General features: G+C 38.1%; 1 protein-coding gene and 3 non-coding genes across 4 annotated transcripts; 1 reads left to right on the top strand and 3 right to left on the bottom strand.

Moving 5' to 3' along the window:
* Positions 1-7,383: 7,383 nt before the first annotated feature.
* On the bottom strand, positions 7,384-7,490 carry LOC148579551 (small nucleolar RNA R71). The gene has a single exon (XR_015893844.1). It is a non-coding gene; the product is annotated as a small nucleolar RNA R71 (small nucleolar RNA).
* Positions 7,491-30,175: 22,685 nt separating this feature from the next.
* On the bottom strand, positions 30,176-30,279 carry LOC148579550 (small nucleolar RNA R71). The gene has a single exon (XR_015896417.1). It is a non-coding gene; the product is annotated as a small nucleolar RNA R71 (small nucleolar RNA).
* Positions 30,280-41,303: 11,024 nt separating this feature from the next.
* On the bottom strand, positions 41,304-42,083 carry LOC107620448 (uncharacterized). The gene is made up of 2 exons (XM_016322606.1): positions 41,603-42,083; positions 41,304-41,488 (listed from the first exon to the last, which is right to left on the bottom strand). The coding sequence occupies exons 1-2, from the start codon at positions 42,081-42,083 to the stop codon at positions 41,304-41,306; spliced, it is 666 nt and encodes a 221-aa protein (XP_016178092.1).
* A 27,700-nt stretch (positions 42,084-69,783) lies between these two features.
* On the top strand, positions 69,784-69,891 carry LOC148579549 (small nucleolar RNA R71). The gene has a single exon (XR_015896213.1). It is a non-coding gene; the product is annotated as a small nucleolar RNA R71 (small nucleolar RNA).
* The last annotated feature ends 2,198 nt before the right edge of the window (positions 69,892-72,089 follow it).

The raw sequence follows: 72,089 nt of genomic DNA, 5'->3' as shown, positions 1-72,089 counted from the left end.
TTGACATAGAGGAAGACATCCTCATTGATGAGGACAAGCCCATCACTAAGAAAAGGATGGAGCAAACAAGAGATCCCACTCATGGACAAGAGCATGAGGAAATTCCTCATCATGAAATCCCTGAGATACCTCAAGGGATGCATTTTCCTCTACAAAATTATTGGGAGCAAATTAACACCTCCCTAGGAGAATTAAGTTCCAATATGGGACAACTAAGGGTGGAACACCAAGAGCATTCTATCCTCCTTCATGAAATTAGAGAAGATCAAAGAATCATGAGAGAGGAGAAACAAAGGCAAGGAAGAGACATTGAGGAGCTCAAGCACTCCATAAGATCTTCAAAGAAAAAGAACTAGTCGCCATCACTAAGGTGGACCCGTTCTTTAATTTCCTTATTCTTTATTTTCTGTTTTTTGAATTTTTATGCTTTATGTTTATCTATGTTTATGTCTTTATTACATGATCATTAGTGTCTTAGAGTCTATGTCTTAAAGTTATGAATGTCCTATGAATCCATCACCTTTCTTGAATGAAAAAGAAAAAAGAAGTACATGAATTTTGAATTTTAAAACAGATTAATTATTTTGATGTGGTGGCAATACTTTTTGTTTTTTCTGAATGAATGCTTGAACAGTGCATATTTTTGAATTTGTTGCACCAATAAATGTTAAAATTGTTGGCTCTTGAAAGAATGATGGAAAAGGAGAAATATTATTGATAATCTGAAAAATCATAAAATTGATTCTTGAAGCAAGAAAAAGCAATGAAAAGCTTGCAGAAAAAAAATATATATGCAAAAAAAAAGCGAAAAAAAAGAAAAAAAAAGAAAAAGAAAGAAAAAGAAAAAGCAAGCAGAAAAAGCCAATAGCCCTTTAAACCAAAAGGCAAGGGTAAATTAAAAAAGACCCAAGGCTTTAAGCATCAGTAGATAGGAGGGCCCACAGGAATAAAATCCTGGCCTAAGCGGCTGAACTAAGCTATCCCTAACCATGTGCTTGTGGCGTGAAGGTGTCAAGTGAAAACTTGAGACTGAGCGGTTAAAGTCGTGGTCCAAAGCAAAAAGAGTGCGCTTAAGAGCTCTGGACACCTCTAATTGGGGACTCTAGCAAAGCTGAGTCACAATCTGAAAAGGTTCACCCAGTTATGTGTCTGTGGCATTTATGTATCCGGTGGTAATACTGGAAAATAAAATGCTTAGGATCACGGCCAAGAATCATAAAGTAGCTGTGTTCAAGAATCAACATATTGAACTAGGAGAATCAATAACACTATCTAAATTCTGAGTTCCTATAGACGCCAATCATTCTGAACTTCAAAGGATAAAGTGAGATGCCAAAACTGTTCAGAAGCAAAAAGCTAATAGCCCCGCTCATCTAATTAAGACTGATCTTCATAGATGTTTTTGGAATTCATTGTATATTCTATTCTTTTTATCCTATTTGATTTTCAGTTGCTTGGGGACAAGCAACAATTTAAGTTTGGTGTTGTGATGAGCGGATAATTTATACGCTTTTTGGCATTGTTTTTAGTATATTTTTAGTATATTTTAGTTAGTTTTTATTATGTTTTTATTAGTTTTTAAATAAAAATCACATTTCTAGAATTTACTAGGAGTTTGTGTATTTTTCTATGATTTCAGATATTTTCTGGCTAAAATTGAGGGACCTGAGCAAAAATCTGATTCAGAGGCTGAAAAAGGACTGCAGATGCTGTTGGATTCTGACCTTCCTGCACTCGAAGTAGATTTTATGGAGCTACAGAAGTCCAATTGGCACGCTCTCAATTGCGTTGGAAAGTAGACATCCTGGGATTTCTAGCAATATATAATAGTCTATACTTTGCCCGAGATTTGATGACCCAAACCGGCGTTCCAAGTCAGCATAGAAATTCTGGCGTCAAAACGCCAGAACTGGCATAAAAGTTGGAGTTAAACGCCCAAACTGGCACAAAAGCTGGCGTTTAACTCCAAGAAAAGTCTCTACACGTGAAAGCTTCAATGCTCAGCCCAAGCACACACCAAGTGGGCCTGGAAGTGGATTCTGCATCATTTACTCATTTCTGTAAATCCTAGGTTACTAGTTTTCTACAAATAGGACCTTTTGCTATTGTATTTTACACACTTGATCATATTTTTTATCTTGGTTCTTCTGGTTCCCTCTCTGGGGCCGAAGCCAATGATCACCATTATCACTTTTATATTTTCAACGGTGGAGTTTCTACACACCATAGATTAAGGTGTGGAGCTCTGCTCTTCCTCATGAATTAATGCAAAGTACTATTGTTTTTCTATTCAACTCAAGCCTATTTCTGTTATAAGATATCCATTCTTTCTTCAACATGATGAATGTGATGATCCATGACACTCATCACCATTCTCACCTATGAACGTGTGCCTGACTACCACTTCTGTTCTACATGCAAACAAGCTTGAATGTGTATCTCTTGGGTTTCTAATCTAAGATTAGAACCTTCGTGGTATAGGCTAGAATCAATTGGCGGCCATTCCTGAGATTCGGAAAGTCTAAACCTTGTTTGTGGTATTCCGAGTAGGATCAGGGAAGGGATGACTGTGACGAGCTTCAAACTCGCGAGTGTTGGGCGTAGTGACAGACGCAAAAGGATCAATGGATCCTATTCCAACATGATCGAGAACCAACAGCTGATTAGCCGTGCGGTGACAGCGCATTTGGAACATTTTCACTGAGAGGACGGGAGGTAGCCATTGACAATGGTGAAACCCAACATAAAGCTTGCCATGAAAATGAGTATGATTGATTGGAAGCAGGCAATAGGAAAGCAGAGGTTCAGAAGGAACAAAGCATCTCCATACGCTTATCTGAAATTCTCATCAATGAATTACATAAGTATCTCTATCTTATTATATGTTTTATTCATATTTTAATTATCAATTCTCCATAACCATTTGAATCCACCTGACTGAGATTTACAAGATGACCATAGCTTGCTTCAAGCCGACAATCTCCGTGGGATCGACCCTTACTCACGTAAGGTTTATTACTTGGACGACCCAGTGCACTTGCTGGTTAGTTGTGCGGAGTTGTGACAAAGAGTTGAGATTACAATTGTGCATACCATGATGTTGGTGCCATTGGTGATCACAATTTCGTGCACCACCTAGCGAGGTGCCTCTCGACCTGTATCTGAAAAATAACAACATAGTATAGGGTAAGAACTGGAGGTTCTCAGCATGGTAAAGGTGCCACGCACATAATATATAAGGTTCTGGGAATGCCAGAGGCAATCCTAGAATGCCGACACTTGATTATAAAGCTTAACATACTAAACAGAAACCATAAAAAGAGTAGGTGTCTAGGGAATTCTAAACTCAACTTAAACTTTATCTTAACACCGAACCTGTCCACCTTTTCTCCATTCCTCCATCTCCAGAGGGTTTACAAATACAGACAAACAGGCAATTGCAAGTACAGGTAGGAGACAAGAAGTGCAAGTAGCAATTATCACAATTATCATAATATATTCAGTTAGGCAATCCCAAATAAGGCATAGCAAACAAACAAACAAAATGCATATGATGAATGTCTATCCTACTGGCCGTGAGCTCACGTGTCGGTTACTTTGCCAGAACCCGACACATCTGGTAGCTAACCTAGACATTGGTCTCTAGGTTGCACATCTCCAGGAGGATCATAAACGAAGGAGAGTGCCTTTCCACATCGAAGGAGTGTGCTTTTCCACCTTCTCCTGGAGGATATACGAAGGAGAGTGCCTTTCCACATCGAAGGAGTGTGCCTTTTCACCTTGCAACCAGAGAAGAATGTGGGAGAAACAATACGAAGGAGAGTGCCTTTCCACCTTCCCCATATCCACATCACGATAAGAGAGGGAACTTCCGTCCTCAACTTGCCATCCGAACACATTTTCAAGTTAATACGCAAGCGGGATCACACCCAGATCTTGCCATCTCAACCATTTCAGCCACATACAAATCTCGACCATTCCGGCTGCAGTCATTCCAAATCTCATGACTTATCATCATCATTTCCTTACATTTATTCTTCATAGCCATAGTTTAGCATGGTCTCATACATACACCTCATATCATTGCAATTTATACCTAATTCATCATTTAAGATTATTACTTCACTCTTAAGTTATCACTTTTCCTAGCTTTAGCTCATTACTAGATTTACTACTATAGTTTAGGGCTTGATGCCAGGGCATTTTGGCCAGTTTCACTGACCTTTTCTTTATGGTTTTAGGGTAGTTTCATGTATTTTCTTAGGAAATAAGCAAGTTTTGGGTAAATAATCACTTACATCTTGATTCAAGCAAACATTGTGAATTTTACATGATTTCATGAGAATTATGCATGAATTAAATGACAAAATTGAATGATTCATGTCTCATAGCTTGGATTAGAGCTTTGATGCACTTTATTGCTTGATTTCAGGACAAAGGAAGCGAGGAAGAGCCACGTTAGTAGCCACGTTAGTCTAGCTAACGTGACCACTAACGTGGAATGGAGGCTAGCTTGTAACGTTAATGAGAAAAGTGATCGCCATTAACACCTTCGTGAGCCATCATAGCCCACGTTAGTTGCCACGTTAACTATGTTAACGTGGAAGCTAACGTGGAAGAGAAACTAACGTTCCAAAGTGGCAGCTGGCCACGTTAAGAGTCACGTTAACTCAGTTAAGGTGAACTCTAACGTGGATGATGAAGATAATGCCAACGTTAGTGACACTCACCTTTGTCACTAACGTTGGACTAAGCTCATATTTGCCACGTTAAGAGTCACGTTAACCTAGTTAACGTGGACTCTAACGTGGAGGGAGCAAGGAATCACCAACGTTAGTGACACTCACCTTTGTCACTAACGTTGGATTAAGCCACTATGAGCCACGTTAGTTGCCACGTTAATTACATTAACGTGGAAGCTAACGTGGAGAAGAGGGATGATGAGCCAACGTTAGTGACACTCACCTTTGTCACTAACATTGGAGATGGCTATCAATACCACGTTAGAAGTCACGTTAACCTAGTTAACGTGAACTCTAACGTGGGAAGTAGGGGCGTTTTGAAGCGTTAGTGACAAAGGTAAGTGTCACTAACGCTCTCGAAGATTTGGCAAGCCTATGTTAAAGGCCACGTTAACTATACTAACATGAACTCTAACGTAGGGAGAAAGGGGTACTCTCAACGTTATTGGAAAAGGTAAACCCCAGTAACGTTTGCGAAGGGCCAAGAAGCAACGTTAGTGGTCACGTTAGTGCCAGTAACGTTGAAGTTAACATGGACCATTTTTGGGTTAAGAACGTTAGTGAAAAAGGTGATTGTCACTAACGTTCTCGACCCCACAGTTTCACTTAACGTTAACACCACTAACGCCCCAAGCTAAAGTCCATACCTACTGCACACTTTCTCTGCAAGTAAAGCTGAGCCCACTGAAGAAGATAACTGCTTCAACTCAAGATCCAAAGGCCCATATCCAAGACTTGAAGAAGCAACTAGAAGATCAGAAGAATAGTATAAATAGGGAGAACTTTGAACTAGAAAGGAGCTTTTGGGCATTATTAGAATTACTCTCTGTATTTTTTACTTTCTCTGCAACTTCTAGTTTAACTTTTCAGAATGCATTCTCTAACTTTGTTTTTCATTCCCAGAGCTATGAACAACTAAACCCCTTTCATTGGGTTAGGGAGCTCTGTTGTAATTTGATGGATCAATAATAGTTTTCATTATTCTTCTTCTTCTTTTTTCTCTTGATTTTACTAGAAAGCTTTCAATCTTCACCCAATTAAGTAGTTATCTTGGAAAAGAAGCTATTCATACTTGGATCTCTTCGGAACCTTGGAAGAGGAATGAAGAGATCATGCTAGAAATGCTTTCTCATGTTGGACCAAATTGGGGTTTGGATGGATATAGTGACATATAATCCTACCAATGCTTTGATTTGGAAATATATGTGGTATAATCAGTGACCATACCTCATCTCTTCTCATGAGTAATTGGACCAAAAAATTGGCTATTGATCAAGATTTGAGAGATTGAATTACCAAGGAATTGGAATTCAATCACTTAAGATTGCCAAGAAGATCAATGAATGCATTGATTGAGGAAGAGATGAAAATGAACTTGATCCGGAGGATGCAACATCTCCTAAACCCGATAAACTCCCCATTTCTGATCTTACCCATTCTCTTTAATTTCTGCCAATTACTTTTATGATCATCTTCCCCATTCCCATTTAAGATTCTGCAATTTATTTTCCGTCATCTATTTTCAGCTCTTTATTTCCAGCATTTACATTTTCTGCTATTTACTTTCCCGACATTTAATTTCCTGCAACTCTCAAACCAAATTCTGCTTAGCTCAACTAAAACATTCCTCCAATTAAAGTTGCTTGACCAATCAATCCCTGTGGGATTCGACCTCACTCTTTTGTGAGTTATTACTTGACGACAATTCGGTATACTTGCTGAGGGAAATCTGTTGAGAGACAAGTTTCCGTGCATCATGTTTATGGCGCCGTTGCCGGGGATTGATTTTGTATCAACAATGATTAAATTGGTGGATAACTAGATTGAGCATTTTCCTTTTGTTTGATTTAGTTTCATCTAAGTAATTTACTTTCAGCTCTAGTTATTTCTTTCCCTTTACCTTTCACCCATTAGTGGTGTTACCTGCACTTTGTTTTAATATTTGGTTTACTGACCCACTAACTGTTTGATATATTGCACCACTCACACTAACAGCATTTCTGCAGAAAATATTGTCTGCATCTATCTTTCTTGCTTTTGCCTTATTGGGTGTATGACAGGTAGAAGAAGCAGGGCTTCAACTTCCTTTGATTCTGAACCTGAGAGGACCTTCCTTAGATTAAGGAGGGAAGCAAGAGGGAAGAGAGTAGTTGGTGCTGAGGAAGAGGAGGAGTACTTTGAACCAGACATGGATGAGAATATGGAGAATCATCATGAAGAAGAGGCTCACAACCATGGCAGAGAAGGTCCAGCACATCAGGCTGGACAAGAGAAAAGAGTTCTGGGTTCTTACATCTACCCAAATCCAGGAAACTGTGGAAGTAGCATCCAAAGGCCAACCATACATGCCAACAACTTTGAACTAAAGCCACAGCTCATCACCCTTGTTCAGAACAATTGTTCATTCGGAGGAAGTGTCCAAGAAGACCCCAATCAACATCTAACCACTTTCCTGAGGATATGCGATACTGTGAAGTCTAATGGTGTTCACCCTGACACCTATAGACTACTTCTGTTTCCCTTCTCACTCAAGGACAAAGCATCTAAATGGCTGAAATTCTTTCCAAAGGAGAATTTAGCAACCTGGGAAGACATGGTGAACAAATTCTTGGCAAGATTCTATCCTCTTCAACGAATCAACAGGTTGAGAGCTGAGGTACAAACCTTTAGGCAGCAAGATGGTGAGACTCTATATGAAGCATGGGAGAGGTTTAAGGACCTGACAAGAAGATGCCCACCAGATATGTTCAATGAATGGGTGCAGTTGCACATTTTCTATGAAGGCCTTTCGTATGAATCAAAGAAGGCAGTAGACCACTCATCCGGGGGATCTCTGAACAAGAAGAAGACCATTGAAGAAGCCATAGATGTCATTGAGACTGTAGCGGAGAATGACTACTTCTATGCTTCTGAAAGAGACAACACTAGAGGAGTGATAGAGCTAAACAATGTGGATGCACTGCTAGCTCAAAACAAGCTTATTACCAAGCAGTTGGCTGACCTTACCAAAAAGATGGAGAGGAATCAAGTGGCAGCAATCACCACCTCAGCAGCAGCTCAAGAAGGAGTGAATGAAGAAGCAGAGGGTGATCAGGAACAAGCCAACTACATAGGAAATTCACCTAGGCAGCACCATGACCCATACTCCAAAACATATAATCCTGGTTGGAGGAACCACCCAAACTTTGGGTGGAGAAACCAACAGGATCAAGGCCAAGATCAGAGACGCCACAACCCCAACAACAATACAGCTCACCAACACTCCACACAGAGGTCATATAAACACCCACCTAACAACACCTCTCAACATCCATACCAAAGTCAAAATGGCCTTTCTCATCCTTCCAATCTCAACTCTCCATCATCGGAAGAAAGACTCTCAAAGATTGAAACTCTACTTGAAGGCATATGTAAGGAAATCCAAGATAACAAGGTGTTCAAGGAGGAGGTGTGAGCCAATATCAAGAACCAGGGAGACATCATCAAGAGGCTGGAGTTTCAAGTGGGATACCTTTCTGAGAAGATCCCCAAACCTACTGATAGCTTCCCAAGTGACACAGAGAAAAATCCGAGAGGTGAAGCAAAGAAGGTCAGATGGGAAGATTGCAAGATGGTTACTATAAGTGATAAGGAGATTGAGGAAGAGCCGAACAAACCATTAGAACAACCTGAAGATACATCAGCAGGAAAGCAGGAAGAGAATCATCAAGAAACCATAATCACACAGAAGGAGCTGCTGAGACTCTATGCACCCTTTTCCCAAATACTCAATGGTGGTGTAGAGAAGAGAATATACTCAAGGTTTCTTGACATGTTTGCATCTCTCCATGTAAACATACCATTCATCAAGGCCCTCCAACAAATGCCCTCATACATTAAGTATATGAAGGAGCTGCTAACCAGGAAAAGCTCACTCAAGGGAGGACAAACAATAGTGATGAATAAGGAGTGCAGTGCTCTCATTCAAACAGAGTTGCCCACAAAAAGGAAGGACCCAGGGAGTTTTCACATCCCCTTGCCATAGGAGAAACACTGATTGATAAGGGACTCTGTGACCTGGGAGCAAGCATCAACTTAATGCCTCTATCTCTAATGAAGAAGATGCAGATCAATGAGCTAATGCCCACAGACGTAGTCATCAGGCTGGCTGACAAAACTCAAAAACAAGCAGTGGGAGTGGTTGAAAATGTGTTGGTGAAAGTGGGAAACTATTTCCTCCCCACAGATTTTGTCATATTGGAAATGGAAGAGAGTCCCATCCACCCAATCATATTGGGAAGACCGTTCCTAGCTACAGCCAGAGCACTCATAGATGTGGAGCGAGGAGAGTTAATACTGAGGATACATAATGAACAACTCGCATTCAATGTCTTCAAACCCTCACAAGAAGCAGACCAGGAAAACAAGGAACCAAGGGAAAATCACAACAAAGTACTAGTGGAAGAAACAAGCACTGAAGCACAAAATGTACACCTGGGAATCCCCTTGGTTGATAAGCAAAATAGCCAGAAGGTGTCACAGCTAAAGGAAACTCAAGTGGAGCCAAAACCACCAGAATCATATGAGACCAGCAACAAAATCTCCCTAGGAAAAGAGACCACAAAGAGCAGGATAATAGTAAAAGAAAGAAAGAAGAAAGCACCAAGGAGATGGAGGAACAAGAAGATCCCTACAGAAGATTTCTCTCCAGGGGATAAAGTGATCTCAGCTTACTTCCCAAATATCCCACCTCATCTCCCCACCATCCCATCTCAGCTACCCAAGGTTTTCACCATCAACAAAGTTCTCTCCCTAGAACATGTAGAGATCCTTGATGAAGCCAATAGATATAGGTTTACTGCAAGAGGAGAAGATATGAAGCACTACCAACCACCCTGACAAAAGGTAGAACGTCAAGCTAGTGACGCTAAAGAAGCGCTTCATGGGAGGCAACCCATGTTTTACATGCTTTTAAAGTAGTTAATAAAACAAGGTTCATGAAATTCAAATCAACTTTGACATATCCTTGAATGCAACATATAGTGAAGAACAAGTTTGGTGTTCAAGGCACACTAAGAGAACATGAATGCAACTCATAGCATGTCACTCTTAGCACCTTGAACAAATCTTCTTACACCACAGTGCCACAAACTAAGTTTGGTGTCACCAATGTTGCATACATGGATATTTAGTTGGTTAGTTGGTTTGCACTCATGAATAGCAATTAGTAACTAGAAACAAAAATTTTAAAAAGTAGTTACTCTTTTTCTTTTTTTTTTTAAATTTTGCCGCCACTTTCCACAATTTTATTAATCATATTTCTTTTATTTTGTAGGAGAATTGATGGGACAATTGAAGGAGGATTCGGCCACCACAAAAAGAGAGGACTATACACGTGTCTTCAAGGGGATTGCATTGGGAATTGTTGCCATGCAACATTCGAAGAAGGACAGCAAGTGCTCCTCTACAATTCCAAATTAAGACTTTTCCCTGGGAAACTCAAATCAAGATGGTCAGGACCCTTTCTTGTCACAAAGGTCTCGCCGTATGGGCACATAAAAATCATGGAGGAAAGTTCAAAGAGGACGTTCACTGTGAACGGACAAAGGCTCAAACACTATATGGGAAACATGGGGGAAAATCCCAAAGTGAAGTATCACCTCAAATAATGGAGGAATCGTCGAGCTAGCGACGCTAAAAGAGCGCTTCGTTGGGAGGCAACCCAACCTAAGGTAGTTTTCTTTTCATTTGCATTTCAATAAAAATCACAAGTAGTTTTTCCCGTATTGTGAGGAGCTAAGTTTGGTGTTACACACCAAAGCAATACAAGAGTGAGTATGTAATTCTAAGTTTGGTGTTCCACCAAAGATTTCAGTTAGAATCACACTACACTCCTTCAAGGGCAAATTGCTAGATCCAACCAATCAGGGGAACCACTTAACAGTAGTTAGTTTCTAGTTCATAGTTGTTTTGCTGATAACAATACATGAGCTTTTCTACATGTATTCAACCTGCTGTATTAGGCAAGGAACTAAGTTTGGTGTTCACACACCAAGTTAAGTTCAGAAATTCACAAGCATACATGCATACTAACTATTTCTCAAGTGCTTTGGGAACAAGCAACTTCCAACGACTTTGTAGGAATCTCCTGGAGAATTGGTGCACCATCATCCAAGAAGGCGAAGAAAAATGCAAAAATTATGGATGATGACAAACAAGAGGGAGAGTATGAGCACCCCCATGAGTAAAATGTGGTGGAGTTCCCTCATTGTCCCATCTTTTTCAAGTATTAAATAAGGAAAATCATGTATGAAATAGAACATGCTTCCATGGTAGTTTAGGTTTTTCAATGCTGTCTTTAGTATTTTTCTTGCCTTTTTCATATGTGTGCTGGTTCAAGTTACCTATCTTCATCTGCATCTTGCTTATTTTATGTTTGTCCTTTTAAGCTAAATACAAAGAGATGTTATGAAAGACCAGAGTGGAGTTCAATTTGTGGAGTAAGTCCTTAAATTTGTGGTGTAGTAATCACTTAGCTAAGTTAGTTCACCAACAAGGTAGGAGGGCAACTATCTGTCCTGAATCATATGCTTGAAATACATCCCATGAGACTAGCTAAATAATAAGATCCCAGTAAGAAAAAGGAGAAGAACACTAAGAGTTGAAAAAGAAAGAAAGGTAATGAAGAATAAGGCTAGGCACCAAGGGCTTGAACCTTGAGGGATGTGTTTGTGGTGCTCTTGTACCAAGGATCTGCTTGGATGAATAAGTTCTTAGGAGTGCTTCATCACTTGGTAACTTGGGTTAACTAACCCGGGATTATCAACTGAAAATCCACTATCAAGAGCAACCTTGCTACAGAACATTTAGTAACCCAAAGAGGTGCTGGACACCAAGATCTCAAGAAAAGAAAATAACAAACCATGTGCCTGTGGTGTGCATGTATGGGGGAGAGAGACTTGAGGGAGTAAGTCCTTAGGGGTGTTTCAACACCTAGCACCTTGAACCAACTGGTTTGGGAGTGTTGGCTGAAAACTTATCTTAAAGAGTCGCCCTCTCACAGAACACTTAGCCTAAGGATGCAATAAACCTTGGAAAGACAAAGGGATCAATAAATAACAGTCTCAAAGGGTGCCATCAAGTGAGTATTCCAAGGCATGATAAAGGTCTGAAAGCCAGTAAAGGAATGAACCTAAGTTGCTATGCATGAAACCACATAAAACCAAGGACATGACTTCCACAAGAATGATTCATTCATCTTATCATTTCATTCATCATTCTCTTGTTCCAGTACTTGCTTAGGGACAAGCAAGCTTTAAGTTTGGTGTTGTGATGCCAGGGAATTTTGGCCAGTTTCACTGACCTTTTCTTTATGGTTTTAGGGTAGTTTCATGCATTTTCTTAGGAAATAAGCAAGTTTTGGGTAAATAATCACTTACATCTTGATTCAAGCAAACATTGTGAATTTTACATGATTTCATGAGAATTATGCATGAATTAAATAACAAAATTGAATGATGCATGTCTCATAGCTTGGATTAGAGCTTTGATGCACTTTATTGCTTGATTTCAGGACAAAGGAAGCAAGGAAGAACCATGTTAGTAGCCACGTTAGTCTAGCTAACGTGACTACTAACGTGGAATGGAGGCTAGCTTGTAACATTAATGAGAAAAGTGATCGCCATTAACGCCTTCGTGAGCCGTCATAGCCTACGTTAGTTGCCACGTTAACTATGTTAACGTGGAAGCTAACGTGGAAGAGAAGTAGAACTCCAACGTTAGTGGTAAAAGTAAGTGCCACTAACGTTCCAAAGTGGCAGCTGGCCACATTAAGAGTCACGTTAACTCAGTTAACGTGAACTCTAACGTGGATGATGAAGATAATGCCAACGTTAGTGACACTCACCTTTGTCACTAACGTTGGACTAAGCTCATATTTGCCACGTTAAGAGTCACGTTAACCTAGTTAACGTGGACTCTAACGTGGAGGGAGCAAGGAATCACCAACGTTAGTGACACTCACCTTTGTCACTAACGTTGGATTAAGCCACTATGAGCCACGTTAGTTGCCACGTTAATTACATTAACGTGGAAGCTAACGTGGAGAAGAGGGATGATGAGCCAATGTTAGTGACACTCACCTTTGTCACTAACATTGGAGATGGCTATCAATACCACGTTAGAAGTCACGTTAACCTAGTTAACGTGAACTCTAACGTGGGAAGTAGGGGCGTTTTGAAGCGTTAGTGACAAAGGTAAGTGTCACTAACGCTCTCGAAGATTTGGCAAGCCTATGTTAAAGGCCACGTTAACTATACTAACATGAACTCTAACGTAGGGAGAAAGGGGTACTCTCAACGTTATTGGAAAAGGTAAACCCCAGTAACGTTTGCGAAGGGCCAAAAAGCAACGTTAGTGGTCATGTTAGTGCCACTAATGTTGAAGTTAACGTGGATCATTTTTGGGTTAGGAACGTTAGTGAAAAAGGTGATTGTCACTAACGTTCTCGACCCCACAGTTTCACTTAACGTTAACACCACTAACGCCCCAAGCTAAAGTCCATACCTACTGCACACTTTCTCTGCAAGTAAAGCTGAGCCCACTGAAGAAGATAACTGCTTCAATTCAAGATCCAAAGGCCCATATCCAAGACTTGAAGAAGCAACTAGAAGATCAGAAGAATAGTATAAATAGGGAGAACTTTAAACTAGAAAGGAGCTTTTCGGCATTATTAGAATTACTCTCTGTATTTTTTACTTTCTCTGCAACTTCTAGTTTAACTTTTCAGAATGCATTCTCCATCTTTGTTTTCCATTCCCAGAGCTATGAACAACTAAACCCCTTTCATTGGGTTAGGGAGCTCTGTTATAATTTGATGGATCAATAATAGTTTTAATTATTCTTCTTCTTTCTTTTCTCTTGATTTTACTAGAAAGCTTTCAATCTTCACCCAATTGAGTAGTTATCTTGGAAAAGAAGCTATTCATACTTGGATCTCTTCGGAACCTTGGAAGAGGAATGAAGAGATCATGCTAGAAATGCTTTCTCATGTTGGACCAAATTGGGGTTTGGATGGATATAGTGACATATAATCCTACCAACACTTTGATTTGGAAATACATGTGGTATAATCAGTGACCATACCTCATCTCTTCTCATGAGCAATTGGACCAAGGAATTGGCTATTGATCAAGATTTGAGAGATTGAATTACCAAGGAATTGGAATTCAATCACTTAAGATTGCCAAGAAGATCAATGAATGAATTGATTGAGGAAGAGATGAAAATGAACTTGATCCGGAGGATGCAATATCTCCTAAACCCGATGAACTCCCCATTTCTAATCTTACCCATTTTCTTTAATTTCTGCCAATTACTTTTATGATCATCTTCCCCATTCCCATTTAAGATTCTGCAATTTATTTTCCGTCATCTATTTTCAGCTCTTTATTTCCAGCATTTACATTTTCTGCTATTTACTTTCCCGCCATTTAATTTTCTGCAACTCTCAAACCAAATTCTGCTTAGCTCAACTAAAACATTCCTCCAATTAAAGTTGCTTGACCAATCAATCCTTGTGGGATTCGACCTCACTCTTTTGTGAGTTATTACTTGATGACAATTCGGTATACTTGCCGACGAAAATCTGTTGAGAGACAAGTTTCCGTGCATCAGGGCTAAAAGAATGAAAATAGAGGTTTAGAAGTTTAAAATTAGGCTTGGAAACACAAATTATAGTTTTGCTGAAATAGGGGGCCATGCGTACGCATTAGCGCCAGGCAGTAGAGCATGGTCGGGCATGAGGATCATGTGTACGCGTAAACCTCAAGTCACGCGCACGCGTCGGCCACACATACGCGTGGGCGTGCAAACTTAGCCCATTACGCGTATGCATGGGCTCGTTCGCGCATGCATGTGCAAGAGGCAGTAGATACCATATGCGAATGAGGGTTATGCGTACGTGAAAGTCTCATGTCATGCGTACGCGTGGGCCATGCGTACGCGTGGGCTACCCGTACGCGTGTGCGTACGTTTTTTCAAATATTTTACCAAGTCTGAAATGCTGCAGAATTCCAAATTTCAAGTCCAAACTTCTGATGCACATAACTTTTTCGTTTTAAAATATTTTTCATCCGTTCTTTGAATGGCGTAAACTTTGCGGACCAATTTTCATTTAAAATACGTTTGAAATAATTTAGGCGTCTGAAAGCTAGGTTATGGCTCGCCGAAATTCAGCCAAAAACCAATTTTTCACAAATCTTTAAAACCTCCATTTTCCATCAAGTGATGTTTCAAAATCAACCTATAACATGCAAATTCAGCTCCAACTCATGCAATATCATAACGATATCACTCCACCTTCAGTCACCACCCATCAACCCCAATTTTTAACAATTCTAGTACATTAACTTCATATATATCTCAACATAATCACCTATGATCCACTTTGCACACAAGACCATTACCATTAATTTGCCAATCCTCATTAACATATCATTCAACATTCATTTTCCATATACTACCTCAATCAAATATACCTCAATTTCATGCATATTTTCATACCTAAAAGAAATCATTACTTCAATCACAACATTCACCAACATGCCACCACAATTCTTATCCATTCCCTTACCTTTACAAGAATCACTAATTCAACACTTAACAATTCAACACCAATATCCACAATAAGCCAAGACTTCAATATTTATCTTAGGCACTAAAAAAGTTACATGCTCATACATTCATTCCTATCTTATAGTCAACTAGCCTAAGTTTTCATAGAACATTATATGTTAAATACGAGAAACATAAACCATACCTTGGCCGATTTCCACGTATTTCCTGAGACAACTCACCAATGCCCTTTGCCCCAAACACAACCCAAGATTCAAGAACTCACCAAAGCACAAGTACTCAACCTCCACCAAGATTCCAATGCCCACAATTTTAATCTCCAATTACATATACACCTAATTTCACATATCCATATATAAAATTTAATACTCATATACTAATTCAAGATATTAGCTAGGGTTCTAGTATTCTCACCTTACCTAAGCGTTGTATAAGCAAGAGTGAATGTCTTCCTCAAGCTAATCGGATCCTAATACATCAAAGTGGCAAAAATTCAACACTACTTACATAATTTTCAAAAAAATTGGGAGAAGGAGAGGCTGAGAGTGATAAAGTGGCTTAACAATGAAAGTAATCCGATAGAATTGTAGAGCTCAACGCGGTGGACGCACGGCCACAAATGGTGCGGCGATTGGAGCTCGAAGCAAGAAGTTATGGTAGTTTGATTGTGGTGTTAGGGTTTGTTCTTCCTTTAGCACCTCAAATGTGTTTCCCAGCGTGAATGAGAAGAAGGGAAGTAGGAAGCTGTGTCTTCTTTAATGGATGGGCTCGGTTGGGCCTTGGGCCCATTTTAGGCCCAGTTCGACCGGTTCGGCCCGTTCGGCCCAATCTTGGGTCAAATTCTTTGAAATTAGTGTCAAAATTCTTGTTTTAATTAGCTCTATCCTATTTTACTATAAAATTAACATTTTTAATTTTCTTTTATTAAAATTAATTTACTGATTTATTATTCGCTAATTTTGTGGGGTTTACACTGAACCCATGTAGAATCGAGATAACCTTGTGCCGGTTTAACTCATTCATAAGGTTGAAGAACGAAGATACATCTTAGGAGAGAATCAAACACAAATTAAAATAGAACAGTAATGCTTTTATTAATCCATAAAACTCAGTAGAGCTCCTAACCTTAACCTAGAAGGTTTAGTGGCTCATACTGTACATAATGGTGTTCGAAAATATGATATGTTAGAGAGAGATCCTAAACATGGTTGATCTCCTCCTATAAATACTAATCTATAAGAATTACAGAAATATGATAGGCTTAGGCTTGTAGTGCGAAAATCCACTTCTGGGGCCCACTTAGTGAGTGTTTGGGATGAGCTTTAGTGTCTCCCACGTGCTAGGATGCTCCTTGGGTGTTGAACGCTAGCTAGGGACACCTTTGTGGGCGTTGGACGCCAGGACTGGGGTAGATGGCTGGCGTTGAACGCCAGTTTTGGGCCTTCAATTATGAAGCAAAGTATGGACTATTATATATTTCTGGAAATCCCTGGATGTTAGCTTTCCATAGCTGTTAAGAAAGCTCCATTTGGATATCTGTAGCTCCAGAAAAGCTCCTTTGAGTGCACAGAGGTCAGATTCTGACAGCATCTGCAGTGCTTTCTCTGCCTCTGAATCAGACTTTTGCTCTAGCTCCTCAATTTCAGCCAAAAAATCCCTGAAATTGCATAAAAACACAATAACTCATAGTAAAATCCAAAAATGTGAATTTTACTCTAAAACCTATGAAAACCTAATAAAACTTAAACAAAACATGCTAAAAACTATATGAAAATGATGCCAAAAAGCGTATAAAATATCCGCTCATCACATACACCATAACTCGGCACTTTATGTTATAACTCGGCACTCTGTGTTATAACTTGGCATTATACGTTACAGTCAGAATCAACGGATTACATCCTGGAATAAAGATGTCCAACCAGGCATTATCACTTATTAAAACCTAATAACTGCTCTTCAATTCAGATGGTTAACAGAAACATAACTGACCTATTTCACCTCACCTATAAAGGTATGGTATTTTATACTCAAAAGATGAACTGAATTCACAATACTAACTTAAGTATCGGAGTGCCTTTTGCAAGTACACTCCCTCTTTGTTCATAATTTTCCAAGATGTGATATCTCTCTGGACGCAAGCTCGGATCTTTCAAGTCTATAGCTCGGCATTGAAGAAAATAACTCGACGTTGATTCTCAGGCACCGAGTTACATCCATGTTACGTACATAAGAACAATAACTCAAAACTCCTCCTCCTCATTCTTCATCATCATCATCATCATCATCATCATCATCATCATCATCATCATCATCTTCTTCTTCTTCTTCTTCTTCTTTTTTTATTTATTTTTTCTTCTTGTTTTACCTTCTCATGATTTTTCTTGTTTTACTCTCTTAATAAGAATATAAAAAAATCAAACAACATAGAAAAAATACATAATTTTTCAAAATCACTAAAAAGAGGATGAACCTATATTTATTCAATTAAATAAGATTGCAATACATTACAAACATGTTCATTCAAGTCTAATATAAGAAACAATGCTCCTAAAACAAGAAACAAGACCAACAGAAAAAAGAAAGAAAGAATGAAGAAGAAAAAATGCAGTATTAAAAAAGACATTTTTGTGTTTTTGTAGCAAAATTTTAGTATAAAAACTAAAAAAGTTATGTGTTATTGTTAAGAAATTTTGATGTTAGTTGTTCTGATAAATTCTGAATAATTTTTTTTAAAGAGAAGCTCAACATAACAAGTGGAGCAAAGAGGACAACAACACAGGAATAACAAACAAAGTAATGAAAATTAAGCAAAACAAATAAAGCAGACATAGATATCCTTCTGTCATCTCCAGTATTACCATCAACAACAGAAGGGGTCTGCATCTAACCACTCCTTGTAGCTCAGAACGGATATGTTGATAATCTCCCCAACCCCTTTTTCGTTGTTCTGAAAAATCCTCCGATTTCGTTCTAAATGATCGCACAAAAACTCACCATCCATCTCTTGCACTCCTCTTTTCTATTTGAGATCTCAGTCAAACTTTGGAAGTGCTCCTTTACCGTACCCGGACAAGCCCATTACATGTAAAACCCAGTTAATTAATAAAAATTAACTCATAAATTAGAATTTATTCTAGAAAATAAGAAATGTAATTTTTATGGTTTAATATGATAGAGAAAATTAAAACAAAAATTTTGACACTAATTTTAAAGAATTTGCCCAAGATTGGGTCGAACGGGCCAAATCGGTCGAACTGGGCCCAAAATGGGCCCAATGCCCAACCTATTAGGCCATACACTTAAAAGAAGAAACACTCTTCTTCTTCCCTTTAGCTAAGGCATGCTGAAGCAATGCTCAAGGTGAGGGAGAAGAAAGATAGACCCTAACACCATAATCCAACCACCATAACTTCCTGCTCTGAGCTTCGGTAGCCGCACCGTTTGTGGCTACGCATCCGCAGTGACGAGCTCTACAAAGTCTAGTAAGTTATAAGGTGAGGAAATCATATTTCCAGTTCCTATTCTCTCTTATTCATCTCAAAAATGTCAAAGTTTTGGGGTATTAAGATTTTGGTTAATTGGATGTTTTAGGATCAAATTGACTTGAGAGATTAGTGGGTTTTTGCTAAATTAAGGCACATCCAAGGTAAGGATCGTTAACCCTTATCAATTCCTTGTTTATATGTATTGGGTATTGAATTTTGGGTATGTATATGTAATAAAATGTATTAGGTGTGTATATATATGTGATATGAAGCAATTGGAAATGTTGAAAGCTTAATTGGATGCTTGGAGTGAGATCTAGTTGCTGAATTTTGGTGATTGAGGCTTGCAATATTGCCTTGTGGGTTGCCTTGGGTTATACATAGAAATCGGCCAAGGTATGGTTTTGGTTTCTTGTGTCTAAAATGTAATGTAATATGAAAACTTAGGCTAGATGACCATAGGATAGGTTGGAATGTATGATTGTGTTAAATATTTAGTATCCTTGATGATGATTATTGATTTGGATTGAATATGAATTTTGGCAATTAATGTTGTGGTGAGAATGTACTGATGCATGATGATTTTAATGATGAATGATGAAGATGATGGGAATGAATAAATATATGGAATGAATTATCGATGATCTTGTTGGTTTAATTGAGAAGCTCATGTATACGATTGTATGAAATTGAGGTAAAATTGGTTGTGGTAGGATGTGGGACTGTGTTTCTATGATATGGTATTTTTTGGTGTTGATTATGAGCATAGGAAGTTGGTTTTGAATGGTGAATGGTTGAAAATAGAGGTTAGAGTATTTTTGTAAAAATTTGATTTTTGGCCGAAGTTTGGCGAGCTATAACTCGGCTTCCGGACCCCTCAAATTATTTCAAACTTATTTAAATAAAAATTGGGTCCGTGAACTTTACGCTGTTTAAAGAACGGATGAAAAATGTTTTAAAACGAAAAAGTTATGCGCGTCAGAAGTTTGGAGTGCAAAGCTGAAAATTCTGCAGCATTCAGCATTTTTGCTGTTCTGCATAATTTGCGTACGCGACCACTGCACACGACGCGACCAACCTATTTGGGTTGGGCATCTCGTGTACGTAAGCAGCGTGGTTGCGTATGCAAGTATGGAAAATTTCACGCCCACGCATACGCGTGACATTTCAGTAATGCACTCCCACGCGTACGCGTGACCCCTGTTTTCAGCAAATGAGATTTTTGTATTTTAAACATGATTTTAAACCTCTAAACCTTTATTTTCACCCTTTTAACCCTAGATCTTAGTAGTAGGCCTAGTAATGAGATGAAACTAGGGAAGAGGAGGTATCTTGGGGTGAAGTAAGGTTGGAAAGTGATGATTTATATATGAAAAATGTGAATACATGAAGTATATGTGATACCATAGCTATGATGAATGGTTTTAAAATGATTACGAATGATTATTGACGAACGGATTTTTGAAGGTAAAGAATTTTATAAGAATAATCACGTTGTAAGTATAGTTTCTAAACCAACAAAGAATCCTTTCGTACAAAAACTTTGGTTGTCACAAGTAACAAAACCCAATAAAATTTATAACCGAAGTATTTAAACCTCGGGTCGTCTTCTCAAGGAATTGCAGGGAGGTATGATTTATTATTGGTTATGGAAAAAGGTATATTTATGGGTTTTTGAAATAAGGAGCAAGTAATTTAAATGGCAAGAAATATAAATTAATAATTATAAAGACTCTTGGTAAGGTATGAGAACTGAAAATCCCATCCTAGTTATCCTTATCAGGTGTGATGAGAATTGTTATTGCTCCCACTTAGTTAACCCTTACTAAATAAAGGAAAGTCAAGTGGACTAATTAACTTGATTCCTCAAGTCCTAGTCAACTCCTATGGAAAGACTAGCTTTAGAGGGATCCAAATTAATCAGCAAATTCTAATTTTCAACCAACAGCTGAGTTTTACAACTCAAGTGTCACCAATTACTCAATCAAAGCCAAAAGGGAAAAATTCTAAATTAAATTGGAACATCAATAACATAAATAAAAGAAAGTAATATTAAATCTGAAATACCTCAATGTGTATTAATTAAGAAATTCAATTCTAACATGAAGGGTTCATAAGCCAATTGGCTAAACAAGTAATTACCAAGAGAAATAGAGCAACTAAAGTAATAGAATAAATAAAAGTAGATAAGAGAAACTAAATTTAAAATAACATAGAACCTAGAATTGGAGAAAACGAAGGCATCCTAATCCTAAAACCTAAGAGAAATCCTAATCCTAAATCCTAAGAGAGATGAGAGAGCCTCTATCTCTCTCTAAAACTACATCTAAAACCTAAAATTGTGAATTATGAATGTTGTATGAATTGTTGGATGAATGGATGGATTCCCCCACTTTATAGCCTCTAATATGTATTTTCTGGGCAAAAACTGGGTCAAAAATAGCCCAGAAATCGCCCCCAGCGATTTCTAGTACGTACAGGTCGCTGCAAAGTCACGCGGAAGCGTCGTCTACGTGTTAGCTGGCAAATTATATATCTTTGTGAAGTCCCGGACGTTAGCTTTCCAACGCAACTAGAACCGCATCATTTGGACCTCTGTAGCTCAAGTTATGGTCGATTTAGTACCAGGAGGTCAGGCTGGACAGCTTTAGCAGTTCCTTCAGTTTCTTGTATTCCTTCCACTTTTGCATACTTCCTTTCCATCCTCTAAGCCATTCCTGCCCTATAAATTCTAAAATCACTTAACACACATATCAAGGCATCGAATGGTATAAAGGAGAATTAAAATATACTAATTAAAGGTCTCTAGGAAGCAAGTTTTCAACCATAAAATAATACTAGGAAGGAGTTATAAAATCATATAATTAGTATGAATAAGTGGGTGAAGACTTGATGAAACCACTCAATTGAGCACAAGATAAACCATAAAATAGTGGTTTATCAACCTCCCCACACTTAAACATTAGCATGTCCTCATGCTAAACTCAAGAGAAGCTATAAAGGAGTGAAGAGGAATGGTAGAAAGTATGAAATGCAACCTTATATGAATGCAACTACATGCAAAATATTTCTACCTACTTGGTTAAAAGTAAACAAATCTTTTAAGAACACATATGAACTGGATTTCACTAATTCAAATCACAAAAATGAATTACAAATAGACTTGCAAAAGAAAATAGCTCGTGAAAGCCGGGAACAAAGAATCGAGCATCGAACCCTCACTGGAAGTGTATGGACTCTAATCTCTCATGTATTTAAGGTTCGATTCTCTCAATTCTCTACTAACCTTGCTTTCTAAGGCTTGCTCTTCATCTAACAATCAACAAAAATTTAATGCACAGATACACATATCAAGAGGTCTTTTAAGGGTTGTAATGGGGTTAGGGTCAAGGTAGAATTGTATTTGGTCAAGTGGACTAAAATTTGAATCCTTAATTAACTTAAACTTTTTCCACCTAACTGAAGACAATCCATGTAATCATAATACAAAACCTAACTGTCCATTAACCATGTTTTCCACATATTCATGCATCCTAATTTCGAGTACAGTACATATGCATTGCTCTCACCTTTTACTTTTGGGCATTTTGTCCCTTTTTACTTATTTGCTCTTCTCTTTTTTTTCTTTTTTCTTTTTTCTTTTTTTCTTTTTTTTTTGTTTTATTTTTTCTCAATGCATATGATTAAATTATTGAATGCATGAATATGTCCTAAACATTTCTTTTACGTTTTCATAAAGATATATAACACCCAATTCTTAAACCAAACGTTTCCAAACCCACTTTTCCCCACACTTAATTCATGAGCACTCTTACTAGTCTAAGCTAACCAAGGATTCAAATTAAGGACATTATTATTTTTTGCTTAGAGTTAGTGATGAGCTAAAGTAAAGAACAAAGGTGTATAATAGGCTTAACATTGGTTTGTAAAGGATAATGAAAGGGGAAGGCCATATGGGTATATAAGCTCAATGAAACAAAGGCCTCAATCATGTAAGTGTATGCATACATCAAACTATGAAAATATAGAATTAAGCAATACAAAGATCACAATTTTAGAGAGAACAACACACACCAAAAATAAAATATTAGTTGATAAAATACAACCAAAAAGTAGGCTCAAAATCTCACTGGTTTTATGTGTTCGAGCTCTAAACCATGTTTCAAAATAATATTTCTTCAAACAAGTTCAATAAAAATTTAATTCAAATTAGTGGAATGCTATAAGAAGTTTCTTGAAAAAGAAAATATTACTTTAACCAAGTGGTGGTAAAATATGCACAAAATCAAACAAATATGCAATCAAACATGCAAATGCAACAATGAACAAACAAAGAAAATAAAACATTGGTGTTGAGAAGAAGGTAACTAACCCATGGAAGTCGGTATCGACCTCCCCACACTTAAAGATTGCACCGTCCTCGGTGCATGCTAAGATGTGCGAGTGGACGGGTTGCTCCAACTGACGCTTTTCTCCATAGATTGTGCAGATGGAACTTGTATGTTTCTCCATATAGAAGTTTCTCTTTCCCTATCTCGGTGGCCAGCCTGAAAAAAGAGGAAAAAGAAGAAAAAGTAACCCAGAAATAAAGATAATAAAATAAATAAAGTCTGGGTGGGTTAATGCCAAATAATGAGGGTCTCAATTACATGGTAGCTACAACATGCAAGTGAGAAAACAATAGAAGCACATGGCATGCCAGTGGTGCAAAAGTTGCAACAATAGGGGAGAGAATGTGGGTAATGCAAGATAGTGTGAGTGCATGTCAATGCAAAGGAATACCAGTATTATAAAAATTAGCATTGACTTATGAATAATAATACCCAATCAGAAAAAAAACAAGTCATGAAGCACCAGAATAATTCAAGAAAAGATGCAACGGTTGAATAAGAAAATTTAACACCAATGGAAAAATAAAAACATGCACAAAATTAAAATGCAATAAATGAAAGTATGCAAATAAATTAAGTAAAATAGAATGAAAGTGAAGAAGGATGAGAAGTTAAAGAGATGAAGAAAAAGAAAGTAAGAAAGGAGGAAGAAAGAATAAGAAAAGATAGAAGAAAGAAGAAGGAATGATAATAGAAAGATAAGTAGGATTGGAGAAGAAGAGATAGGAATTCTGGCGCTGATCTGGATAAACTGTGCGTCGCATGCGACGCGGACGCGTGGGTCACGTGTTCGCGTGGTGTGTGATAGGATCAGGTGACGCAGACGCGTGGGTGACGCGATCGCGTGACCTAATTTGTGCTATTCGCGCGAGTGTAGCCTCGCGTACGCACAATTCTCTGTTTTATACGCATTTTTCCAAAAATTTGGGTGACGCGGGCGCGTGGGTGACGCGATCGCGTGAATGGCCATATTTTGAAAACGACGCGGACGCATGGGGCACGCGGACGCGTGGGGCACGCGTTCGCGTGATAGGGCTTGTGCTTCTAGCATCATTCCAGCCCCACTCCATCATAACTCTTTGCCATACACCCATTTACGTCGATTTTGCAGGGCCACGCATTCGCGTGGGTGACGCGGACGCGTGGGGCCTGATTTCTCAGAACGACACGAGCGCGTCAGCGATGCCATTTTGACGAACGAATTTTTGAAGGTAAAGAATTTTATAAGAATAATCACGTTGTAAGTATAGTTTCTAAACCAACAAATAATCCTTTCGTACAAAAACTTTGGTTGTCACAAGTAACAAAACCCAATAAAATTTGTAACCGAAGTATTTAAACCTCGGGTTGTCTTCTTAAGGAATTGCAGGGAGGTATAATTTATTATTGGTTATGAGAAAAGGTATATTTATGGGTTTTTGAAATAAGGAGCAAGTAATTTAAATGGCAAGAAAAATAAATTAATAATTATAAAGACTCTTGGTAAGGTATGAGAACTGAAAATCCCATCCTAGTTATCCTTATCAGGTGTGATGAGAATTATTATTGCTCCCACTTAGTTAACCCTTACTAAATAAAGGAAAGTCAAGTGGACTAATTAACTTGATTCCTCAAGTCCTAGTCAACTCCTATGGAAATACTAGCTTTAGAGGATCCAAATTAATCAGCAAATTCCAATTTTCAACCAACAACTGAGTTTGACAACTCAAGTTTCACCAATTACTCAACCAAAGCCAAAAGGGGAAATTCTAAATTAAATTGGAACATCAATAACATAAATAAAAGAAAGCAATATTAAATCTGAAAGACCTCAATGTGTATTAATTAAGAAAATCAATCCTAACATGAAGGGTTCATAAGCTAATTGGCTAAACAAGTAATTACCAAGAGAAATAGAGCAACTAAAGTAATAGAATAAATAAAAGTAGATAAGAGAAACTAAATTTAAAAGAACATAGAACCTGGAATTGGAGAAAACGAAGGCATCCTAATCCTAAAACCTAAGATAAATCCTAATCCTAAATCCTAAGAGAGAGGAGAGAGCCTCTCTCTCTCTCTAAAACTACATCTAAAACCTAAAATTGTGAATTATGAATGTTGTATGAATTGTTGGATGAATGGATAGATTTTCCACTTTATAGCCTCTAATCTGTGTTTTTTGGGCCAAAAATTGGGTCAAAAACAGCCCAGAAATCGGGTGATTTCTGGTATGTACAGGTCGCTGCAAAGTCACGTGGAAGCGTCGTCCACGCGTTAGCGTGGATTGGGTTTTTGCCAGGTCACGCATCCGCGTGATCCACTCGTGCGTGTCGCCTGGCTTCGGAGAAGCTATGGCAAATTATATATCGTTGCGAAGCCCCGGACGTTAGCTTTCCAACGTAATTAGAACCGCGTCATTTGGACCTCTGTAGCTCAAGTTATGGTCGATTTAGTACCAGAAGGTCAAGCTAGACAGTTTTAGCAGTTCCTTCAGTTTCTTGTATTCCTTCCACTTTTACATGCTTTCTTTCCATCCTCTAAGCAATTATAAAGGAGAATTAAAATATACTAATTAAAGGTCTCTAGGAAGCAAGTTTTCAACCATAAAATAATACTAGGAAGGAGTTATAAAATCATGCAATTAGTATGAATAAGTGGGTGAAGACTTGATGAAACCACTCAATTAAGCACAAGATAAACCATTGATGAGCGGATAATTTATACGCTTTTTGGCATTGTTTTTAATATGTTTTCAGTAGGATCTAGTTACTTTTAGGGATGTTTTCATTAGTTTTTATGTTAAATTCACATTTCTGGACTTTACTATGAGTTTGTGTATTTTTCTGTGATTTCAGGTATTTTCTGGCTGAAATTGAGGGACTTGAGCAAAAATCAGATTCAGAGGTTGAAGAAGGACTGCTGATGCTGTTGGATTCTGACCTCCCTGCACTCAAAGTGGATTTTCTGGAGCTACAGAACTCGAAATGGCGCGCTTCCAATTGCGTTGGAAAGTAGACATCCAGGGCTTTCCAGCAATATATAATAGTCCATACTTTGGCCAAGAATAGACGACGTAAACTGGCGTTCAACGCCAGCTCTCTGCCCAAATCTGGCGTCCAGCGCCAGAAAAGGAGCCAAAACCAGAGTTGAACGCCCAAACTGGCACAAAAGCTGGCGTTCAACTCCAAGAAGGACCTCTACACATGCAACACTCAGGCTCAGCCCAAACACACACCATGTGGGCCCAGGAAGTGGATTTATGCATCAATTACTTACTCATGTAAACTCTAGTAGCTAATTTATTATAAATAGGACCTTTTACTATTGTATTAGGCATCTTTTGATCATCTTAGGATCTTAGGATCATCTTTGAACGCATTGTTCTTAGACTTTGGGGGCTGGCCATCTCGGCCATGCCTGGACCTTCACTTATGTATTTTCAACGGTAGAGTTTCTACACTCCATAGATTAAGGTGTGGAGCTCTGCTGTTCCTCAAAGATTAATGCAAGTACTACTGTTTTCTATTCAATTCATCTTATTTCACTTCTAAGATATCCATTCGCACCCAAGAACGTGATGAAGGTGATGATTATGTGTGACGCTCATCACCATCTCCCCTATGAACACGTGCCTGACAAACACTTCCGTTCTACATGAAATAAGCTAGAATGAATATCTCTTAGATTTCTTAACCAGAATCTTCGTGGCGTAAGCTAGAATGATGGCGGCATTCAAGAGAATCCGGAAAGTCTAAACCTTGTCTGTGTTATTCCGAGTAGGATTCAATGAATGAATGACTGTGACGAGCTCCAAACTCGCGATTGCAGGGCGTTAGTGACAGACGCAAAAGGATAGTAAATCCTATTCCAGCATGATCGAGAACCGACAGATGAATAGCCGTGCCGTGACAGGGTGCGTGAGCATATTATTCACTGAGAGGATAAGATGAAGCCATTGGCAAGGGTGATGCCTCCAGACGATTAGCCGTGCCGTGACAGGGCATTGGATCATTTTCCCGAGAGATGACCGAAAGTAGCCATTGACAGTGGTGATGTATCACATAAAGCCAGCCATGGAAAGGAGTGAGACTGATTGGATGAAGATAGTAGGAAAGCAGAGGTTCAGAGGAACGAAAAGCATCTCCATTCGCTTATCTGAAATTCCTACCAATGATTTACATAAGTATCTCTATCCCTATTCTATTATTTATTATTCGAAAACTCCATGATTATTTTATATCTGCCTGACTGAGATTTGCAAGGTGACCATAGCTTGCTTCATACCAACAATCTCCGTGGGATTCGACCCTTACTCACGTAAGGTATTACTTGGACGACCCAGTGCACTTGCTGGTTAGTTGTATCGAAGTTGTGAACCATGGTATTGGCACCATGTTCTTGGCGCCATTGCCAGGGAAAGAAAGAGCCGTGAATTCTACATAATTACAGTGTAATCACGATTACGCGTACCAAGTTGCTCACGTTGCCAGGGATTGTTCGAGCCTGGACATCACAATTTCGTGCACCAAGTTTTTGGCGCCGTTGCCGGGGATTGTTTGAGTTTGGACAACTGACGGTTCATCTTGTTGCTCAGATTAGGTAATTTTCTTTTTGTTTTCTTTTCAAAAAAAAAATTTTCAAAAAAAAATATTTCTAAAAATTTTCTCATCTGTTTTCGAAAAAAATAAAAATGTTTTCAAAAAAATAAAATTTTTATTCAAAATTTTTAAAGAATGAATTCTAGTGTTTCATGAAGCATGTAAAGCCTGGCTGGTTGTAAAGCCATGTCTAAATTTATTTGGACTGAGGCTTGCAATTTGTTATCAAGAGCAATATACTCTGGTGTTAAATGCTGAAGCTTGGCTGGCCATTGGCCATGTCTAGTGTTTTGGACTGGAGCTTTCATTGGAAGCTTGGCTGGCTGGTGAGCCATGTCTAATTCCTGGACTGAAGCTTTAGACTAACAATGCAAGATTCCTGGAATTCATATTAAAAATTTTGGAATCCTTATTTTCCTTTTTCAATTAATTTTCGAAAAAAATACAAAAAAAATTAGAAAATCATAAAAATAAAAAATATTTTGTGTTCTTGTTTGAGTCTTGAGTCATGTTATAAGTTTGGTGTCAATTACATGTGCATCTTGCATTTTTTCGAAAATTCATGCATTCATAGTGTTCTTCATGATCTTCAAGTTGTTCTTGGTAAGTCTTCTTGTTTGATCTTTGCATTTGCATGTTTTGTGTCTTTTCTTGTTTTTCATATGCATTCTTGAATTCTTAGTGTCTAAGCATTAAAGAATTCTAAGTTTGGGGTCTTGCATGTTTTCTTTGCATTAAAAATTTTTCAAAAATGTGTTCTTGATGTTCATCATGATCTTCATAGTGTTCTTGGTGTTCATCTTGACATTCATAGCATTCTTGCATGCATTCATTGTTTTGATCTAAAAATTTCATGCATTGCATAATTTTCATGTTTTTCAAAAATAAAAAAAAAATATATCCTTCCCCTTTTCTCTCATCAAGTTCGAAAATTTGAATTGACTTTTTCAAAAATTTTTAAAATCTAATTGTTTCTCATGAGTCAAATCAAATTTTCAATTTGAAAATCTTATCTTTTTCAAAATCTTTTTCAAAAATCAAATCTTTTTCAAAATTCTTGGTTATTTTCGAAAATTCAAAAAAATATTTTTCAAAAATCTTTTTCTTATTTTTATACCAAATTTTCGAAAATAACATAAACAATTAATGTTTTGATTCAAAAATTTGAAGTTTGTTACTTGCTTGTTAAGAAAGATTCAAACTTTAAGTTCTAGAATCATATCTTGTGATTTCTTATGAATCAAGTCATTAATTGTGATTTTAAAAATCAAATCTTTTTCAAAACTAATTTCAATCATATCTTTTCAAAAATATCTTCTTATCTTATCTTTTTCAAAAAAATATCTTTTCAAAATATCTTTTCTAACCTCCTAACTTCTTATCTTTTCAAAATTTGTTTCAACTAACTAACTAACTTTTTGTTTGTCTCTTAACTTTTTCAAAACTACCTAACTAACTCTCTCTCTAATTTTCGAAAATATCTTCCCTCTTTTTCAAAATTTTTTTTTAACTAACTAATTGTTTTTATTTTTTATTTCAAAAAAAAAATTTTGAAAAATACTAACATTTTTTAAAAACCATTTTCGAAAATCACTAACTCTTTTTCAAAAATAAATTTTCGAAAATTATCCCTCCCCCATCTTATTCTATTTATTCATTCATATCCTAACATCTTATCTCACATCTCTGCCATCCTCACAGTTGTGTTTCTTCCATTATATTACATTCTTTGTCTCCCCCTCTTCTTCTACTCACAAAGGGATCCCTATACTGTGGTATAAAGGATCCATATTATTATTATTATTATTCTGTGCCCTCTTCTTTGTCATATGAGCAGGAGCAAGGACAAGAACATTCTTGTTGAGGCAGATCCAGAACCTGAAAGGACTCTGAAGAGAAAATTAAGAGAAGCTAAAATACAACAATCCAGAGAAAACCTTTCAGAAATTTTCGAACAGGAAGAGGAGATGGCAGCCGAAAATAATAATAATGTAAGGAAGATGCTTGGTGACTTTACTGCACCTAATTCCAATTTACATGGAAGAAGCATCTCCATTCCTGCCATTGGAGCAAACAACTTTGAGCTGAAACCTCAACTAGTTTCTCTGATGCAGCAGAACTGCAAGTTTCATGGACTTCCATCTGAAGATCCTTTTCAATTCTTAACTGAATTCTTGCAGATATGTGATACTGTTAAGACTAATGGAGTAGATCCTGAAGTCTACAGGCTCATGCTTTTCCCTTTTGCTGTAAGAGACAGAGCTAGATTATGGTTGGATTCTCAATCCAAAGACAGCCTGAACTCTTGGGATAAGCTGGTCACGGCTTTCTTAGCCAAGTACTTTCCTCCTCAAAAGCTGAGCAAGCTTAGAGCTGATGTTCAAACCTTCAGACAGAAAGAAGGTGAATCCCTCTATGAAGCTTGGGAAAGATACAAACAGTTGACCAAAAAGTGTCCTTCTGACATACTTTCAGAATGGACCATCCTGGATATATTCTATGATGGTTTATCTGAGCTATCAAAGATGTCACTGGACACTTCTGCAGGTGGATCCATTCACCTAAAGAAAACGCTTGCAGAAGCTCAAGAACTCATTGACATGGTTGCTAATAACCAGTTCATGTACACTTCTGAAAGGAATCCTGTGAGTAATGGGACGCCTATGAAGAAGGGAGTTCTTGAGGTTGATACTCTGAATGCCATATTGGCTCAGAACAAAATATTGACTCAGCAAGTCAATATGATTTCTCAGAGTCTGAATGGAATGCAAGCCGCATCCAACAGTACTCAAGAGGCTTCTTATGAAGAAGAAGCTTATGATCCTGAGAACCCTGCAATAGCAGAGGTAAATTACTTAGGTGAACCTTATGGAAACACCTATAACTCATCATGGAGAAATCATCCAAATTTCTCATGGAAGGATCAAAAGCCTCAACAAGGGCTTTAATAATGGTGGAAGAAACAGGTTTAACAATAATAAACCTTTTCCATCATCCACTCAGCAACAGACAGAGAACACTGAACAAAATGCTTCTAATTTAGCAAATCTAGTCTCTGATCTATCCAAGGCCACTGTAAGTTTCATGAATGAAACAAGATCTTCCATTAGAAATTTGGAAGCACAAGTGGGCCAGCTGAGTAAAAGGATCACTGAAATCCCTCCCAGTACTCTCCCAAGCAATACAGAAGAGAATCCAAAAGGAGAGTGCAAGGCCATTGACATAAGCAAAATGGCCGAACCCAATGAGGGAGAGGAGGACGTGAATCCCAAGGAGGAAGACCTCCTGGGACGTCCAGTGATCAATAAGGAGCTTCCCTTTGAGGAACCAAAGGACTCTGAGGCCCATTTAGAGACCATAGAGATCCCATTGAACCTCCTTATGCCCTTCATGAGCTCTGATAAGTATTCCTCTTCTGAAGAGAATGAGGATATTACTGAAGAGCAAACTGCCAAGTTTCTTGGTGCAATCATGAAGCTAAATGCCAAATTATTTGGCATTGATACTTGGGAAGTTGAACCTCCCTTGTTCATCAATGAACTAAGTGATCTGGATCAACTGACATTGCCTCAGAAGAGACAGGATCCTGGAAAGTTCATAATACCCTGTACCATAGGTACCATGATCTTTAAGGCTCTATGTGACCTTGGTTCAGGAATAAACCTCATGCCCCTCTCTGTAATAGAGAAACTGGGAATCTGTGGGGTGCAAGCTGCTAAAATCTCATTAGAGATGGCAGACAATTCAAGAAAACAGGCTTATGGACAAGTAGAGGACGTGTTAGTAAAGGTTGAAGGCCTTTACATCCCTACTGATTTCATAGTCCTGGATACTGGAAAGGAAGAGGATGAATCCATCATCCTAGGAAGACCTTTCCTGGCCACAGCAAGAGCTGTGATTGATGTTGACAGAGGTGAAATAGTCCTTCAATGGAATGAGGACTCCCTTGTATTTAAAACTCAAGGATCTTCCTCTGCAACCATGGAGAGGAAGCAGAAAAAGCTTCTCTCAAAACAGAGTCAACCAGAGCCCCCACAGTCAAACTCTAAGTTTGGTGTTGGGAGGCCACAACCAAACTCTAAGTTTGGTGTTGAACTCCCATATCCAAACTCTAAGTTTGGTGTTGGAGAGTCCCAACAAAGCTCTGCACATCTGTGAGGCTCCATGAGAGCCCACTGTCAAGCTATTGACATTAAAGAAGCGCTTGTTGGGAGGCAACCTAATCTTTATTTATCTAACTATATTCTTCTTAGTTATATGTCTTTATAGGTTCATGATCATGTGGAGTCACAAAATAAATATAAAAATTGAAAACGGAATCAAAAAAACAGCAGAAGAAAAATCACACCCTGGAGGAGCATCTGTCTGGCGTTCAAACGCCAGAACAGAGCATGGTTCTGGCGCTGAACGCCCAGAATGGGCAGCATCCTGGCGCTGAACGCCCAGAACAAGCATGGTTCTGGCGTTCAACGCCAGAAATGGCAGCAAATGGGCGTTGAACACCCAAAATGGGCACCAACCTGGCGCTGAACGCCCAGAGTTGTGTGCAAGGGCATTTTACATGCCTAAATTGGTGCAGGGATGTAAATGCCTTGACACCTCAAGATCTGTGGACCTCACAGGATCATCTCAGGATCTGTGGACCCCACAGGATCTCCACCTACCTCCACTCACTCTCTTCTCTCTTCTCAATCATCCTCTATTCCCAACAAACACTCTTCCCTATTAACCACTCACATCCATACACCCACTACCTTCAAAATTCAACATTTCTCTCTCTCCCACCCAATCCCACCCATATGGCCGAATACACACTCCCATCCATCTCCTCCATATCTTCTTCTTCTATTCTTTCTTCTTTTGCTCGAGGGCGAGCAACATTCTAAGTTTGGTGTGGTAAAAGCATAGCTTTTTTGTTTTTTCCATAACCATTGAATGCACCTAAGGCCAGAGAAACCTCTAGAAAGAGGAAAGGGAAGACAAAAGCTTCCATCAAGGGTCTATAGCTCAGTGGTAGAACATTTGACTGCAAATCAAGAGATCCCTGAGACACCTCAGGGGATACATTTTCTTCCACACAATTATTGGAAGCAACTAAGGGTGGAACATCAAGAGCACTCCATCATCCTTCATGAAATCAGAGAAGATCTAAAAGCAATGAAGGAGGAGCAACAAAGGCAAAGAAGAGACATAGAAGAGCTCAAGGACATCATTGGTTCCTCAAGAAGGAAACGCCACCATCACTAAGGTGGATTCATTCCTTGTTCTTATTTCTTCTGTTTTTCGTTTCTATGTTATGTGCTTACCTATGTTTGTGTCTTCATTACATGATCATTAGTAGTTAATAACTGTGTCTTAAAGTTATGAATGTCCTATGAATCCATCACCTCTCTTAAATGAAAACTGTTTTAATTCAAAAGAACAAGAAGTACATGAGTTTCGAATTTATCCTTGAACTTAGTTTAATTATATTGATGTGGTGACAATGCTTCTTGTTTTCTGAATGTATGCTTGAACAGTGCATATGTCTTTTGAAGTTGTTGTTTAAGAATGTTAAATATGTTGGCTCTTGAAAGAATGATGACTAGGAGACATGTTATTTGATAATCTGAAAAATCATAAAAATGATTCTTGAAGCAAGAAAAAGCAGCAAAGAACAAAGCTTGCAGAAAAAAAATAGGCGAAAAAAAAAATAGAAAGAGAAAGAAAAGCAAGCAGAAAAAGCCAAAAGCTCTTAAACCAAGAGGCAAGAGCAAAAAGCCAATAACCCTTAAAACCAAAAGGCAAGGGCAATAAAAAGGATCCCAAGGCTTTGAGCATCAGTGGATAGGAGGGCCTAAAGGAATAAAATCCTGGTCTAAGCGGCTAAACCAAGCTGTCCCTAACCATGTGCTTGTGGCGTGTAGGTGTCAAGTGAAAACTTGAGACTGAGCGGTTAAAGTCAAGGTCCAAAGGCAAAAAAAGAGTGTGCTTAAGAACCCTGGACACCTCTAATTGGGGACTTTAGCAAAGCTGAGTCACAATCTGAAAAGGTTCACCCAATTATGTGTCTGTGGCATTTATGTATCCGGTGGTAATACTGGAAAACAAAGTGCTTAGGGCCACGGCCAAGACTCATAAAGAAGCTGTGTTCAAGAATCATCATACTGAACTAGGAGAGTCAATAACACTATTCGAAATCTGAAGTTCCTATAGATGCCAATCATTCTGAACCTCAATGGATAAAGTGAGATGCCAAAACTATTTAAGAGGCAAAAAGCTATAAGTCCTGCTCATATGATAGAAGTTCTGTTTCATTGATAGTTTGGAATTTATAGTATATTCTCTTCTTTTTATCCTATTTGATTTTCAGTTGCTTGGGGACAAGCAACAATTTAAGTTTGGTGTTGTGATGAGCGGATAATTTATACGCTTTTTGGCATTGTTTTTAATATGTTTTCAGTAGGATCTAGTTACTTTTAGGGATGTTTTCATTAGTTTTTATGTTAAATTCACATTTCTGGACTTTACTATGAGTTTGTGTGTTTTTCTGTGATTTCAGGTATTTTCTGGCTGAAATTGAGGGACTTGAGCAAAAATCAGATTCAGAGGTTGAAGAAGGACTGCTGATGCTGTTGGATTCTGACCTCCCTGCACTCAAAGTGGATTTTCTGGAGCTACAGAACTCGAAATGGCGCGCTTCCAATTGCGTTAGAAAGTAGACATCCAGGGCTTTCCAAAAATATATAATAATCTATACTTTGGCCAAGAATAGACGACGTAAACTGGCGTTCAATGCCAGCTCTCTGCCCAAATCTGGCGTCCAGCGCCAGAAAAGGAGCCAAAACCAGAGTTGAACGCCCAAACTGACACAAAAGCTGGTGTTCAACTCCAAGAAGGACCTCTACACGTGCAACACTCAGGCTCAGCCCAAACACACACCAAGTGGGCCCAGGAAGTGGATTTATGCATCAATTACTTACTCATGTAAACCCTAGTAGCTAATTTATTATAAATAGGACCTTTTACTATTGTATTAGGCATCTTTTGATCATCTTAGGATCTTAGGATCATCTTTGAATGCATTGTTCTTAGACTTTGGGGGCTGGCCATCTCGGCCATGCCTGGACCTTCACTTATGTATTATCAACGGTAGAGTTTCTACACTCCATAGATTATGGTGTGGAGCTCTGCTGTTCCTCAAAGATTAATGCAAGTACTACTGTTTTCTATTCAATTCATCTTATTTCGCTTCTAAGATATCCATTCGCACCCAAGAACGTGATGAAGGTGATGATTATGTGTGACGCTCATCACCATCTCCCCTATGAACACGTGCCTGACAAACACTTCCGTTCTACATGAAATAAGCTAGAATGAATATCTCTTAGATTTCTTAACCAGAATCTTCGTGGCGTAAGCTAGAATGATGGCGGCATTCAAGAGAATCCGGAAAGTCTAAACCTTGTCTGTGGTATTCCGAGTAGGATTTGATGAATGAATGACTGTGACGAGCTCCAAACTCGCGATTGCAGGGCGTTAGTGACAGACGCAAAAGGATAGTAAATCCTATTCCAGCATGATCGAGAACCGACAGATGAATAGCCGTGTCGTGACAGGGTGCGTGAGCATATTATTCACTGAGAGGATAAGATGAAGCCATTGGCAAGGGTGATGCCTCCAGACGATTAGCCGTGCCGTGACAGGGCATTGGATCATTTTCCCGAGAGATGACCGAAAGTAGCCATTGACAGTGGTGATGTATCACATAAAGCCAGCCATGGAAAGGAGTGAGACTGATTGGATGAAGATAGTAGGAAAGCAGAGGTTCAGAGGAACGAAAAGCATCTCCATTCGCTTATCTGAAATTCCTACCAATGATTTACATAAGTATCTCTATCCCTATTCTATTATTTATTATTCGAAAACTCCATGATTATTTTATATCCGCCTGACTGAGATTCGCAAGGTGACCATAGCTTGCTTCATACCAACAATCTCCGTGGGATTCGACCCTTACTCACGTAAGGTATTACTTGGACGACCCAGTGCACTTGCTGGTTAGTTGTATCGAAGTTGTGAACCATGGTATTGGCACCATGTTCTTGGCACCATTGCCAGGGAAAGAAAGAGCCGTGAATTCTACATAATTACAGTGTAATCACGATTACGCGTACCAAGTTGCTCACATTGCCAGGGATTGTTCGAGCCTGGACATCACAATTTCGTGCACCAACCATAAAATAGTGGTTTATCAATTATGAATGAATGTGATAATTGAGGCCTGATTGAGAATTGTTGATGATGAGAATGTATAAGTTTCTCTCTGTTGTAAAGTGTGTCAGGTACTATATCCCATGAGTGAGACGGGCACTATATCCCGAGAGCGTGGCGGGCGCTATATCCCATGAGTGTAGGAGCACCTTATTCTGGAAAGTGTGTCGGGCACTATATCCTATGAGTGTGACGAGCACTATATCCTGAGAGCGTAGCGGGCGCTATATCCCAAGAATGTGGGAACACTTTGTCCCAGGAAATGCGACGGGCACTATATCCCATGAGTGTGACGGGTACTATATCCCAAGAGTGTGATGGGAACTATATCCTAAGAGTGCGGAGGTGTAGAGAGATGATATTCGGGTTAGCTACCGGGTGTATCCAGGTTCTGGCAAAGTAACCAACGCGTGAGCTCACGGCCAGTAGGAAAGGCATGCATCGTACGCATCTGTTTGTCTTGTTTGAGTTTGCATTATTTGGGATTGCCTTTGTGAAATTACTATACTTACTTGCTATATGATTTTCTTGATGTACCTGCATTCCACTTGTGTTTGCTTTGTCTGTTTTATTTGTCTGTGTGGTTCTATCGGAGTTTTGGAGGATTGGAGGAAAGGCGATGATTTTAAGAATTAAGTCAGAATTGAGATAAGTTAGAACTCTTTAGATACCTTACCTTATTTTATGATCTTACATGTTAGTTTTAAGTTTGAATTTATTGTCGGAAGTTCTAGGATTGCCTTCGGCTTTCCCAGGACATTATATGTTATATATGTGGGTACTGTTACCATGCTGAGAACCTCCAGTTCTCACCCATGTGAATTTTGTGGTTTTCAGATGCAAGCCAGGCGGCACCTCACTGAGTCATGCTGGAAGCTTCTGATTAGCGAATATCCTTATCGTTTGGGGCTCTATTTTGGTTATATGTATTTACTTAGATACTTAATATCTCCACTGCTTATATACTTGATGTATTAACTTCCTCTTAGAGGTTGTTTTGGAGAAACAAGTTTTGTAACTCTGTACTTTGGGTTCTTTTGGGTTTCCTATATATATGTGTGTGCTCGGGCTGGTTTATCTTCGCGAGCCGAGTCTTGAGTTTTGTTATCTGTATTTTGGAACTCTTAGGATATAATCTTGTTAGCTTGCTCTATCTTATTTTGTTTACTTTATCACTTTGTGAATATTGCGCTTTTCATTTTATATAGTTTTGCTTTACCCCTTTTTCTTCAAAGGCTCCTAGATAAAAATACCGTTGCTATATTATATAAATATATTTTCTTTTAGAGGTCGTAGCGCCTCGCCACCTCTGTTTTACATCCTAGGTGTAAAGCTCTGTGTGGTAGGGTGTTACATTGCACACCAACATATGATAACAAGCGCACCATACTTGCTAAGAAAAACTACAGCCAAGAAACAAGTGGTAGCCACATTCAACACCATTGTTACATAAAACACATAAAACATCTTCTTGGTGAATAACCCTAAAGCGACTCAGTCTGTGCTTCGTATTAACCTTACTAGTCAGGACAAACCAGACAAACAACTCCACTCTAGGTGGGACAAGACCTTTCCAAATAGTCCTAGTAAAGTTATAGCTTGATATATCCTCCGGGATCATTTTCACCTGCAACACCTGCACAAATGAGTTAGTAGAGAAAATTCCTTGTTTATCATATTTCCAAACAACTCTGTCCTCTCTTCCATATACAAGTTTGACTAGCCTCAAAGTTTGATGAAGCTCGTTCACTAGATCCAACTCCCATTGGAATAGTTCTCTCCTCCATCGGAAGTTCCATATCCAAGCTAACCCATCCCAAAACCCACAATCCTCTATCACTGATCCTGTTTGGTTCGAAACTGAGAAGAGCCTTGGAAAGCAATCTTTTAAAGAACCTCCATGAATCCAGACATCCTCCCAAAACCGAGTTCGTCTCCCATCCCCCACCTCCATGGAAAACCCAATAATCATCTTTTTCCTTACATCTTGATTCTTGAACTGTATCTGACAAATATCCTTCCACAGAGCCCCCGAACAGGTAATTCCTGTGAGGACAGAAGCTCATTTGGATTCAGGTTGTTACAGGAACAGACCACCTTCTTCCACAACGGACACTCCTTTTTAGAGAATCGCCACTACCATTTAAACAGAACAGCTGTGTTTCATATCATAGCATCCCCAACTCCCAACCTGCCTAACTTTTTAGGAGCCTGTACCACTTCCCACTTAACCAAAGCCATACCATTCCTTCCATCCTCTTTACTCCATAAAAATATCCTCTGAAAGGAAATCAGTTTCTCTACAACAACCTTTGGAATCTTATACAAGCTCAGATAATAAACCGAAAGGCGATTCTACACCGATTTGATAAGAACCAACTTACCGGCCTTGTTGAGTACCTTAGCCTTCCAGAGGCTAAGCTTCTCCTCCACTTTGTCTATTACTGGCTTTCACGTCTTAACCATCCTTGGGTTTGCTCCTAGCGAGATGCCCAGATATTTAACCGGAAGAGTGGCTTGCTTACAACCCAACACACTGCACATACATTGTACCTATTGCTCATCACAGTTAATAGGAATCAAGCTTGATTTTTATCAAATTTAATACTTAAACCTGACATCAACTCAAAGCAACGAAGCAGCCTCCTATAATTCTTGATTGTCTCTTCCTCAGGAGGGCAGAATAAAATAGTATCATCTGCAAATTGAAGATGCAACAACTCAATATGATCTCTCCCAACCAACAACGGCGATATGCGACCGTTTCTCATAGCCTCTCCAATCATCCTATGTAGGACATCAATAACAAGTACAAACAAAAATGGGGACATCGGATCACCTTGTCACAAACCCATTTCCATCTTGAACGGCTTGGACGGCGAACCATTTATCAATACTGACATAGAGCACGTACTGACACACTGATGAACGGATATTTTATACGCTTTTTGGCATCATTTCCATATAGTTTTTGATATGTTTTGTTTAAGCTTCATTATGTTTTCATAGTTTTTAGTGCAAAATTCATATTTTTTAATTCTACTTTGAGTTTTTGTGTTTTATGATGATTTCAGGTAAATTCTGGCTGAAATTGAGGAGCTTTGGAAAAAGTCTGATTCAGAGACAGAGAGAGGACTGTAGATGCTATCAGATTCTGACCTCTATGCACTCGAAAGAGTATTTCTTGAGATACAGAAGTACAAATGGCACGCTGTCAACGGCTATGGAAAGCTAACATCCAGGGCTTTCCAGAAATATATAATAGTCCATACTTTGCATTGGAAATAAAGGCCCAAAACTGGCATTCAACGCCAGACACCAGCCCCATTCCTAGTGTCCAACGCCCAAAAGGGAGCAGCTGGCATCCAACGCCCATTCAGGAGTCCCAAGCTGGCGTCCAACGCCCCAGAGGGAGTACCAACTTGTGGCTTCACTCAAGCTCCACCCAAACACTCACCAAGTGGGCCCGAAAAGTGGATTTTCTCACTACAAGACTAGTTTATCTTATTTCTGTAATCCTTAGTTATTAGATTAGTATATATAGAACAAGGATCACCGTTGTTCAGAGACTTGGATGCCATATTTTCGAACACTACCTTTGTAAGCTATGAGTAACTAACCTCCTAGGTTAAGGTTAGGAGCTCTGCTGATTCTTATGAATTAATAATATCACTATTCTATTTCAATCTATGCTTGATCCATTCTAAGATGTATCTTCGTTCTTCATTCTAATGAATTGGGAGTGTAACTTGATCGTCGTCCCTATTTCACACGGGTTCGTGCAAGTCCTTGATAGGATAGTATTGAACTACAAGCTTGATTATACATCTCTTAGATGGCTAATCCATAATTTCGTTGGGAATTTCTTGAGACATCAGTTCAGCCGAGGTACGGGGTGATTAGGGCTTTTGTGGTATAGGCTAGAATCCAAGGAGCAGCGTTCTCTGATCCGAAAGATCCGACCTTGTCTGTGGCACTTTGAGTAGGATCACCAAGGGAATGGACTACTGGAGCTTCACCCCCATTCAGATTGGATGACCACTGACTCGGTGTTTGATCTGAAGCAGATGAGATTAATGACCGCTGACTCGGCGTTAGTAAATTATAGCCTACCATGGAATGAGTCATCAGAAGTTGGAGTAGATGGTGAGAAAAATTGATCCAGAAGGAAGAAGCATCTCTGAAGCCTCAACTGTTCTCTCATCACTGACTTCACATCTATTTAGTAATGTTTTATTTATTTATTCTATTTTATGCATTTTTAGTGACAAACTATATTTTCTATCCGCCTGACTAAGATCTAAAAGGTAGCCATATTGCTTGTTCAAACCAACAATCCTCGTGGGATCAACCCTTACTCACGTGAGGTATTACTTGGACGACCTGGTGCACTTGCCGGTCTATCTATGCGAATATTGCGGAGTCAATTTCGCGCATCACACACTCCAAAACCCATCCCCTCCATCTTCATCTAAAACCCATCTTCTGCAATACAAGGTCTACAAAACTCCACTTAACTCTGTCATATGCTTTCTGGAAGTCTAGTTTTATTATTGCCGCTTTCTTCTTCTTCTGTTTGATCCACTGAACCGTTTTGCACGTGATAAGGGCCCCATCATGAATCTTTCGACCCTTGACAAACGCACTCTGCGTCTCGCCTACTAACCCTGGCATAATATGTCTCATTCTGCTAACCAGCATCTTCGAGATTACCTTATATACACACCTCACCATGCTAATCGGATGCAAATCTTTGATTTCCTTAACACCAATAAAATTGGGGGCCAGAGCCACCCAAGTGACATTAGCATCTGGCGGCAACATGGAAGATTGGAAAAATCCCAGTACCGCTGCCGTGAACTCTAAGCCAATTTCATTCCAACACTTCTTTATGAAATTCATGTTGTAACCATCACTTCCTGGAGCCTTGGAAGATTCACAATCCCACACTGCCTCTCTAACCTCCTCAAGTGACGGTAGCACCTCTAAAGCCAAAGCATCCTCCTCGCTAATCCTTTCCACCAGACCATCTCTGAAGCCCACCATAGGAGACCTCTCTTGATGATATAAGCCCTTGTAAAACGCCATGATGGCAATCTTAATCCTAGCCTGATTCCTTATCAATCTTCCATTAATAACCAGAGTATCAATCCTATTATTTCTCCTTCTCGCAGAAGCTAAATTGTGGAAATACCTCGTGTTTTGATCGATGTCCTTCGCATGCCTCGACCTCGACATCTACTTCCAATGTAGTTCTTTCCTCACATACCATTTCTCACAACAAGTAACTAGAGCCTTCCTTCTTGCTTCCAATGTTCCATCATAACTCCCATTACTGACCATGTCATCAATCTTCTTAATCTCTTCCTCAAACTTCATAATTTTCTTGTCCATATCACCAAAGTTGTCTCTATGCCATCTTCCTAAAGGAACCGTCTACGCCTTCAGTTTATCGGTGAATTGTACCTCTGCTAACCCTCTCCATTCCTCCTTGACCATCCTTAGAAATCCTTCATATGAAAATCACGAATCTAGACTTCGGAACGGCCTCGGTCCGTCCCTTAGCCTCTTATGTTCCACTATAATAGGACAGTGATCTGATAAACTCCGTGGACCACCTCTCAAGCGAGTTTCTGGAAATGCCTCAATCCATTCCAAGCTAACCAAAGCTCTATCAATACGGCTACAGGATTGTCCTCTGAACCATGTAAACTTACGGTCAGTAATCGGCAAGTCCACCAAACCCATGTCATTTATCCAATTCTTAAAATCTTGTGTCGACAAAGGTAAACTATCTGATCCTCGCCTTTCTTCCACCTGTACGATCTCATTGAAGTCCCCCAAAAAACAACAGGCACCTGGACACAAACTAGCCATGTAACTCAACTCCTCCCACACAACAAGTTTTTCATCTCTACTATGAGCACCATAAACCAAGAAAAAATCATAGTTAATAGGATTCTCCAATAGTATCCCTTCAACACATAACCGTCGCTCACCTTTATAGCAATTTCTCATTTTAAAGAAACCATCATCCCACATAAATAACAACCCACTAGATGCACCATCAGATCCCACATACTCCCACCCCGCACAACCATTTCCCGAGATAATTTAAAATTGTTCTTCTTCTTTTTCGTTCTCATCTTATTCAGTTGCTTCTTTTTTTTCATCTTTTTTTCTTATTTTATTTTTTTAAAATTTTTTTTGTTTCACTCATTTAAAAAGAATAAAAAAATCAATGCTACAAAATTACTAGAAAGAAAAAGAGAAAAAAAAAAAGCAACAATAATAGTAATAATAAAAGAATGACGATAGAAAGAAAATATGTGAAGAAGAAGAAAGAACGTGAAGAAGAAGGAAGAGAAAGAATATAAAAAAGATAAAAAATATGAACATGAATATAAACGTTTATGGTAATCGAGGAGTTAGAGCATGTATTTAAGCGCTCACTAATAAAATTGATTTTTATTGTATTTAGACCAATTTAATTAAATTTGATTGTCAAACAAATTTAAATGCCTAACCAGACTTAAAATTTTATAAATGACGTTATGTGCGTGTTTTAGATAGTTATACCACCAAAGTCACGTGCTCATCTTATACAAGTTTAAAAACTAATTAAATACAGTGTAATCGTTAATTATTTAAAAGAAATGGATAACGCATGCGTGCATTGATTATTGGTCTGACATTTTTGGCATAAACATTTTTCATTCTCATAAGATACAAGTGTCCACTAGGCATTTGTTTGGAGAATTAGTGCTTACGAATGATGGGATAGTTTTTCAATTTTGGAAAGTATGAACTAATTTATTTTTAGATGATAAACTACTACTACGGTCTTACAGTTGATAAAACAAGATGGACTTAAATTGATTTATGTTAAAGAAACTAAATTACAAGGTTGTTGACATATAAACTATATATACTTAGGTGGCACTTTGCTTTCATGGTCTCATCAATTTTCTTCCACGTTGATTTAATTTGCAGAGACAATTGAAATTTATTCTTAGTTACCAAAATTCATCGTGAGAACACTAAATTTCTGTATTTTCTCTCTTTCTTTAATGTCTTCTACTTTATTGTCCAAAAATATTATTTTTGAAGTTTATAATAACCTTCGAAAAAATAGGGGATTATGGTTAGGGATGAAAAAATATTCGTCCGGCTAACTCGCATAACTTGTTAAAAAATGTAAATTGGACTAGAAATTTAAAATCGTCCAACTTAAAAAACCTGTCTAATTTGTGAATTTTAGTGGAGTAGGGCGGATTTTTTCAACGGACCAGAAATTTTTTTGGTTAGGTTATTTTTTTACAAATTTTTATGATATTATTGATCTACAAGATAATAAAGATGATAATTAAAAATGTTTTAAGTTATATTTTGAATTATATTTTATGTTTGATTGATTATAAATTTAAAGATATTTAATTATATATTTTGGATAATATTTGTTTTATTTTGAACAATGTTAATTTTATTATTTTATTTCAAAAAACTTAGTTTATGATTATGTTTATTACATATTTATAATTATAAAGATTTTAATATTTATAAATTTAGAAATTATAATTTTTTATGTCTTTAAAAATTATAAATTTATTAAAATGATTATAAAATTATATATATTATTTAATATTTAATAATTTATATAAGTAAAACGGAATGGACCAACTGACTAAGAGTGTGTTTGGGTTCACGTTGGGAAAAAGAGAAATCCGTGGAGCGTCTTAAACGTTCCATTTTTACTATAATTCATCTTGATATAAAAATTGTCAAACATAAATCACGTTAACACAAATTTACTTTTTATCAAAATCAAATTTACAAAATTAATTTTATACAAACTACCATTTACAAACTGTAATCCAAACACACACTAAATGGCTAACTTTTAGACGGACTTTTCCGTTGCTCTACCCCTAACTAGGCATCGGATTCGATGGTCCCACAACGTTTGGACCATTAAATGGTTCCATAACAAACATGTTTTTTAAGTTTTTTAATAATTGCTAAATAGTTCGTTTCTAATTTTAATTACAAATTAACCCCATATATTTTATTTAATCATAAAAACTATTTTTTATTTTATAAATTATTATTTTATCATTCATCTATTATGTTTATTAATAATAAAAAACAAAAATAATAACGAATTAGATCCTCCATTAATCGTAATAAATATTTTGCAATCTTAATCGATGGTAATTTTATCATTGATCCGTTATATACGTATTGGATTGGAAAAATCGTGTTTATTAGAAATTCAATCGATTGGATGCACAAACCAATCGATTGAAATTCAGGTTTCCTAAACTTCAATCGATTGAATTTTCCACGGCATGTGGGGTTTCTTTATTCAATCGATTAGTCGTATTACCCAATCGATTGAAATCATCAAAGCAATTTGAGAAATGCATAGATACGCGGGAATAAACCGTATTTAACAAGAATTTTTTTATTATAAATTAAAAAAACCATTATTTTTCCAATAAAAATAAGACTTATTCATGTGTACTCCTATAATGATTGTCATTGTCTATTATGAAGATTAATAATTTGAGTTAGCCAATTTTTTTGGAATTTGAAGTGAAGTTCGCCTTGTTCTGCATAAAAAAAATTCATATTTGGCAAATTAAAGTTGAAAAATTGGGTTTTAGAAAATAATAATTTTTTTATTTTATTTTAGAAAAAAATCCATTACTAAAAGATAAAAAAATTATTTTTTCATTACACAATCAATTACACGAATAAAGAATCGAAACAAAGAATTACAAAATTAGAGATTAATCTCGATTTTGTAATCAAAACAACGCATTATTTTCTAAACACCACATTAAAAAAATCGATTGGATATCTATTGCCAACCGTGATTATCAATTAATGATGAACAAATATTGGATATTAAAGAAATGGATAAACAATAAAGAAAAATTGAATATTAAGTAGATGAACAAACAATGAACAGAAACAATGAAAAAATTGATAATCAATTAGATTGATAAACGATTCTAATGGTAGGATTGAGTAATTGTTGATAGATTATTCACCAATTTATAATCTTAATATTAAAGAAAAGATAATATTAGAGTATCTAAATCAAAATAAAAACTTAAAATATAATCACGAGCAGAAAAATTTAGAGAAGCATAACATATAACGCATTGTACAATTCAATCGATTGGGTAACACAACCAATCGATTGAATTGTGAAAATCTATATTGCTTTGAAAACTTAAATCGATTGGGTAATATGACCAATCGATTGAATAATAAAAACCGCACATACCTAGCAAAATTCAATCGATTTTGTATCAATTCCAATCGATTGAAGTTTGGAAAACCTGAATTTCAATCGATTGATCTGTGCATCCAATAGATTGAATTTTTTGTTATTGTTTTAATTTTTTGTTATTGTTTTAATTTTTTATTATTAATAAACAGATAGATAAATAATAAAATAATAATTTATAAAATAAAAAATAAATTTTATAATTAAATAATACATAAAAAATTAATTTATAATTAAAATTAAATAAAGACTATTTAACAGTTATTAAAAAATTTAAAAAATATGTTTCCAAACGTTCTAACACTATCGAATCCTTTGTCTCCTAACTATGGTATTGTTATTCACTAATCAAAGCATTTTGAAAACAAATTGTACCGTCTTATTTGAAAAATATTAAATCTAAATAATTTTAATTTTTAATCTGTGAAATTAAAAAATATATAAAAAAAAACACGTTGGTGGAAAACTTTTTTTCTACTGAAAATTCATGTTCTCTTACTGTGAATCTACGACATTATTATTGACATGTATAAAGGGAAAAAAATGGAAAATGAATATATAATAAAAATAAGAAAAAGCTATAAATTAAATAGTTATAAACATCTAGAAGTTACTTACTAATTTATTTGTAACCTCTTTTATTTTCTGTTGTTTCTTTTCTTTTTTAATATATACATGCTGAAAAATCTACAAAAACAAAAAGTACATAGACAAAAAAGAAGAAAAAAAAGTTGTTGCCCTAGCAGCTTCTTGAAATTTCTCATCTGCAAAGAAGGTCGTCATTCAATTTTTGGTTTAAAATGCAGATTTTGCTGTTGGTGATTAGTGATTTTAGCATCAGACAAAAAATTAAAACTGGACAAATTATTTATTACTAGTTATGATCGATAATAAATTAAATTTATTATTGATACACCAACAAATTTGATGGCAATGTGTATCTTAGATCCTTTTTCTTTCTCAAATTATATCTCTCACTAAAATAATCTTTATGTAACCTGATAATAATGTTAAGAGTAAATTTTTTTTGGGCCTCTGTCCTTTTTTAATTTAGACTTTCTGTACATTAATAATTAAAAAAATGATAAATTATCTCTTATTTTTTTTATTAGACACATGAACCATTATTATTTTTATTAGACGCATAAATTTTTTTGTAAGAATTTTTTGCCAAAAAATAACAAAAAATGCTTAAATAACTTATTCATCAGTCCTACGTGAATAATAACCATTCGATTAAAATTGTTTAGTTCTAACATAATCATCAAAACGATGTCCCAATCAAATGGATATTATCCCTTTAATCTGCAACATTGTTTTTATGACTGTATAGATAATAAACAGTCTCAATCAAATAATTATCATCTATATATGACAGATAGGTAAAGGCCAAATCATACAAACTAATGTCATATGCAAGTATTTCTGCCATTTTTTACTGAAAATCTCATAGAAAGGGCTCATGCGTTTAACGAAAATAAAAGATAGGGACGGTTGTCATTTTTCAAGTACTAAGGTGCGAGTTGTGTAAGAACCGCGACTAATTAACTGCTTAATTAAATAAATTAAATGGCCCGAATCAGGTCAAAAAATTTAGAATGTGAATTAGAAAATTTAAACAGGATATTTGGACTCATTAGATTTTTCTGAGTTGGAAAATGTAAATTTTTTCAGAAAATTACGTAAAAATGCGAACCGGTAAATTAACCGGCAATACCGGCTTAAATCTGTCTGGTACTGTGCGAGAATGATAAAAACAGTAGAAAAACTTAGAAAATTAATTAAAGTTGAAAACTGGACCCTAATTTTAAAGGTTTGGCCCAAAGTTGGACAAAAAATGCTAATGGGTTAGACCGAACCCAAGTTGGGCCCAAGCCCAACATATATAAGATCATTAATGAAGCTCATTCAGCTCATAACATCACAAAACACAAGTTTGCATGCTGAAATGAGTTGAGAGGAGAAAGGGGCAAGGTTACTATTCACCACCCACTTTCGGTGGCCATATCTCGAGTTACGGTGCTTCGATTCGCATGCCATCAGCGGCTACGCGAAGCTCTTGCCGAGTCCGTTAGTTCTATCTAACTTGTGTAGGTAAGATCTCGAAATTTTCTCTCCTCTCTGCAGCCAAAAGAAATTAAAAAATGTGGGTGTTGGTTTTGAGTGAATTTTTGTGCTTTGATTGATTAGGTGGTATCTAAGGTTGGGCTATTGGTGGTTTGTGCCCAAAACACCATCGAAAAAGCTAAGGAAACTCTTTACCTTGTAAATTTGAGAATTTGATGAACCCTAGGTATTGATTTATGGTAAATTATGTATGTCTATCTTGAACTGTGAATTATTGGAGCTTTGGATTAATTGTTGGTGATTAAAAACTTGATATGGACACAAATTTGGTGTATAGCACATATTGGGAATCGGACAAGGTATGGTTTCAGTTTCCTCTATGTAATATATAATATTTCTGGACACTTAGGCTAGTGGACCCTAGGATAGGATTGAATTGTTTGTTGAATGTGATAATGTATGATGGTATTGTTGATTTTGATGAATTATGATGTTGAATTCTGAGGGTGTTGTTGGTTATTGAAATTGAAGTTGAATATGATGATTTTGAGTGTTGATAATGAATTATTAGCTTATGGATATTGATAAATGTTGAATTGGAGAAATGATGCTTTGAGTGTAACCATTGAAAATTTGAGGAAGGTGAGTGAGAATTGTGGATGAAATTAGTAAAATTGCATGTTGGTAGGATGAGGAATGAAATTAAAGGTGTATGAACAACATCTAGGTCAATTCGAACTATTTTGGTGGTAAGTTATTTAGTTTGATTGTGAATTTTGGAAATTTGGGAACCTTACTGATTTTTGTGAAAATCCTGTTTTACTGAACTTTTTGTCGGATCATAACTTGAGCCTTAGTTTTTGAAATTTGTTGAAATTTATCTTAAATAAAAGTTCATTTAAATATCTTTACATTGATATAAAGTTTGATCAAAATGGATTTTTGTAGAGGAAGTTATGACTGTTTAAAGTTTGGTGTCAAAAACTGAATTCTGCAACTTAGATATTTTCCGAGTCTGGTGAGGGTCGCGTACGCGATATGGTGCACACAACACGACCAACCCATTCGGGTTGGGCATCTCGCGTACGCGAGGCACTACATGCGTACGCGACACAGTGCACGTGACACGACCAAACCATTCGGATTGGACATCTCGCGTACGCGAGTAGGGGGTTGCATACGCGACCACCCTTTTTCAACAGCATGCGTACGCGAGGTAGAGGCTTGCGTACGCGAGATCCCTGTTTTGCTAAAAAATGATTTTTTTGTTTTCAAAGGTTCTCCTACTTTCTAAACTTTCTTCAAATGTTGATTAAGAGTATTATCTACTAGTTAGGTTCCAACATCGTTAAAGATACTTTAGTGAATTATTTTAGTGAATTTCTATATTAATTTAGAAAAACGGAGTTTTAGGTTTCTGGAGTACTGAAGAGGGATTATTTGAGTGAGATGGTGAATTACTGTATTGATGATTAATGAAATAAGTTGTGGGAAGTGTAGATTATTGAGGACTGAAAAATGATTTCTGAAACCACTGACGTATTATTTTATAATGAGATTGATGAGACGCTATGCGCCTGGCAAGGATGGTGGTTAATCCCGCTTGTCGAGGTCACGATGGCAACGTAAGAACGGTGGTTAATCCCGCTTACGTTGAGATGTGAGGTCCGTGGCAAGAATATCCCGCTTGCATCCCTTCGGAATCACTAGAGTGTGCAGGCACTATATCCTGGACCGTATTCTGGGCATGATATCTCGGAGGTTTCCATTCTAAGATCGAAGGGCGACATCTCTATAGAGATATGTCGGGTTGGCAGTTGAACTGACAATGTGATATTGATGAGATATTTTGGAGGAAAAATAAATCTCTCCCAAAACACCCAAAACTAACCGGCAAGTGTACTGGGTCGTATCAAGTAATAAAAACTCACGGGAGTGAGGTCGATCCCACAGGGATTGAAGGATTGAGCAATTTTAGCTTAGTGGTTGATTTAGTCAAGAGAATCAAGATTTGGTTGATGGTTTTGTGACTTGCAGAATTAAATTGCATTGAAGTAAAGAGAACAAGAAATAAATTGCTGAAACTTAAAGAGCAAGAAATTAAATGGCAGAAACTTAAAGTGCAAGAAATGTAAATTGCGGAATCTTAAAGTGCAAGGAATGTAAATTGCTTGAAATGTAAAGGGGATTGGGATGTGGATTTGCAGAAATTAAAGAAGGAAAAATTAAATTGCATCAAACAGAAGAGGGAAAGGGAATTGGGATTGAACCGGATATGAAGCAGAAAAGTAAATGAACATAGAAAGCAGTAAACAGAGAAGTGGAATGGGAAATTCAGATCTCAGGACCCAGAGACTAGAAAACCAAGTCTAGATCTCAATGCCTTCCTAGATCCAACAAGACAATTGTAAGGGAATTGTAAATTGCAAAGAAAAGAGATGAAGAACAATGAACCGGAAATGGAATTTAATTAACAGTAAAGAAACAGAGAGATCCAAGATTGAGATTGAAACAGAATTTCTTCAATTCTCCAATCCAAGATCCAAGACAAATGTAAAATGAAATTGAAAGCAATGAAAACAAGAAATTAAAGTTCACTCAAGTTCAAAAGCTCTCCGAAACTCTTATGAAAATTCTAAAAGGAAAGCCCCCGAATAACTTGAATTCTATTCTATTTATACACTTTCCAAAATGATCTTCAAGCCTTGAGTTGGGCCTTTGTTCTTGGTGGAATTGGGTTGAAAGAGGCCTTGGTTGATTGCTCTTGAAGTTTGAAGAAGAACCAAAGTGAACCAATTGAACCGGTTTTGAAGTTAGCCATAGTTGGACCTAAAGTTTGAGCCAAAGTTAGGGGTCTAACTTTGGCTCCAACTTTTCATAGCAGCAAGCAAAATTTACTGGTATGCACGTTGGTGCCAACGTTAGGGGTCTAACTTTGACCCTAACGTTGGCCTTGCTTATATGCAAGTGGTGCCAACGTTAGCCTCCAAGTTAGGGGGCTAACGTTGGCGCAAACGTTGGCCCTTCCCCCTTTGTAATTTATGTGCCAACGTTAGCCTCCAAGTTAGGGGGCTAACGTTGGCGCAAACGTTGGTGCCCAGGGGAGAAACTCTCAAGCTCCAACGTTAGCCTCCAAGTTAGGGGGCTAACGTTGGGGCTAACTTCATGCCTCTTCCTTGAATGTTCATGTGCCAACGTTAGCCCCCAAGTTAGGGGTCTAACGTTGGCGCAAACATTGGTGCCCAGGGAAGAAGTTTCTCTTGCCAACGTTAGCCTCCAAGTTAGGGGGCTAACGTTGGCTCAAACGTGGGGAGCCCAGGGAGTAATCTTCATGCCTAACGTTAGCCTCCAAGTTAGGGGGCTAACGTTGGGGCTAACTTCATGCCTCCTGGTTCAATTTCACTTATTCCATTGTCCTCTCTTCACTTCTAGCCATTCCTCTTTGCTTCAACCTTTCTCCAAGCTTTCTTCACCTATCATTAATCAACCAAACTTATCAAAGCTATGCTCAAAATCATGAGATATTCATTCTTTCATAATATGCAACAAATATAGCATAAAACCTCATGAATTGGCATAAATTCATATATGGTTGGTTCAATCAAGGGAACATGAAAATCTACTCAATTAGCTTGCTTGTAGCTCAAGAAAGTGCATAATTCTAATGAAAACTAAAGAAAAAGACTAGCTAAAATAGGCTAGGATGACTTGTCATCACAACACCAAACTTAAAGCTTGCTTGTCCCCAAGCAAGAAATGAATTATTAAGAAGAAAGAATGAAATGGAAGAGGAAGTTCATGCTAGCAGAGTATTATTGATAGTTCATGGGGTTTTATGTGGATATGCAAATACTCACTTCTTATTGACTCCTAGGCCTAGAAAGTCTCCTTCAAGCTTCAAGTGACATACTGCTATGACCTCTCCTTATTCCTTTATCCTTGGCTATTACTTTATTCAAAAGCTTTATTTGAGTGTCATGTGTAGTAAGTTCATTTTCTTTTCTTTATACTTGACACATTATTCACCATAGACACTTGGCTCACATTCCTTCTTAAAACATTGATGCCCAGCACCTCTTTGGGCTACTAAATGCCTTGTAGTTAGGTTGCTCTTGATAATGGACTTTCAGCTGATGATCCCGGGTTAGTTAACCCAAGTCACCAAGTGTTGAGGCACTCCTAAGAGCTTACTAATCCAAGCAGATCCTAGTACAAAGACATCACAGGCATATATTTTAAGGTTCAAGCTATTGGTGTCCAGCTTTGTTTCTTTTTGTTTTTCTTTTGTTTTGCCACTTTTTGGCTCTCTTTGTTCTTTCCTTCTTTTTGTTTTTCTTTCTAACCAAGGAATTTAATTCAATTGAGATTCCTAGACAGTAAGCCACTCTTTACTTAGAAGGAGATATCCTAGCTCTTTATTCACTAAAAGTGAGCTATTATACAATCACACACATACCACCACTTACTTTTATTCCACTTCTATCTAACAGAGACCATTTCACTTCACATTCAAACTGTTCTTTTATTGAATTTAAAGATGCAGGGGACAATACATACTTCTTGTCAAGTGAAAATGAACACACAAGCAAACACAAAAACTAGCCTACTTATTTTGAAAGAAACAAACATAATGCAAAGATTTTTAATTAAAACGGACTACTTAGAAATGCAAAGACAATTTAGAACAGATTGAATTTGTAGTGATGAATAAGGAGCAAGTCCACCTTTCATTTGTCATGCCTTTTCTTTCTCCTTTCATACACTTGGCTGCTAGTGTTCCCACCATCCTTGTTTGGTGGTTGTTGATCTTGCCAAAAGCCAGCCTTATTCATAGCCTCCTCCACTCTATCTTCAAGTCTCATAGCCCTGTTCACTTCTACCTCACTTCTCATTTTGAAGAATTCATCAAAAGTTGGGAATGCCGGATCCATGTTGTGCATATGTTCTCCGATATAGTTTAGTTTGATTTGGCTATTGACATTATAATCGGCTTGCACTTCATACCTTGCTTCTTGGAGTGTTGTGAACTCCTTGAAAGCCTTCAAACTTTCAGCTTGCATTTGTTCCAACTTCCCAAAAGATTCATGAGATTGAAAGGCATGTTCTTCTTGCATTGCAAGAAATCTTGACTCGAATTCATTTTGTTTGTTTATTATTCTTAGCTCTCTTTCTTCTTGTGCTTGTTGGTTTTGCATGTACAGAGAATGGTATTCCTCTTGCCTCTCTTGGATTCTCGTGTACTGTTGAGACAACCTCCCTATTGCTTCTTGCATTTGAGTCATATCCATATTGCCATGTGGGAAAAAGTGTGGCTGCTCCTCCTCCTCTTGTGGCTCTTCTTCTATGTGTGGCTCATCTTCTTCCATTGGCTCTTCTCTTTCCCTTCCTCCATGTGGTCTTCGGCCTTGATGTGCTTCAAGGGGCATCATCATTCGTTCAATGGTTATGGGCATGCCTTGGCTCAACCACATTGGATTCTCCTCTTCCAATGGAACTTTAGCCTTTGCACACAACTTCCAAATGGTGCTCGGGTAGTACAACCAAGATCCGGCCGAATTCTTTTCAGCTATCTTTTGAATGTCTCTTGCAAGGATTTCATGAACTCTTATTTCTCCACCCACCATGATACAATGCAGCATTAAGGCTCTCTCCCTGTTAACTTCTGAGGTGTTCACTGTCCCCAGAATTGATCTTTTCATCAATTCATACCATCCTTTTGCTTCCGGAATGAGGTTACATCTCTTTAGGAACTTGTATCTGTTCTTGTTGTCTCCTTCCCATTCTGAGTTCTCAAAACAAATGTCTCTTGCAATCTCCTCATAATCTTGATCCTCAGTCAATCTTTGTTGGTATCCCGGTTCATCAAAGCGGACTGACTTTAGTTTCAAGACTTTCTTGATTGCCTCCGGGCTAAAGTCTACTTCCACCCCACGCACATAGCTCTTGTACGTTGGGGGTTCACGCATGTCAATCCTTGGGACATTTGCATAGAACTCTCTTATGATATTGGTATTAACTCGGGTGGCTGGTGATGTAAGTTCCTCCCATCTCCTCTTCCGGATTTTGTTCTTTATTTCTTGACATCCATCATCCGGCAACATGAATGGAATTTCAGGATAGATTCTTTTCTCGTTCATCCATTGAATTTGCATTTGATGAGACCAAGACTTGAACCTCCGTTGGTCATACTCATGTGTTTCTTCCTCTACTATTGGATCTTTTCCTTTTCGTCGTTTGGTTCTTGAGGAGGATGCCATGATCACTTGGTTGGTTGAGAGGGGATGTGAAGAATGTTGGAGAGTTTGATGTGTGTTTGGAGGAAAAAGAGATGAGGTCCGGACTTGCTATGACAAGAAGTTATGAAGAGGAGTTTAAGTGGTTGGAGTTTAAAGTAGAAGAAAGGTTGCACAAGGCTTGTTATGTTGAGGAGTGATTCGGTTATGTGCATGGCGTGAAGGTGGCATGCTTTTAAATGAGCAATGAAGGGCTAGGATGCAATTAGACACTATGGAGATCAAAGGTATGCATGTGAGGATGAATGAAAACAAAATTTGCTCCTTCCCTTGCCTTTGCCGTGATCATTCTCAAGGAGTGGCAGATTTCTTCCTTGAAGCATGTGATAGGATTTTGTCCTTATGCTATGCTTTCCTTTGTCTTGTCTTTTTCATTGAAGATTCTTTGACCTCCTAGTCATTACAACAAGACAACCTATATTAGTCTTATCCAACCGTAGCACTATTGTTCTTTTTAGTAAAAATATGTGAACCATCAATTCTTATCTCATGTGAACCGTGACACTCTCTTTGGAGGACACCAAACTTAGTATTTGGTAATGTATAAAGAAAATGAGTTTCTTCCTCCAATTGGTGAAATTCAAATGTTAAATGTTCATAAGAATTGTTTTCATCATACTTTCTTTTTTCTCTCTTTTTTTTTTCATGAAGGATTAATTGCATTCTTGAATCGGTGCATCAAGGTTTGATGAACACCAAACTTGTTTCTTGTCAAAGGGTACATCACAATTAATGCCTTCATTATCGAATATAAAAATTTTCTATTTATAAGGTTTTGGAAAATAACAAATGTATGATTATTGATGCATGAGTTTCAAATTTTCATGAAGCTATGTGGACACCAAACTTAGTGTTCGGCCATATGCTCTATCAAAACATTTTAAGCATGTGAAACAAGATCCTTTGTAATTTTGGTTAAGTGTGCTTGAAGATACACCGAACTTAGTATATGTTTCAAAATAGTGCATGCAATAAATGGACATGTTCATGAAAAGAGAAAAGAATTCATGCATCAAGTGATCATAATTTATTGAATGTAAAATGACATGAATCTTAAAGCATGGGTTGCCTCCCATGGAGCGCTCTTTTATTGTCACTAGCTTGACATTGAGGTTTTCTTTTATGGTGGTTGGTGCTTGTAGGGCCTCAATTTGTCTCCCCTGACCGTGATCCTCTTCTTTGTTCTCTGGTGTTCAATTTCAGCATGCTCTAATGATAGTATGTTGCTGACAGTGTAGTAATCCTCGGTTTGTTGATTTGCCCCCAGCTGTTGATATATCAGTTGCACTTTGTCACCTTTGGAAAGCCCCTCTGTTGGAATCTTTCTATTCTTCCAGCCCCTTTTTGCTTTGTTTCTGCGTTTCATCTTTCCTTTTATTGATCTTTCTTTTCTGGCCATAGGCTTTCCTTGGGGGCTTCTCTTTTCAGTGGCTAATACTCTACTACCCTCTTGGGCTTTTTCATTAGTCTGCACAATCCTTAGCATTGGGATGTTGCTATGACTTTCCTGGTCATTTTTCATATAGTCTTTCTCTTCCTTGCTAAATTGTGCCTCTGGCAAAACCTTCAGAGTGATGCTCTGGTCATGCATCCTGAGAGTTAATTCCCCTTCCTCTACGTCTATGATAGCTCTAGCAGTGGCCAAGAATGGCCTTCCCAGTATAACAGAGTCACCATCATCATCGTTTGATTCTAGAACCACAAAATCAGCAGGGTATATAAAACTGTCCACCTTGACCAAAAGATTTTCAATTACACCCCTGGAGTATACTGTTGACTTGTCTACCAGCTCCAGAGATATTTGTACTGGTTTGACCTCCTCTATATGCAGCTTTTTCACCAAGGAGGATGGTATTAAGTTAATACTCGCCCCAAGATCGCACATTGCTTTAGTGATGGTCAATTCCCCAATGGTGCAAGGCAACAGGAAGTTCCCTGGGTCCTCAAGCTTGGGAGGAAGCCCCTTTTGAATCAAGGCCCTGCATTCCTCAGTAATCCTTATGGTTTCTTTCTCATCCCAGCTTCTTTTCTTGTTGATGAGATCCTTTAGAAACTTGGAATATAGAGGCATTTGCTCAAGTGCTTCGGCCAAGGGAATATTGATTTCCAGCTTCTTAAAGATCTCAAGGAATTTGTGAAAATGCTGGTCTTTAACCTCTTTGTTGAACCTCTGAGGATATGGCAATGGAGGTGTGATGCTTTTTCCTATTTGCTGCTGTCCCTGAGCTACTTCCTTTGAGCTATGTGGCTGGTTGTTCTTCTCTTTAACTTTCTCAGTGTCTTTGTTTGGCATCACAACTTGCTCCTCAGCCTCATCTGCCTCTGTTTGCTTCTCATCCTCCGTTGGTTCTTTGATGTTCTCTACTTGCTTCCTTGTAGTGTCATTGTTGCTTGTCAATGCTCTTCCACTCCTTAATTGTATTGCCTTGTATTCTTCCTTGGGATTTGGAATTGTGTCACTGGGCAGTGAGTTGGAAGGTCTCTCAACAGACACTTGCTTGGAGAGTTGCCCCATCTGTCTCTCTAGACTCTTCATAGAGGCTTCCTGATTCTTGGCTACTATTTCTTGGTGTTTTAACATTTTGTCTATCATGGCCTCCAAGTGAGTGATTCTTTGGGCTTCAGGTGATATTTGAGGCGGGTTATGAGATGTGGGTGGTGGATGGTAGGCATTTTGGTTGGTGGATTGGTTATTAGATTGGTATTGGTTGAGATTGGGGTAGTTGTTTTGAGGTTTTCTGTAGGGGTTTTGGTTAGTCTGCTGCTGGTTGTGATTTTGGTTGCTTCTTGGGTTGTGTTGGTTTGAGTTCCTCTGCCATGGTTGTTGGTTTTGGGTATGGTTATCTCCCCATCTGAGGTTTGGGTGGTTTTTCCAGGATGGATTGTATGTATCACCATACACTTCATTTGGTCCTTGCGTGTGCATATACTGTACTTGCTCTTGTTGTTGTTCTTCTTGAGTTTCTTCACTCTGTCCCCATGTGGTTGATGGTTGGCTAGTGTTGACTGCTGCAACTTGGAGACTATCAATCCTCTTGGCCATTTGCTCAAATTGTTGCTGAATTTGCTGCTGCATCATCTTGTTTTGAGCCAGGATTGAATCCACTCCTTCTAGCTCCATTACTCCTCTCCTTTGTGATGGTTGGCGGCCTCTTTGATGAGCAAAGAAATATTGGTTGTTGGACACCATATCAATGAGTTCTTGAGCCTCTTCTGCAGTTTTCATGAGTTGCAAGGAACCTCCAGCTGAATGATCCAAAGCTTCCTGGGATTTCAGTGTCAAGCCTTCATAGAAGTTTTGAAGCTTCTCCCACTCATTAAACATGGCAGGGGGACATTTCCTGATCAGAGCCTTATACCTTTCCCATGCCTCATAGATAGGTTCGGCCTCCATTTGTGTGAATGTTTGAACCTCAGCCTTTAATCTTATAATCCTCTGAGGTGGATAAAATTTTGCAAGGAACTTAGTTACCAAATCATCCCAGTTGTTGATGCTGTCTCTTGGAAAAGATTCTAACCATTCAGTGGCCTTGTCCCTGAGAGAAAATGGGAATAGCATCAGTTTGTAACTGTCAGGGGGCACTCCATTAGTTTTGACAGTGTTGCATATCCTCAAGAAAGTGGATAAATGTTGGTGTGGGTCCTCAAGTGGTCCTCCACCAAAAGAGCAGTTGTTCTGAACCAAAGTGATGAGTTGTGGCTTGAGTTCAAAGTTGTTAGCATTGACATTTGGAGCCAAGATGCTGCTCCCACAATGTCTAGGATTTGCAAAGGTGTAGGAAGCCAAAACTCTCCTCTGGGGTGGGTTGCCATTGTTGTTGTCTTCTCCATCTGGTGGATTGGTTAAATGTTCCTCCATCTCTTGGAATTCTTCGTCTGATTCCTCTTCTCCAACAATACTTTTCCCTCTTTCAGCTCTTCTTAATCTCCTGAGAGTTCTTTCGTCTTGTTCATGAAAATTGAGTATGGTTCTTCTTGTACCTGACATACAAGCAGAGCATGAGGAATGCACAAAACCAGTGACACTTCAATTTACTGCCAGATTGAAGTGTTAGTTAGTTTAAGCAAAAAATCAAACAGTTAGTGGGTTAATCAAAAATTAAAGAAAAATAAAGAAAAAGTGCTTGATCTAGATCACCACCTCACTTAATCATTGTCAATCTAATCAATCCTCGGCAACGGCGCCAAAAACTTATTGAGATATTTTGGAGGAAAAATAAATCTCTCCCAAAACACCCAAAGCTAACCGGCAAGTGTACCGGGTCGTATCAAGTAATAAAAACTCACGGGAGTGAGGTCGATCCCACAGGGATTGAAGGATTGAGCAATTTTAGTTTAGTGGTTGATTTAGTCAAGCGAATCAAGATTTGGTTGATGGTTTTGTGACTTGCAGAATTAAATTGCATTGAAGTAAAGAGAACAAGAAATAAATTGCTGAAACTTAAAGAGCAAGAAATTAAATGGCAGAAACTTAAAGTGCAAGAAATGTAAATTGCGGAATCTTAAAGTGCAAGGAATGTAAATTGCTTGAAATGTAAAGGGGATTGGGATGTGGATTTGCAGAAATTAAAGAAGGAAAAATTAAATTGCATCAAACAGAAGAGGGAAAGGGAATTGGGATTGAACCGGATATGAAGCAGAAAAGTAAATGAACATAGAAAGCAGTAAACAGAGAAGTGGAATGGGAAATTCAGATCTCAGGACCCAGAGACTAGAAAACCAAGTCTAGATCTCAATGCCTTCCTAGATCCAACAAGACAATTGCAAGGGAATTGTAAATTGCAAAGAAAAGAGATGAAGAACAATGAACCGGAAATGGAATTTAATTAACAGTAAAGAAACAGAGAGATCCAAGATTGAGATTGAAACAGAATTTCTTCAATTCTCCAATCCAAGATCCAAGACAAATGTAAAATGAAATTGAAAGCAATGAAAACAAGAAATTAAAGTTCACTCAAGTTCAAAAGCTCTCCGAAACTCTTATGAAAATTCTAAAAGGAAAGCCCCCGAATAACTTGAATTCTATTCTATTTATACACTTTCCAAAATGATCTTCAAGCCTTGAGTTGGGCCTTTGTTCTTGGTGGAATTGGGTTGAAAGAGGCCTTGGTTGATTGCTCTTGAAGTTTGAAGAAGAACCAAAGTGAACCAATTGAACCGGTTTTGAAGTTAGCCATAGTTGGACCTAAAGTTTGAGCCAAAGTTAGGGGTCTAACTTTGGCTCCAACTTTTCATAGCAGCAAGCAAAATTTACTGGTATGCACGTTGGTGCCAACGTTAGGGGTCTAACTTTGACCCTAACGTTGGCCTTGCTTATATGCAAGTAGTGCCAACGTTAGCCTCCAAGTTAGGGGGCTAACGTTGGCGCAAACGTTGGCCCTTCCCCCTTTGTAATTTATGTGCCAACGTTAGCCTCCAAGTTAGGGGGCTAACGTTGGCGCAAACGTTGGTGCCCAGGGGAGAAACTCTCAAGCTCCAACGTTAGCCTCCAAGTTAGGGGGCTAACGTTGGGGCTAACTTCATGCCTCTTCCTTGAATGTTCATGTGCCAACGTTAGCCCCCAAGTTAGGGGTCTAACGTTGGCACAAACGTTGGTGCCCAGGGAAGAAGTTTCTCTTGCCAACGTTAGCCTCCAAGTTAGGGGGCTAACGTTGGCTCAAACGTGGGGAGCCCAGGGAGTAATCTTCATGCCTAACGTTAGCCTCCAAGTTAGGGGGCTAACGTTGGGGCTAACTTCATGCCTCCTGGTTCAATTTCACTTATTCCATTGTCCTCTCTTCACTTCTAGCCATTCCTCTTTGCTTCAACCTTTCTCCAAGCTTTCTTCACCTATCATTAATCAACCAAACTTATCAAAGCTATGCTCAAAATCATGAGATATTCATTCTTTCATAATATGCAACAAATATAGCATAAAACCTCATGAATTGGCATAAATTCATATATGGTTGGTTCAATCAAGGGAACATGAAAATCTACTCAATTAGCTTGCTTGTAGCTCAAGAAAGTGCATAATTCTAATGAAAACTAAAGAAAAAGACTAGCTAAAATAGGCTAGGATGACTTGTCATCAGATATCACAGCCAAATAGGACATGCATTCATCATGTGCATCTTCTATCTGTTTGCTTGCTTTGCCGACTTGAATTGCTTGCCTAATTGTATAACATGATTACTTGCTTCTTGAAAATCTCGATAGACATACTATACTTGTATTTTACTTGCATTGTTATTACTTGTGTTTTTTAATGGGATTGAGGAGGTTCGGAAGGCAGTGGCGATGGGATCGCATGGCAGTTAGGCTGGTGAAGGCTGTGGGACAACGGAGAATTACTAGATTAGAAATCCACTAAGTTAGATTCCCTTATTTCAGTGTGGTTTTAATTTTACTTATGTTTTAAGTTTGAATCCCATGATGGATATAAAGCTCTAGGATTGCCTCTGGAGTTCAGGAGTCTTATATCTTATATTATTGGGCACTGTTACCATACTGAGAACCTCCGGTCCTCATTCCATACTTTGTTGTTGTTTTTCAGATGCAGGTCACAACCCACCTCAGTGAGTTGTTTGATGGTGACAGAGCGGATGACCTTTATCACGATCTTTGGAGTCTTTTGGATTTTTTTTTACTAATTCTCTCACTTTTGTATTTATATTTCTCTTAGAGGCTTACTTTGAGAGAGATATTCTGTGTATGCTATTTTAACTTTCAAAACTCTGTATGTCTGTATATAACTAGTTGGCCTAAACTCCGCAGGCTGAGGCTAGTTCCTTATGATTATTATACTCTCTTATATACTTATATCTTGTTATCTTGTATCTTTATCTTGTGCCTTAAGTTTGTAGCTTTTTGTGAATGTGTTGCGCTTTTGTAACTCTATTTTTGAGCTTATTCCTTTATCGGGCTTCTAGAATTATTATTCCTTCTATATAAACCTTAGGACTGCCGTGACCTCTAATTAACCTTTGCTTTACAGCATGAGGTAAGGCTTAGGGTAATTAGGGTGTTATATTTAGTGGTATCAGAGCGGTTCATCCTCGTGAGCCTGAGGGATGGACCGATTGTGCTTCATTGCATACTTTGCATCTTTTTCTTTCATGCTATTTAGGTTATCTGTTTGATATATGCATAGCATACTTGTTTGTGAGTGCCTTTTTGGGATAATTGAAGCACTAGGATTTTGATATTGAGACTGATCACCTTGATATCGACTGTTTGGTGTAGACAGGAACCCCTAACGGCTACTCGCGGATGAGGTCGTACTCGTACACAGGGAGAAATTGAGAATGATCGACCGGCCGATAACCATGCCGAGTTCATGGCGGCGATGGCCAACTTGGCTAATACCATGAAAGCGAATGCTGCTGCAACGTTGCAAGCGGTACAGAGATTGGGCCAATTAATGGGGAATGGAAATGGTAATGGGGATGGAAATGGAAATGGAGACAGAAATGGTAATGACTTAGGAGGTGCTCCGATGACCTTGGCTTCGTTTCTCAAGATTCATCCACTGACTTTCAGAGGATCGACTAACCCTATGGAAGCGGACAATTGGTTCTAAGCTATGGAGCGTGCGTTACAAGCTCAGCATGTCCCGGGTAACCAATTTGTGGAGTTTGCAGCGTATCAGCTCTTAGGAGAGGCTTAGCACTGGTGGCAAGGAGAATGTCGCTTACTGCAGCTTCAGAATGCCGACATTCCTTGGGATATATTCCAGACGGCTTTCTACAAGAAATACTTTCCTGAATCTGTAAGGGAAGCAAGGGAGTTAGAGCTTATGTAGCTGAAGCAAGGCTCACTATCTGTGGCTGATTACACAAGTTGGTTTGAAGAGTTCTGTAGGTTCTATTGGGTATGTCAGGGTGCCCTAGAGTCCTATGAGAGCTAGAAATGTATTAAGTACCAAGGGGGCTTGAGGGACAACATCATGACGGCTGTAGCTCCTTTGAAGATTCAGATCTTTTCCGAGCTTGTAAACAAGGCAAGGGTAGTTGAGGAGTGTGCGAAGAAAGTAGCATCGTAAAGAGACTTTCGTGGAGGAAACAATGCTAGAGGCCGAGGAAAATACTTTCAACCGAGAGCTTAAAACTTCAAGAGAGGAGGACAGGTGCCTCAAGGTCAAGGAAGCTTTAGGAGGAATAACTATGATCATTAGCAGCATGCTAAAGGGAGAGGAAATCCGAGTAAGGCTTCCCCGGATTTAACTTGTGATCATTGTGGATGTTTTCATCTGAATGACTCATGCAAGTTAGGTATAGGTGGTTGCTTCAATTGCAGTTTGCCTGGTCACATGGTGAATGATTGTACTCGTGGGAGGAACCCGAATGTGGGTCAGAATCAGCACCAAGGGCGAGTATTTGCTGTGACGCCAATGATGCTGCTAAGGCGGATCCTCTGATGAGAGGTAACTGTTTATTTGGTGATAAAATGTTGGTTGTATTGTATGATACTGAGGCTTCGCATTCTTTCATTGCATTTGATAAGGTTGAGAAAGTAGGGTTGATAATATCAAAAATAGCTTTCGATTTGCATGTGCATACTCCGTATCAAACGGTTGTGACAAAGTTAGGTTGTAGGTGATACGTGAGCATCTTTCCTATCTTTTTCTAGTGAATTTGCATTCAATTTATTGAGTTTAATCAAGAATTAATTATCTTTTAGCCACTATGGATGCTACTTTGAGTCGTGTGCAATTCTGTTTATTTTAGGTAGCATTTGGTTGTATTTGATGGAGCTTCCGCAAAAAAAGAGAAGAAGGCTATATAAGGCAGGAATGGCTTAGAGGATGGAGAGGAAGCTTGCACAAATGGAAGGAAGACAAGAAACCAAGGAGCTGACCAGCGAGGAATGACACGTGCGCGTACCTGACGCGTACGCGTGAAAAGCGAAGTTGCACAGCGACGCGTGCGTGTACCTGACGCGTACGCGTGACACACGAAGAAGACTATCGATGCGTACACGTGACTGACGCGTATGCGTGACTGACGCATATGCATGACATGCGCCACGTGCAGAAAACGCTGATTGCTATTAATTCTGATTTAAACTTTAATTTTTAGAAAATAGAAAAAGATATTATTTTAGTTTTAGAAAATAGATTTTAAATTAATTAGGATTAGATATAAAAGAAAAAAGAAACTTCTCTTTAGGGATTCGAACATTATTCCACTTTTCATTCCAACTCAACCGAATTTACAGTTTACCAGAATCCTTATTTTCTCTTTGAAACATGAGCAACTAAACCTCCACTGTTAAGGTTAGGAGCTCTGTCTATTGTATAGATTGATACTATTATTTTTCTATTTTCATTCATGTACTAATTTATATTTCAAGGATTGTTTTCGTTCTTTATCTTATGAATTTGGATGGAATGGAAGTATGGCCCATGTTCTAATTGAGTTCTTGTATAACTTGGAAAAGCTCTTTACTTGAACATCAGCTTGAAAATAATTTCTCCTAAATTTCTAATTATCTAGACTTAACGGGATACGTGACATATAATCCTCTTATATTTGGGTAATTAGGATTTTTGTGGCATATAAACTAGAATTGAACTTCACCCCCTAATTGGAATTAATTGACCAAGAAATTGGCGGTTGATGAATTTTAGAGGAGTGGTGCACGAAATTGTGATCATCAACAATGGCGCCAAAGACTTGGAGCTCTCAAACGTGAATCACACTTTGTCACAATTCCGCACAACTAACCAGCAAGTGCACTAGGTCGTCCAAGTAATACCTTACGTGAGTAAAGGTCGATCCCACGGAGACTGTCAGCTTGAAGCAAGCTATGGTCATCTTGTAAATCTCAGTCAGGCAGATTTAGATGGTTATGGAGGATTGATAATTAAAAGATAAATAAAACATAAAATAAAGATAGAGATACTTATGTAATTCATTGGTAGGAATTTCAGATAAGCGTATGAAGATGCTTTGTTCCTTTTGAACCTCTGCTTTCCTATTGCCTTCTTCCAATCATTCATACTCCCTTCCATGGCAAGCTTTATGTTGGGCATCACCGTTGTCAATGGCTACTTCCCGTCCTCTCAGTGAAAATGTTCCAAATGCGCTGTCACCACACGGCTAATCATCTGTCGGTTCTCGATCATGTTGGAATAGGATCCATTGATCCTTTTGTGTCTGTCACACGCCCAACAATCGCGAGTTTGAAGCTCGTCACAGTCATCCCTTCCCAGATCCTACTTGGAATACCATAGACAAGGTTTAGACTTTCCAGATCTCAAGAATGACCGCCAATAATTCTAGCCTATACCACGAAGGTTCCAATCTTAGATTAGAAACCCAAGAGATACGCATTCAAGCCATTGCTAGTAAAACAGAGGTCGTTGTCAGGAACATGTTCATAAGTGAGAATGATGATGAGTGTCATGGATCATCACATTTATCAAGTTGAAGAACGAATGAATATCTTAGAGAAGAAGTAGGCATGAATTGAATAGAAGAACAATAGTAATTGTATTAATTCATGAAGAACAACAGAGCTCTACACCTTAATCTATGGTGTGTAGAAACTCCACCGTTGAAGATACATAAGAACAAGGTTTAGGCATGGCCGTGAGGCCAGCCCCTAAATGTGAAAAGGTCTATCAAAGTATGATCAAAGTATAAACCTCTATATCTAAATACAATAGAAAAAGTTCCTATTTATAGAAAACTAGTAGCCTAGGGTTACAGAAATAAGTAATTAATGCAGAAATCTTCTTCCGGGCCCACTTGGTGTGTGCTTGGGCTGAGCATTGAAGCTTTCATGTGTAGAGACTTTTCTTGGAGTTAAACGCCAGCTTTTGTGCCAGTTTAGGCGTTTAACTCCAGCTTTTATGCCAGTTCTAGCGTTTTGACGCCAGAATTTCTATGCTGACTTTGAACGCCGGTTTGGGCCATCAAATCTTGGGCAAAGTATGGACTATTATATATTTCTGGAAATTCCAGGATGTCTACTTTCCAACGCAATTGAGAGCGCACCAATTGGGCTTCTGTAGCTCCAGAAAATCCACTTTGAGTGCAGGGAGGTCAGAATCCAACAGCATTTGCAGTCCTTTTTCAGCCTCTGAATCAGATTTTTGCTCAGGTCCCTCAATTTCAGCCAGTAAATACCTGAAATCACAGAAAAATACACAAACTCATAGTAAAGTCCAGAAATGTGATTTTTATTTAAAAACTAATAAAAATATAATAAAAACTAATTAAAATATACTAAAAACATACTAAAAACAATGCAAAAAAGCGTATAAATTATCCGCTCATCACAACACCAAACTTAAATTGTTGCTTGTCCCGAAGCAACTGAAAATCAAATAGGATAAAAAGAGTAGAATATACAATGAATTCCAAAAACATCTATGAAGATCAGTCTTAATTAGATGAGCGGGGCTTTTAGCTCTTTGCTTCTGAACAGTTTTGGCATCTCACTTTATCCTTTGAAGTTCAGAATGATTGGCATCTATAGGAACTCAGAATTCAGATAGTGTTATTGATTCTCCTAGTTAAGTATGTTGATTCTTGAACACATCTACTTTATGAGTCTTTTCCGTGACCCAAAGCATTTTGTTTTCCAGTATTACCACCGGATACATAAATGCCACAGACACATAACTGGGTGAACCTTTTCAGATTGTGACTCAGCTTTGCTAGAGTCCCCAATTAGAGGTGTCCAGAGCTCTTAAGCACACTCTTTTTGCTTTTGGACCACGATTTTAACCGCTCAGTCTCAATTTTTCACTTGACACCTTCACACCACAAGCACATGGTTAGGGACAGCTTGGTTTAGCCGCTTAGGCCAGGATTTTATTCCTGTGAGCCCTCCTATCCACTGATGCTCAAAGCCTTGGATCCTTTTTATTTTACCCTTGCCTTTTGGTTTAAAGGGCTATTGGCTTTTTCTGCTTGCTTTTTCTTTTTCTTTTCTCTCTTTTTTTTTTTCTTTTTTTCGCATATATATTTTTTTCTGCAAGCTTTTCACTGCTTTTTCTTGCTTCAAGAATCAATTTTATGATTTTTCAGATCATCAAATAACATTTCTCCTTCTTCCATCATTCTTTCAAGAGCCAACAATTTTAACATTCATAAACAACAAATTCAAAAATATGCACTGTTCAAGCATTTATTCAGAAGACAAGAATTATTGCCACCACATCAAAATAATTAAACTGTTTTAAAATTCGAAATTCATGTACTTCTTTTTCTTTTTCAATTAAGAGAATTTTTCATTTAAGAAAGGTGATGGATTCATTTTCATAGCTTTAAGGCATAGACACTTAGACACTAGTGATCATGTAATAAAGACACAAACATAAATAAACATAAAGCATAAAAATTTGAAAAACAGAAAATAAAGAACAAGAAAATTAAAGAACGGGGTCACCTTAGTGATGGCGGCTTGTTCTTCCTCTTGAAGATCTAATGGAGTGCTTGAGCTCCTCAATATCTCTTCCTTGCCTTTGTTGCTCCTCTCTCACAACTCTTTGGTCTTCTCTAATTTCATGGAGGAGGATGGAATGCTCTTGGTACTCCACCCTTAGTTGTCCCATATTGGAACTTAATTCTCCTAGGGAGGTCTTGGTTTGCTTCCAATAATTTTGTGGAGGAAAATGCATCCCTTGAGGCATCTCAGGGATTTCATGATGAGGGATTTCCTCATGCTCTTGTCCATGAGTAGGATCTCTTGTTTGCACCATCCTCTTCTTAGTGATGGGCTTGTCCTCAGCAATGAGGATGTCTTCCTCTATGTCAATTCCAACCGAATTGCAAAGGTGACAAATGAGATGAGGGAAGGCTAACCTTGCCAAAATAGAGGACTTGTCCACCACCTTGTAGAGTTCTTGGGATATAACATCATGAACTTCTACTTCCTCTCTAATCATGATGCTATGAATCATGATAGCCCGGTCTATAGTAACTTCAGACCGGTTGCTAGTGGGAATGATTGAGCGCTGGATGAACTCCAACCATCCCCTAGCCACGGGCTTGAGGTCATGCCTTCTTAGTTGAACCGGCTTCCCTCTTGAATCTCTCTTCCATTGAGCGCCCTCTTCACAAATGTCTATGAGGATTTAGTCCAACCTTTGATCAAAGTTTACCCTTCTAGTGTAGGGGTGTGCATCTCCTTGCATCATTGGCAAGTTGAATGCCAACCTTATATTTTTCGGACTGAAATCTAAGTATTTCCCCCGAACCATTGTAAGCCAATTCTTTGGATCCGGGTTCACACTTTGATCATGGTTCTTGGTGATCCATGCATTGGCATAGAACTCTTGAACCATTAAGATTCTGACTTGTTGAATGGGATTGGTGAGAACTTCCCAACCTCTTCTTCGAATCTCATGTCGGATCTCTGGATATTCACCCTTTTTGAGCTTGAAAGAGACCTCGGGGATCACTTTCTTCTTGGCCACGACTTCATAGAAGTGGTCTTGATGCACCTTTGAGATGAATCTCTTCATCTCCCATGACTCGGAGGTGGAAGCTTTTGCCTTCCCTTTCCTCTTTCTAGAGATTTCTCCGGCCTTTGGTGCCATAAATGGTTATAGAAAAACAAAAAACAATGCTTTTACCACACCAAACTTAGAAGATTTGCTCGTCCACGAGAAAAAGAAGAAAGAAGAGAGTAGAAGAAGAAGAAATGGAGGAGATGGAGGTGGGTTGGTGTTTCGGCCAAGGGGGAGAAGTAGTGTTTATGTTGTGTGAAAATGAGGGAGTAAAGATGGGTTTATATACGGGTGGAGAGAGGGTTAGGGTTCGGCCATATAGGGTGGGTTTGGGAGGGAAAGTGGTTTGAATTTGAATGGTGAGGTAGGTGGGGTTTTATGATGGATGGATGTGGATTGGTGAAGAGTTTATGGAGAAGAGGGTAAGATTTGATAGGTGAGGGGTTTTTAGGGAAGAGGTATTGAGGTGATTGGTGAATGGGTGAAGAAGAGAGAGAGAGGTGGGGTAGGTGGGGATCCTGTGGGGTCCACAGATCCTGAGGTGTCAATAAATTTTCATCCCTGCACCAAGTGGCGTGCAAAACACCCTTTTCTGCCAATCCTGGTGTTAAACGCCAGGTTGCTGCCCATTTCTGGCGTTTAACGCCAGCTTCTTGCCCTTTTCTGGCGTTAAACGCCAGCTCTGTGCCCATTTCTGGCGTTAAACACCCAGAATGGTGCCAGACTGGGCGTTTAATGCCCATTCTGCTACCCTTACTGGCGTTTAAACGCCAGTAAGTTTCTCCTCTAGGGTGTTCTGTTTTTAATACTATTTTTCATTCTATTTTTACTTTTTCAGTTGTTTTTGTGACTTCACATGATCATCAACCTACAGAAAATATAAAATAACAATAGAAAATAGAAATTTAACATAGATAAGTAAAAGTTGGGTTGCCTCCCAACAAGCACTTCTTTAATCTCAATAGCTTGACAGTGGGCTCTTATGGAGCCTCACAGATACTCAGAGCATGGCCTCCCAACACCAAACTTAGAGTTTGAATGTGGGGGCTCTATTTGACTCTGCATTGAGAGAAGCTTTTCATGCTTCTTCTCCATGATTACAGAGGGAGATCCTTGAGCTTTAAACACAAGGGAGTCCTCATTCACTTGAAGGACCAATTTTCCTCTGTCAACATCAATCACAGCTTTTGCTATGGCTAGGAAGGGTCTGCTAAGGATGATGGATTCATCCATACACTTCCCAGTCTCTAGGATTATAAAATCAGCAGAGATGTAATGGTATTCAACCTTTACCAAGACATCCTCTACAAGTCCATAAGCTTATTTTCTTGAATTGTCTGCCATCTCTAATGCTATTCTTGCAGCTTGAACCTCAAAAATTCCTAGTTTCTCCATTACAGAGAGAGGCATGAGGTTTATGCTTGACCCTAGGTCACACAGAGCCTTTTCAAAGGTCATGGTGCCTATGGTACAAGGTATTGAGAACTTTCCAGGATCTTGTCTCTTTAGAGGTAATTTCTGCCTGGTCAAGTCATCCAGTTCTTTGATGAGCAATGGGAGTTCATCTTCCCAAGTCTCATTACCAAATAACTTGGCATTTAGCTTCATGATTGCTCCAAGGTACTTAGCAACTTATTCTTCAGTAACATCTTCATCCTCTTCAGAGGAAGAATACTCATCAGAGCTCATGAATGGTAGAAGTAAATTCAATAGAATCTCAATGGTCTCTGTATGAGCCTCATATTCCCATGGTTCCTCATTAGGGAACTCAATGGAGGCCAGTGGACGTCCATTGAGGTCTTCTTCAGTAGCGATCACTACCTCTTCCTCCTCTCCAGGTTCGGCCGTGTGGGGTATGTTGATGGCCTTGCACTCTCCTTTTGGATTCTCTTCTGTATTGCTTGGAAGAGCACTAGGAGGGAGTTCAGTAACTTTCTTGCTCAGCTGACCTACTTGTGCCTCTAAATTTCTAATGGAGGAACTTGTTTCAGTCATGAAACTTTGAGTGATTTTGATTAGATCAGAGACTATGGTTGCTAAGTCAGAGTGACTTTGCTTAGAATTCTCTGTCTGTTACTGAGAAGATGATGGAAAAGGTTTGCCATTGCTAAACCTATTTCTTCCACCATTATTCGTGTTGAAGCCTTGTTGAGGCCTCTGTTGTTCCTTCCATGAGAGGTTTGGATGATTTTTCCATGAAGGATTATAGGTGTTTCCATAGGATTCTCCCATGTAATTCACCTCTTCCATTGCTGGGTTCTCAGGATCATAAGCTTCTTCTTTAGATGAAGCTTCTTTGGTACTGATTATTGCTGCTTGCATTCTAGATAGACTTTGAGAAATCATATTGACTTGTTGAGTCAATATTTTGTTCTGAGCCAATATGGCATTCAGAGTATCAATCTCAAGAACTTCTTTCTTCTGATTTGTCCCATTATTCACAGGATTCCTTTCAGAGGTGTACATGAATTGGTTATTTGCAACCATTTCAATGAGTTCCTGAGCTTCTGCAGGTGTCTTCTTCAGATGAAGAGATCCTCCAGCAGAGCTGTCCAATGACATCTTGGACAGTTCAGACAGAACATCATAGAAGATACCTATGATGCTCCATTCAGAAAGCATGTCAGAAGGACACCTTCTGATCAATTACTTGTATCTTTCCCAAGCTTCATAGAGGGATTCACCTTCCTTCTGTCTGAAGGTTTGGACTTCCACTCTAAGCTTGCTCAATTTTTGAGGTGGAAAGAACTTTGCCAAGAAGGCATTGACTATTTTTTCGCAAGAGTTCAGGCTTTTTTTAGGTTGTGAATCTAACCATGTTCTAGCTCTGTCTCTTACAGCAAAGGGAAAAAGCATAAGTCTATAGACCTCGGGATCAACCCCATTAGTCTTGACAGTGTCACAGATTTGCAAGAATTCAGCTAAGAACTGATGAGGATCTTCCAATGAAAGTCCATGAAACTTGCAATTCTGTTGCATCAGAGAAACTAATTGAGGCTTAAGCTCAAAGTTGTTTGCTCCAATGGCAGGGATTGAGATGCCTCTCCCATAGAAGTCGGGAGTAGGTGCAGTAAAGTCACCAAGCACCTTCCTTGCATTGTTGGCATTGTTGTTGTTTTCGGCTGCCATGTCTTCTTCTTGTTTGAAAAGTTCTGTTAGGTCCTCTATAGAGAGTTTTACTTTGGATTTTCTTAGCTTTCTCTTCAAGGTCCTTTCAGGTTCAGGATCAGCTTCAACAAGAATGCCCTTGTCCTTGCTCCTACTCATATGAAAAGAGAGAAGAAGAAAATATGGAATCCTCTATGTCACAGTATAGAGATTCCTTGAGGTGTCAGAGGAAAAGAAGAATAGAAGGAGGAGGTAGAGAAGAGAGAATTCAAACTTATCAAGGGAGATAGAATTCAAATTGCATATTGAGGAGGAGTGTTAGTCCTTAAATAGAAGGGTGTGAGAAGAGGGGAAGAATTTTCGAAATTAAAGTAAAAGATTTTGAAATAATTAAAAGAATTTTTGAAATTTTGATTGATGATTTTCGAAAACTAAGATTGGGAAAGAAATAAGTGATTTTTGAAAAAGATTTTGAAATTAAAAATAAAAAAGATATGATTGAGACTTAATTTTGAAAAAGATGTGATTGAAAAGATATGATTGAGAAGATATGATTGAAAATCAAATAAAAAAAGGAAAGTTTTAAAATTAAAGTTGATTACTTGACTAACAAGAAATTAGAAGATATGATTCTAAAATTAAAATTTGATCCTTTCTTAATAGGCAAGTAACAACTTGAAAATTTTTGAATTAAATTATTAATTGTAGCAAGGATTTTCAAAAATAATAATAAATAAAAAATGTAAAGAAATTGATTTTGAAAAGATATGATTGAAAAGATATGATTTGAAAAAGATTTGATTTTAAAAAATTATGAATATTTGAAAAAAATTTGAATTAAAAACAAAATCTTCCCTCTAGTGTCCTTCTGGCGTTAAACGCCCAGAATGGCATCCATTCTGGTGTTTAACGCCTGAAATGCTACCTTTTTGGGCGTTTAACGCCCAACCAGGTGCCCTGGCTGGCGTTTAAACGCCAGTTTCCCTTCTTCACTGGGGGTTTTGAACGCCCAGCTTTTTCTGTGTAATTTCTCTGCTGAATATTTTGAATCTTCAATTCTCTGTGTTATTGACTTGAAAGGACACAATTTTCTTTTAAAATTTTTTTTTGAATTTTTAAATGATGAGAAACAATAATAAAAAGAATGCAACTAAGATCAAATAAACAATGCATGCAAGACACCAAACTTAAAAGTTTGTATACTAAGGGCTATAACAATTTGGAGATGCATGTAAGAAACAACAAAAGACACAAAATAAGAGAAATTAAAGATCAGAGCAATGAAATCATCAAGAACAGCTTGAAGATCAATGAAGAACATAATGCATATATTCGAAAAATGCAGGAAGAAGAAAGACATGCAATTGACACCAAACTTAAGATTAGATACTAGACTCAAACAAGAAACATAAAATATTTTTGATTTTTATGATTTTATATTTTTTTTTGTGATTTTTTGAAAATTGAGTGGAAAAGAGAATAAAGGGATTCAAAATTTTTAATAAGAATTCCAGGAATCATTGCAATGTTAGTCTAAGACTCCGGTCCAGGAATTAGACATGGCTTACCAGCCAGCCAAGCTTTCAGTGGAAGCTCTGGTCCAAAACACTAGACATGGCCAATGGCCAGCCAAGCTTTAGCAGATCATTGCTCTCAACAGCAAAATTGATAGAAATCAACAAGCTCTTGTGATGATAAGTTGAAACCTCGGTCCAATAAGATTAGACATGGCTTCACAGCCAGCCAGACTTCAACAGATCATCATGAAACTCTAGAATTCATTCTTAAAAACTCTAAAGAACAAAATAGAAAAT

Source organism: Arachis ipaensis, chromosome B10 (assembly GCF_059453495.1).
Source record: "Arachis ipaensis isolate K30076 ecotype BB chromosome B10, ASM5945349v1, whole genome shotgun sequence".
In the NCBI taxonomy this organism is placed as follows: domain Eukaryota; kingdom Viridiplantae; phylum Streptophyta; class Magnoliopsida; order Fabales; family Fabaceae; genus Arachis; species Arachis ipaensis.
This window is presented reverse-complemented; position numbering and strand designations above follow the sequence as displayed.

Bases quoted from the DNA above. Each gene is read 5' to 3' on its own strand.
- LOC107620448 (XM_016322606.1), bottom strand. From the start codon at position 42,083: ATGAGAAATTGCTATAAAGGTGAGCGACGGTTATGTGTTGAAGGGATA. The intron at 41,489-41,602 runs GTCTAGATTCGT...CGGTTCCTTTAG, and splicing joins CGGACCGAGGCCGTTCCGAA to GAAGATGGCATAGAGACAAC.